The sequence below is a fragment of the Pistacia vera genome, unplaced genomic scaffold, assembly GCF_008641045.1.
Source record: "Pistacia vera cultivar Batoury unplaced genomic scaffold, PisVer_v2 Contig820, whole genome shotgun sequence".
NCBI classification, from domain to species: Eukaryota; Viridiplantae; Streptophyta; class Magnoliopsida; order Sapindales; family Anacardiaceae; genus Pistacia; species Pistacia vera.
This window is the reverse complement of record NW_022196691.1, coordinates 828,955-888,693: the sequence shown is the minus strand read 5'-3', so window position 1 is coordinate 888,693 and position 59,739 is coordinate 828,955. Positions and strand designations below refer to the sequence as shown.

At 35.4% G+C, this 59,739-nt stretch overlaps 1 protein-coding gene and 3 pseudogenes across 1 annotated transcript; all 4 read left to right on the top strand.

Moving 5' to 3' along the window:
• Positions 1-21,518: 21,518 nt before the first annotated feature.
• LOC116117703 lies at positions 21,519-22,283 on the top strand (annotated as a pseudogene).
• Positions 22,284-33,583: 11,300 nt separating this feature from the next.
• Positions 33,584-45,847, top strand: LOC116117757 (annotated as a pseudogene).
• Positions 45,848-50,474: 4,627 nt separating this feature from the next.
• Positions 50,475-52,745, top strand: LOC116117772 (probable mediator of RNA polymerase II transcription subunit 37e). Its single transcript, XM_031403796.1, has 2 exons — positions 50,475-50,752; positions 50,889-52,745. Exons 1-2 carry the CDS (start codon positions 50,539-50,541, stop codon positions 52,616-52,618), a joined length of 1,944 nt encoding a protein of 647 aa, XP_031259656.1. The 5' UTR covers positions 50,475-50,538; the 3' UTR covers positions 52,619-52,745.
• Positions 52,746-57,433: 4,688 nt separating this feature from the next.
• On the top strand, positions 57,434-58,754 carry LOC116117702 (annotated as a pseudogene).
• The last annotated feature ends 985 nt before the right edge of the window (positions 58,755-59,739 follow it).

Here is a 59,739-nt window from a genome sequence, read left to right as displayed (position 1 = left end):
TTTTCAACTACAATTTTGTTTATTTCCTTGAAAGGTGGACTACTTTTCAATATATTTGTTCAAAATTTGACTTGCGTCGACAGATTTCTATCAAGTAGAAATTATTGGTGTTATGGGTGCGGGGAACTTATTGTCTTGTCAATTATTGATATTATTATAGTTTTTTTACTTAAGGTTTAGTGATTTTTTTTAAGTTTTTACTAGTTGTTGAACAACTATGACGACACGCAGAGCACTCCACCCCACCCCCCCCACCTGGGACAAAAATCCTGGTCCGTCACTGCCTATCATAATAACATTGGATTTAAATGGTCTTTTGAGCTATAAGGTATTTAATGGACTTCGAAAATTAGTTAAGGTATGCGCACGTGGACCCGAACACCGTGGTTAAAAAAAAAAAAAAAAAAAAAGAGCACATTGACTTTTTATAGTTGATGTAGTCGACAACTAAAAAAGGAAAAAAATTTCTCAAGTCGTCTCCATGCATTTGAGAGCATTTATAATTTTCATTGCCTCAGATTGTTGGCTACATTAATTAATTTGTTAACACTTAGCATTTAGTAAAATGAGGTGTATCCATAACCCTCACTTGTAACCTTGATTTCTCTTAAATAAACTGCGGCTGTGAACGAAATAGAATAACACGAGAACAAATAACAATAAAATAAATCACGACAATAACAAAGAGAAAAAACGCACTGATTATTCTAGTTCTACCAATATGACTATATTTAGCGATATCATATATTACAATACTTCTTACCTCTTTCGTTTATAATGAATAAATTATTCTACGATTGTTATCATATTTTAATAAGAAAATATATTATATATTAAATTAAAAAGACTAAACTTATTTTATGATAATTTTTATTCCTAAACATCTAATAAAAAATTAATAATTTAAAGAAACCTTTTAATAACTATTCGTGAAAAAAGCTCAAACGGTCAAACCACAACGAACTACCAAATATGTGAACGCAACTCATTAATATTGAAGTAATCGATAACTCCAAGATTCTGCTTGCTTGCTTGACTTGACTTGATTTGATTTGTTAAGCTTGCAGTGGAAGAGTTTTGTTGTCAATTATATAGTTGCCAGTCGACTAGTTTTAGGCTTTCAGCCCACTTAATTTTCACCATTTACCAAGTTCCCGTGACATCTACACGGTCGTCGTTGTCTAAACGTCATTATATCACTCTTATATTTATTCGCATAATTCATATCTAAACGTCAGTCTAAAAATATGTACAGTGGTTTATTTCACTTTTCATTACTTTAATATTCATAATTCATGTAGAATTTTCAAATGAATATTTGACGAAACAAAGAAAAATAAAAGGATTATATTATTTGAAACAATATAATGTAAAAACAATACTGTTATTATTTTGAAATACTATAAATATTAGTTTAACAAATGCAGAATTAATGAATTCGAACAAAGTTTTTTGCAATTTTTAGTTATAAATTCGAAAATATTGTGATACTGTTCATATTAATAAAGCATAGAAAATTCTAAGATCTTTCAGTATGAAAAAAAAAAGAAGGGACAGTGGATTTTAAAGTGATAACAATGAATTAAAAGAAAATAAAACTAGAAATTAAGGTTATACGAGAGGGGCCTGACTTAGAAAATAACATAAGACAACGTTTCACGGTGAAGCGTACTTAGTAAAATTCTTTCGGAAGGCGATGGTGCTGATATGAAGTTGGCATGATGACGAAGCTTTCCCAACCTATGCCATGGATGGGTGGTGTCAAGATTGAAAATATTGACTAAATTTTTTCTAATATTTTGAATATGCCAGTGGAAGCACTTATGACTGTATTTTCTTTCCTTTAAATTTCGTGAGTTCTTTTAATGAATATTTTCTAGACTTGTTTCTGCATAGAATTAATTCCTGATAACGAACCTTACAAATCACTTTGTATACCCTTACTTGATTAATGTGATGTCGGTTTGGAGCTGGTTACATTCCTTGGCCCCAAAAAGTGTCATTAGATAATGTCATTAATTCAGTTAATTCCACTATTTCTATTTATCTGGTTTATACATAATTAATCTTGTTGATGCTGACTTTAAGCACCAACGAATTCCCACTGCGTAACGTTGATTGGCTGTTTAGTACACGTGAAAATGAATATAAGCGAAATAAATGCCAGAGAGTTTTTTAAGTGGTTCGGATGCTAAGGTAGCAGTCCTACGTCCACTGATTTGTATTGATGTTAGTGTGGGTCAGGTCGCGGTTGGGGCTGACTTCATAAGTTGAAAAAGTAAAATGTTACAGGGAGAGAGATTTTTTTCTTTGTATGAAAATGGCCGAATCCACTTAATGAAGGTCTTCTTCATTTATATCAAACTGAAGCGTATAATCATCACTAAATCCATGTTTTGGTGTGATAGTCAGATGTAATCCGGCTTTACGTCCCATTTTCCTTTTCCCAAGCTGACATCGCACGACTTATTGCAGAATGGACGCATGTGCTCTATATCACTTGGCAGGTCTGACGTGTGCGTGTTGCTCTGACGAGCAGGTCACCTTCACGTACTTTCCCATGTCAGCCCTTTATTTTCCTGGGCTAACAGAAGCCCCCTAGTTTTTAAGGTTCGGGGTCGAACCTTGGAAACTAAGTCACGTCGGAGTTTTTGGTCACTCCGACCTGAATGGGATAGCTCGCGTAGAACTCTTGGCGAACACGATCTCGCGCAATTCCTTGCCAAGCGACCTGACATCTTCACCTTAACGACCTGGATCTGAGTGACGCTCCTCTGTACAGATTCAATGAACCTTTTTTTACGCTATCGGGCGATCTGCACGCGTTAAAGCTTTTGTTAGGCACATTAAATGCATCATGTGCTGTGCTGACGCCGTTTGACACATTAGTTCGCAGCGCGATCGAACGACGACCATTTCACGTCATTTAATGCGACGGGGGGCATTTAATGCGGGGAGAGAGAGTGGGTTTCGTTTCGGTTCCAGGGTGGTAACCGTCGATTCGCAATCCATATATAAACCTTTGCGTTTTTTCTGATGAGGTCCCCGAATTTCTTTCGCTTCGAGCGACAAACCTTTACGCACTAGGAACGATTTTCTTCCGATCGGCGCTTTTCAGGCAACCAAAAGAGTTTCGGCCTCAGCTTCGCATCCCAGAGTGTAGGTTTTTCTTTTCCCCCCCTTTTTGTTTCCTCTTTTTTTTTTTTTTTTTTTTTTACTGGTTTGGTTGGATATGGCGTTGGGTCTCCCGCGTTTCACCGAGCGCGATGCCGCCATTGGATTCGCCGTGGTTGGCGGCTTGAGTACTTGTAGATTTTATATGTCCTTTGCCACTACCGGGACGAACACGAAGCCCCTAATGACCGTGCTGTCATGTTGCAGACTGGAATGGAACCGTCAACATCCAACCCGAGGAAGGACTAGCTCGTCCTTGCGGGAAGTTCCCGAGGACGCAGCCCTCGATTCTCCTCGGTTCATCTCACTCCGAGGAATCAATATAATAGGACGCAGTTCGATATTCGCGCGGAGGTGTTCCTCGACCACACCAACCGTCACGCGCCCGGCCAATGGCCTTGCCGTGATCTCTGAAGAGATCCTCAAGGTGGAGGGAGGATTCCCTTCCATCCTTTTATCGGTCGGTCCTGGATCATTTCGGGATCGCACCAATGCATTGACGCAAACGCGTATGTCATCGCTGTCGCGATGTACATCGCGTGCTGCGAAGCGGCTTGGGAGAGCCAACGGCGGTGGAGCTGCGTGTCGCCTACTACCTTAAGAAGAGTAGGGACAAGGATCGTCCTATTTGTCTCGGCACCTACCATTGCTACGGGGATACACAGCTCTCCACACTGCGGGGGCCTACAGACAAGTTCTTCTTTTTCTTTTACAACGCTATTGCCTTTTTCAAAATCCAAGTAGGTTTTCTCTCGCTGAGTTCATTATCTGCTCGCCTGATCCATAATAACGACCTGCTTTGTTTTGCAGTTAATAGAACGACCGAACAGTCGCTACTCGCTGACCGCAACGGCTCGTATCCTTCGGAGTACTGGACAGGATAGTCGCGACGCGAGGAAGCTTGTGACAACCGCGACTTGCGGAAGTACGATTTTTTCAGCGACAGGGTCTTAGAACCTCTAGAAGGTAAGTCATACTGGTTCCCTTCTGGTCGTAGAATGATTCCATTTACTAACGAATTTGAATGCAGAAACGATGCCTCCAAAGGGTCCTGGCAGTCCCGCCGAGCACCATTCGTCTTTCCTTGATCGAGGAGCGAGAGGGCACTGATGCTCTCATCCTGTCCCGGCACAGCCGGTGCGAACATCCCACTTCCCGCCCCGTCCTGTGCAAGGAGCAACCAGGGCGAACAGCCGCTCAGGCGCCAACTGCTCGCCCCAAGCAGAAGGCTCCGGCCCAAGGTCAAGAGAGGAAGCAGATTCAGCCCAAAGAGTCGGAGACTGATCTGAGGGAAGCCTCTAGTCGCGCCAGGGATCCCAGAGGTCGCAAGGAGCTCGTGAGCGAGGCAGGTGGTAGCGACAAGGCGAAGACGCACTTGTTCTAGACTCGTTGGGGAGTCTGCCCGAGTACCGCAGCCGTTCGTTTATGGCCTGCTCGATTGCGAGCTATCAGAATCGTACGACGAATTGGCAGACACGGGCAACGACCTGATGGCCATGTCGTTCCAGCATCTGAGCAAGGTAAACTGCCGTATTTGAAATTTCAATCCGATTTATTTCTAACTCGTACTCTGCTCGCAGGATTGCTTGCTGAGGATGTCCATGGAGAGATGTCCATGGAAGATCGCTTAGGACGCAAGGGGGACAAGCGACCTAGAAGGAGGTCGTGAAGCTAAAGCAGAGCTTGGTCCGTCGAAGCTGAAAGAACCCAAGCGTTCGAAGCGGGCACGGTATCTAACCAAAAGCCGCCGCTTTACGAACAGGATTTCCAAAAGACGGAGCTCGACCGAGCGTCGAAGAGATTAAAGAGCTTCAAAGAACAACCGCCCGGCTCACCAAGGAGGTCGGAGAAAAGGACTAGAATGCGGGCGACCTTCGAACGGGCTCAGCGAGCTGAAGAAGACAAAGGGCCTCCGAACAGACTGCTAGCTCTTGAGGCCGAGCTTCAGGAGAGTCAGAGAGAGTCGCTTCTTTGACTGCAGAAATGCAGAATCAGTCTGAGAGATGGGGAGAAGGCCACAGACTGGGCAGTCGGGTCCATCTACACCCTGCAAGCAAAGAACCCTGCTTTGGACTTCTCCGACCCCCGGAGGTCTGGCAGCGACTTTGCGGATCGGCCGAGGGACACCAGCTGCCGCGCCGCCCAGGACCCGATCAGGCAGGGGTTCCGGCTCGAAGATGCCCCCGACCGCCTTAGTGTAATGAATTGTCCCCATTGTACTCTCGTCTGGACTTTTTGTACATAATGAAGACATTTTCTTTACAATTGAAGTTCGCTTCCCATAATATGCACTATTTCAATTTGATACATAAGCGATTACATATAATTCTTACATGGCAACAGAACACATGCGAACTGTTTTAAGTGAACAGAGTAATACCTAAAAAAGAAATTAACAAAACTGAGAGCTAGTTCGGGATTACTGATAGTATGGCCGGAGGTGTCGGCGTTCCAGCTTGGGGTACCTTGGACCGTTCAATCTTTTGAGATGGTAGGTCCCTGGTCTGATCACTTGTCGACCCGGTACGGACCTTCCCAGTTAGCCCTAGTACCCCCACACTTGGCTCTCTTGTCCCGAGGAGAACTTCCTTTAGCACCAGGTCCCCGACCTGGAAGTCTCTTCGCCGACCTTTGTTCGAAAACCTTTTTGCTCGCTGCTGGTGAGCTGCTATCCTTAGCGAAGCCTTGCTGCGACGCTCCTCAATTAGATCCAGACTTGCTCTCAGAAGTGCTTCGTTGTCGTCCGCGTTGTACAGTCCCTCCGAAGAGAACCGGTCCACCTCTACAGGGATCATCGCTTCGCACCATTGGCCAGCGAGAATGGGGTTTCCAAGGTGGAGGTCCTTGGAGTTGTCTTGTATGCCCATAAAACTTCGGGGAGATCGTCAGCCCATTTCCCTTGGCTGCCCCGACTTGGCCTTCAGAGTGTGCTTGATGGTCTTGTTGACTGCTTCAACTTGGCCATTCGCTTGCTGTTTAGATTGTCTTGATTTTCAACTTTAGATCGCTGATCGCATGCTCAGATCGCTGATCTTCAGTTTCAGATCGCTGATCTTTTGCTCTCCGATCGCGTGGTCAGATCGCTGATCGCATGCTTAGATCATCTTGATCTTTAGCTTTAGATCACTGATCTTTAGCTTCATATCGCTATTAGATTTAGAGATGGGCGTTTGCCCCGGCCCCGCGGAGATCGGTCCCGACCCTACCCGAATGGGCCGGGGAATCCCCAAAAAAAAGGGGGATAGGGCCAAGGATGGTCCTTAGTTATGTCCCTGCATCCGGGGACGGGCCGGGGAAGGGGATTGCACAATCCTCGGCTCCGCCCGCCCCGCTTTTTTGAGAATTTTTTTTTTTTTGTTTCCTTTATGAAATTGTATATAAAATTAAGGTTTAAATCATAATTTTAAGTAATATATCTAAATTTATGATATATACTTTTATAATATTTTATAATGTTTGTATTAAATTTATAGAAAAATAATTTAAACGAGAAAGTTTAATAATTTAATATATGTATTATTACTTTGTGAATTTCACAAAATAATAATACATGGGACATGACCCAAAAATAAATTTAATTAGATTATTATAATTTACAAACCAACATAAGAATATATACAATTGCTTAATGACTTACAAATTACACAAATTCAATTATCTTTGTAATTAATTAATTGATTGATTAAATATGATATTACACTTAATCAAATAATGAGATTCGTCCCTTTTACAAATGGACTAATTTTATTAGTTGTAGTGGAGATAGTGTTTTATGAATTAATTCACCAATTTACCTAGTAAATTACGTTAAGATTGAATTTAGTTATGTTAATTTCATGAAAAATTAATTAATTAATATGGCTAACTAAATAGTGTTTTATGATACAGATTGCTAAAGACATCATTAATTTTAGAGTAAACGACATATTCCCACCCAAGGTTTGACGAAATAATCCCAGGTGAGTACCACATGTTCCATTTATTCCAGATTCTCACCCTTAAAGTAACAGTATTATGAACTTTTAGGGTTTAGAGCATGCAATTACCATAATGCCCTTAACCCTAAATTAATAAATTATGTTTTAACCCCTAATTTATTAGAATTATAAAACTTACCATTTTATTTTCAGATTATATCAAAAACACCCTTGGTCACAACACAACCTCATCGGAAACAGCCCGGATCGGGCTGTTTCCGACGACGTCGAACGCCCTGGTCACTCCATCACCTTCCCCGTAGTCCGTCGTCCAAAACCCCTCTGGTTCCCGACTCATTTGCCCCTCCAATTGCCGGCACCGTTAGGCTTAGGGTTTGGGTGTTCTTCACCGGATTCCGGTGGTGAAAATCCAATTGGACACCACCAATGAAACCACCGTATCCAGATCTATAAAATCCCCCTGTCCCCAGCAGCCATTTCATCATCATTCATTGGCCGAGAGTTCGTGTTCTTCGGCAGTTTTTCGATGAAGTGGTGGACGGCAAACGGCGAGCTGTCGTGGCAGGAAAGGTTAGGGGTTTTGTAGAGGAGGATTCGAGGAGTCAAATGGTGGTGACAAGGGTGATTTTGGGTAGAAAAATCACCAAAAAAAGAGCGAAAAACGTTTACCGGCGACGGTCTGCTAACGTGCGCCGGAGGACTGTTACAGGCGGTGGTCTGCTAAAGTGCGCCACCCATGTAAAATGACCAATTTACCCCTTTACCGTTAAATCAAACGTTTTTTAGTCACTTTAAGGGTGGGAATCTGGAATAAATGGAACCTGTGGTACTCATTGGGATTGCGTCAAACCTTGGGTGGCAATATGTCGTTTACTCTTAATTTTAAAAGATTAGCCTGATAGTTAAGAATGTTTACTCCATTTCTTTTATGTTTAGGTTCAAATCTTGGGGTTATCTACCATCGGGGGCGAACCTAGCCCCTTGGAGGGCCTACCCTCACTTTTTTTTTTAAAAAACATTGTTTATATAGATGCATAAAAAATTCTATTAATGTATATATCTAGGTCTATCATCGAATTTTTAAAAAATGAGAAATATTATACATATATTCAAGCTCATAAAAAACTTATTATTAATATATATATTCTAGACCTACATCATATTAAAAGTTTAAAACTCTCTCTACTCTTCTCTATGTCTGCCTATGTTTTATGATTTTATCCTCAAAATTCTTTCCTCTCTTATTCTCTCTTCACTTTCTCTATGTTATTCATTCTTAAAACTTTTGAAGACTGAAATTGTTGAAGCTTTCACTAATCAAGGCGCCACAATTAGCTTTGTTTTTATTTTAGTTTATTTTAGGGTTGAATCATGCTTATTTTTTTGAGATTTTTTATTCTAATTTGATGGAAAAAGGCATAGATCTTGTGAATTTGTTTTGTGTTTTGTGTCTAAGAATGTTCCTACTTTCTCAAATTAAACTCTAACTATATTTTATTGAACGTTATTCTTGACCCTTCACCCATCACTTTCCTACATTTCCAATGTCACCGTTTAGCTGCTCAAAATTATTAAAGTTGTTTGAGTTATTATCTATATTTATACTAAGAAAATTTTTCTCATTTTTTATTAATTCATATTAAAAGTCAAGGCAACGTTGACTTAATTTAAGTTTTGATTAATTTTAGTTTAGGTTAGGTCTGATCAAAGTCATGAAAATTTATATTATAATCTTTAAAAGCCAAAAAAAAATAATAATAAAATAAAAAAAAAATAAAAAAAAAAGAGGAGAAATAAGAAATTTGTGTAGAATATTTTTGGTGGATTGTGATTATTGTAAACTCTTTTAATTATACTGGATTTAAGTGAATTGTTAGATTCCTATGATACTTTGTTTTCTTTAATTGAAGAACTTTTTTCACGTAAAAATTTTGTTGTATTTCCTTGAGAATTGGATATCATTTTCAATATAATTTGTTCAAAATTTTGCTTCTCAAAGATTTATTCAAGTAGTAAAGTATTGTGTTATTGCATTATTTTCTTTCAGATTATTGATATTATATATATATTTTTTTACTTAAGGTTTAGTGATTTTTTTTAAGTTTTTACTAGTTGTTTGACAAACTATGACGAAACAGCAGAGGCACTCCACCCCCACCCCCCCTCACCTTGGACAAAAATCCTGGTCCGTCACTGCCTATCATAATAACATTGTGATTTAAATGGTCTTTTGAGCTTATAAGGTATTTAATGGACTTCGAAAATTAGTTAAGGTATGCGCACGTGGACCCGAACACCGTGGTTAAAAAAAAAAAAAAAAAAAAAAGAGCATCATTGACTTTTTATAGTTGATGTAGTCGACAACTAAAAAAAAGGGAAAAAAATTTCTCAAGTCAGTCTCCATGCATTTGAGAGCATTTATAATTTTCATTGCCTCAGATTGTTGGCTACATTAATTAATTTGTTAGACACTTAGCATTTAGTAAAATGAGGTGTATCCATAACCCTCACTTGTAACCTTGATTTCTCTTAAATGAAACTGCGGCTGTGAACGAAATAGAGATAACAGCGAGAACAAAATAACAATAAAATAAATCACAGACAATAAACAAAGAGAAAATAACGCACGTGATTTATTCTAGTTCATCCAATATGACTATATTTAGCGAAGTCAATATTATTACAATACTTCTTTACCTCTTTCGTTTATAATGAATAAATTGTTCTACGATTGTTATCATACTTATAATAAGAGAAAAATATGTTTATATATTAGGTTAAAGAGACTAAACTTAATTTTATAATAATTTTTATTTTTAAGTTTAAATCTAATAAAAAATTAATAATTTAAAGAAATCTTTTTAACAACTATCCGCGAAAAAAGCTCAAACGGTCAAACCACAACGAGACTACCAAATATGTCAACGCAACTCATTAATATTGAAGTAATCAATAACTCCGAGAGTCTGCTTGCTTGCTTGACTTGACTTGATTTGTTTTGTTAAGCTTGCAGTGGAAGAGTTTTGTTGTCAATTAATTAGTTGCCAAGTCGACTAGTTTTAGGCTTTCAGCCCACTTAATTTTCACCATTTATTACCAAGTTCCCGTGACATCTACACGGTCGTCGTTGTCTAAACGTCATTAATATCACTCTTATATTTAATTCGCATAAATTCATATCTAAACGTCAGTCTAAAAATATGTTACAGTGGTTTAATTCAACGATTTCATTACTTTAATATTCATTAATTCATGTAGAATTTTCAAATGAATATTTGACGAAACAAAGAAATATAAAAGGATTATATTATTTTGAAACAATATAATGTAAAAAACAATACATGTTATTATTTTGAAATACTATAATATATTAGTTAACAAAATGCAGAATTAATGAATTTCGGAAACAATAGTTTTTTGCAATTTTTAGTTATAAATTCGAAAATATTGTGATACTGTTCATATTAATAAAGCATAGTAAAATTCTAAGATCTTTCAGTATGAAAAGAAAAAAGAAAGGGACAGTGGATTTTAAAGTGATGAACAATGAATTAAAAGAAAATAAAACTAGAAATTAAAGGTTATGACGAGGAGGGGCCTGAACTTAGAAAATAACATAAGACAACGATTTCACGGTGGAAGCGTACTTAGTAAAATTCTTTCGGAAGGCGATGGTGCTGAGATAGAAGTTGGCATTGATGACGAAGCTTTCCCAACCTATGCCATGGATGGGTGGTGTCAAGATTGAAAATATTGACTAAATTTTTTCTAAGTATTTTGAATATGCCATGTGGAAGCGTACTTATGATTGTATTTTCTTTCCTTTAAATTTCGGTGAGTTTCTTTTAATGAATATTTTCTAGACTTGTTTCTGCATAGAATTAATTCCTGATAACGAACCTTACAAATCACTTTGTATAACCTTTACTTGATTAATGTGATGTCGAGTTTGGGGAGCTGGTTACATTCCCTTGGCCCCAAAAAGTGGTCAGTATAGATAATGTCATGTAATTCAGTTTTAATTCCACTATTTCTATTTATCTGGTTTATACATATATTAATCTCACTCTTATATTTAACTCATATGAATTAACATCTATATATACTGATTATTGAGCCCTACATTCATTCAAACAGAATCGCACAGCTATTCAGAAATACAAATTTCTTTGAAATTCTAATATCTTTTTTTCTTCTGACAAAAGAACACACTCATAGAAATAATGGCCGGAAAGGAAGAGGGACCAGCGATCGGAATTGGTCTTGGGACTACATACTCATGCTGTGCGTGGCTATGTGGAAAAATGAGAGAGTGGAGACCATAGCCAATGATCAAGGCAACAGGACGACGCCGTCTGTTGTGGCTTTTACTCATAAGGAGCCTAATTGGTTTTACTCATCGTAGCAATTTAGGTACAATTTTATCACACAATGCTAAAAAAAAATAACACAAGTTTTAATTTGTTCAATTTAGCAACACTAAGATAGTAATTATGTTCAATTTAGAAACACAAAATAGTAACTTTATTCAATTTAGGGACATTTGCTACTAATTACAATCACATTTAAAAGTAAAAAAGGCAAATTAGTAATTGTATAAATTATAACAGAAATAAAAGCAATAGAAAGTCCACTAAAATAATTCTATCCAATAAAACGTTGACACGCGTCTAAAGATTTTTTTTAAAATAAAATAAATATTTAAAAAATTAAAAAAAAGAGGAAAATTTTGAAAAGGAAAACAAATATTTTGACAGTATGTTTTAATTTTTAAATTTAAAAATAATAGTGGTTGTCCTTCTTTATGTAAAATTTTTTATTATTTTTTTTTAATTTTAAAACCGGTTTTTCTCTTTTTTATTTAAATTATTTGATTTTTTTGTTTCTCTTGTTTTGTTATTGTTTTTAATATTTAAACTTTGAAATCAACCAATTTTTTTTTTTTTTAAATTTTCAACTAATTTTTTTAAGTTTTCAAATTGAAAATTGAAAGACTAAAACCAAATAAATAACTAGAGCTATCTAAGGCTTTTGTTGTTTTGTTTTAAAATTAATAGCAAGTGTCCCCAAATTGAAGAAAGTTATTATTTAGTGTCTCTAAATTGAACAAATTGAAACTTTTGTTTGTTTTGTCCCTAAATTGAACATAGTTATTAATTTAGCTTAAAGTCCCTAGATTGAACATATTGAGACTTGTTTCAACTTTTTTTTAGAACTTCATAAAAAAAGTTGTATCTAAATTGATAATATCCCTATTATTTTTTATAAAAAATGCTTGTTGGATCAATTGATCCGGATAAAATAGAAATATATTTGACTCTTTTATAGGGTGATTCATGTATAAAAAAACCTATTTGTTTTTGCTGAATTAAAAAGTAAAAAAAAAAAAAAATGATTTAATGGTGAGAGAGAGAATGATTTCAACTTTCATTTAATTCTCTCTCTTATCGTTAAGTCTGAAAATCAAATTTCAATGAGATATTTTCAAAAATTTGATTTGTTACCAAGAACAAATCCAATATTTTAATTTAATTATATGATAAGAGTTATTATACACTTGACTCATGCCAACAATTATAAATTTAATTATAATCAAGACATTTGTGATAAAAATTCAATTTCAAACAATATCTTCATTGTTGTAAAAAATTGCTTCCAATACCGCGTTTCACTCTCCGGATTCCATAGTTCACTTCCAAATCGAACAATGAATAATGTTTTCCTTCCAATACGAAAATTAGCACTTATTAATAAACAAAACCATACCAAACGAAATATGAACAATTGGATTACAATGATTGGCTTAATCGAATTTTAAGTTGTTTGTGTATAGATAAAAAAATCTCTTGTACAAAATCTATGAACAATCTCTAAATAGAGATCAATAAATATATGAACACTTGAATAATGCAGTGGTGAGCAACGCATAGCCTGTAGCCCACCATTCATTGCCTAGATACCCTTCGACTATCTATGCAAAAGGATGCATTGCATTCTCCACATGGAGATCAATAAATATATTAATATTTTTGTTCATTTTTAAAATTAATGCAATCTAATTTAATTAAACAACAAATACAGAGAAAATGACTTTTATCATAATAACATGGCATACTCATTCTATTAGGGGTGGGGGAAAAAAAAAACCGAAAACCAAATCAAAAAACCAGTTCGGTTTTGGTTTGAAAAATTGTTGAACCGGTTTTCCGGTTTGGTTACGGGTTCATACTAATTAAAAAACCGGTTAACCGAAACTGGTTTACAAACTGGCTTTTATAAAAAAAATCCTAAATATTAGTAAATCTAACTAAGAGACTAAAAACTTATTTCACCCTAAACCCCAAGTTTCAATTTCATATCCGCCGACTGTCTTTCACCGTTTGCTATTTCATATCTACCGCCGACTGCCTTTCACTGGTTTCTATTTCATATGTGCTGCCGCCGATTGCATTTCTTTCTGCCTTTGACCGGTTTCTATCACCCCTGTTGCTGCCGACTGCCTTGCCTTCTATTCTTTAGTAAAGTAAAACACATCTCTCTTTCGTCTTTGAATCCTTAAATGTAATATGTGAACTTATACAGAGAGAAGCTGAAACGAGTTAAAGAAAGTCTGAAATGAGTTTAAGAGAGAGAACGAAACTGTCTTTGTTACTGAAATTTTTTCTTGTTACAAATTAAAGAGGAACAACAAACAACTGTTCCTTTTATATAGCACTTATACAGAGTAAAGAGTAAAGTAAGTGAGCTGAAACTTTCTACTTAAAACGACACCACTTTGGCCTATTATCAAAATCATCCAAAGACTTAACAACTTGGCACTTTCATCCTCTTATATCAACATCTCCCCTCAAACCAAACCTGGTTTAGGGTCTTCACTCCCAGTTTCAGTTCATCAGCAAAAAAAAAAACTCAATTTTGATTCTTCACTGTCAACTTTAGTTCACAATATAGCAGCTCAACTGATACTTCTAAAATTTCAGCTTTATCAGCTTAATTCTGATTTCTAAAATTTCAGCTTCATCAGCTTAATTCTGATACTTCTAAAATTTTAGCTTCATCAGCTTAATTCTGATTCTGATCCTATACTGCCAAATTCTCAACATATTCAAATTTTGCACTACTAAATTCACAACATATTCAAATTCTGCACTACTAAGCTTCATCAACAGTCACTCCATCAACATATTTCAAATTCTGCACTACTAAATTCACAACATATTCAAATTCTGCACTACTAAGCTTCATCAACAGTCACTCCATCAACATATTNATTTTGATTTGTTACCAAGAACAAATCCAATATTTTAATTTAATTATATGATAAGAGTTATTATACACTTGACTCATGCCAACAATTATAAATTTAATTATAATCAAGACATTTGTGATAAAAATTCAATTTCAAACAATATCTTTATTGTTGTAAAAAATTGCTTCCAATACCACGTTTCGCTCTCCGGATTCCATAGTTCCCTGCCAAATCGAACAAAGAATAATGTTTTCCTTCCAATATGAAAATTAGCACTTATTAAAAAACAAAACCATACCAAACGAAATATGAACACTTGGATTACAATGGTTGCCTTAATCGAATTTTAAGTTGTTTGAGCATGGATAAAAAAAATCTCTTGTATAGCATCCATGAACATTCTCTAAATAGAGATCAATAAATATATGAACACTTGAATAATGCAGTGGTAAGCAACGCATAGCCCGTAGCCTACCATTCATTGCCTAGATACCCTTCAACTATCTATGCAAAAGGATGCATCACATTCCCTGAATGGAGATCAATAAATATATTAATACTTTTGTTTATTTTAAAAGTTAATACAATCTAATTTAATTAAACAACAAATACAGAGAAAATGACTTTTATCATAATAACATGGCATACTCATTCTATTAGGGGTGCGAAAAAAAAAAAAACCGAACCGAAAAACCGGTTTGGTTACGGGTTCATACCAATTGAAAAATCGGTTCGGTTTGTTGAACCGGTTTTTCGGTTTGGTTACGGGTTTATACCAATTAAAAAACCGGTTAACCAAAACCGGTTTAAAAGACCGGCTTTTATAAAAAAAAAAACCCTAAATAGTAGTAAATCTAACTAAGAGACTAAAAACTTATTTCATCCTAAACCCCAAGTTTCAATTTCATATCCGCCAACTGTCTTTCACCGTTTGCTATTTCATATCTACCGTCGACTAATGTTGGAAAAGTAACCTGCCCGGCCTGACCTGCGACGAGTTACTGATTTTGGCGGGCCGGGCCGGGCAGGTTAACATTTCAATTAAATTAAATTTTTTTTTTGTTAACATTTCAAATATTAATTCAATTTTAATACAATAAAATTGTAATATAAGAAAAATTATATTTATTCATTTATCAAAAAATAAAATAAGAAATTACAACAATTATTGTTTCATTAAAAACCTCACCAAGAAAAACCCAATGGGACAAAAACTTGGTAAAGAAAAAAGAATACAATAATTGATAATTAATTTACAAGTTACAATTTACAAAACAACTAATTTGGGGGTGGTTGACTAGGACCTCCCTCATCCGTATCATCTACATTACAAAATTGAAATGATTCTATTAAAGTATCATCGACAACCTCGTATTGATCTTGATGGCATGACCGTTCCCAATCTCGAAGACATGTGAGGACTTCAATCATTTTTGGAGAAAGTTTAGTCCTCCTTTCATTTAAAATTCTTCCACTTGCAGTAAATGTTTGTTCGGATGAGACAGTTGAGACAGGAACAGTGAAAACATCCAAGGCAAATCTTGATAATACCGGAAAAAATACATTTTCTCTGGCTTTCCAATATTCTAAGACATCAAAGTTGGCTCTCTGTTGTGGATCTGCTAGTAACATTTCAAGGGTTGCTAAATATTGTTGAAGCTCATTACTCTGTTACTGCATGGAGGACAGTATATTAGTTGTTATTGTTGGTGGTGGTGCTTCTGAAGAGGAGGTTGTGCTTCGGATTCAGCTCCTCTTCGGCCTATTCAGTGCACTCCAAGAGTAAAAGTCTTCATTTGTTTCTTCTAATGCAACTTCCTTGGATATTTCGCCTTTTTGCAGGTTCCCATACTTGTTTTCATATTGGAAATATACTTCTGTAAGACAATTTTTTACCTCTCCTATTTGATTAGCATATGCTTCGGTTTGTAAATTTTAACTTAAATGGTTAAAACCATTTTCTAAACCTGCTAATTTAATTCTAGGATTAAATATAGCACCTAAACAATAAAGAAAAGGAATGAGTTCCTAATATTAAAAAAAAAAAAATTCCATTGCCTTTATTGGTACCTTTAAAATTTCATTGTTTTTGTTTTTTGTAAATAACTCGAAATTTTTTATAATTGTATGTATTGCCAATGAACTAGTAGGATAATACACACCAGAAAGTTGTAAAGTGGATTGGTAAAATTTTTTAAGAAAAGAATGAAATATTTTAGCTATATGCCAATCATTTTCTACCAAATAATGAGGACCTCTATTATTTGCTATAAAATAACTAATTATATTTGCATAAGGTAAACATGAATCAAGCATTAAATAAGTATTATTCTATCTAACAGGCATGTTTAATGCAAAGTTCTAGGAGACATATTTGATTTTATACAAGCATCTTGAAATTTAGCATTTTTTTTATTTCTACTAGTAATTCAAGCTAAAGATTCTCTAATTCTATCAATATTATCTTTAATTGTTTTCATACCACTTTTTACAATTAAATTGATAATATGACATGCACAACGTTGGTGAAAAAACTTCAAATTGTTATAAAAAAGATAATTAATTTGAAAAAAAATCTATAGTTGTACTATTAGCACTTGCATTATCTAAAGTTAAACTTATCACTTTATTAATAATATCATAATCTTCTAAAACTTCAACAATTTTATTATAAATTTGTCGACCACTATGATCCACATCCATTAATCTAAACTCTAATAAAGATTTATTTAATTTACATTCGTTATCAAAATAATGACTAGTCACACAAATATATTCTTGTTTAGCTCTATCACTCCAAATATCGGCAGTTAGAGCCACACTAATATGACAACTATGTATTTTATTTTTTAATTCTAATTTCATTTTCCCAAACAATTTTATTGAATCATTTCTAGTTGTAGTTTTAGAATAACTTTTAAATCCTGGAAAAAATGAATTTTTAATAAATCTTTCAAAATATTTATCTTCAGTCATATTAATAGGTTGATCAGTTGCAGCAATATATAAAACTAATTGTTCCCTATATACATCAGAATTATAACGCCAAGTAGTACCCATATTAGTTATTTGAGTTTGATTGGTTTCTCTATTTCCATGTTGAGCAATTTGTTTATTAGCATGTCTTTTTAAAGTACTAGTACCATTACCTGAATCAGCTTTATAAACATTTTTCACAATACTTGCATCTTGCTTTCTTCACTTGAACTCCATTTTCTGCCTCGTAAAACTTATCAAAATGTCCCCAAACGTCTGATGTGTGTCTGTTGTCACTTTCGATAGCAGTCGATGAACCCGCTTCAGCTTGAGATGAAGTTGGACGAGGACGACGATTACGAGGATGACTTCTAGAACCACCGGGACCTATGGCAGGATGGGGAGGAATCGGGGGAATACTATAAGGTGTATCAGATTCTGAAACTGGGAAAGCGAGACTATTTGAATCTACTGCATTTATCTTAGTAAATTCAGGGGGACTAGGATAGTAGTTTCCTTCATCATTGGAATTGACGGGATGGAAATATCTATTCATTGTAGTTATAAAAAAAAAATTTGATATAGAGAAAATACAAAAATTAAAGAAGGAGAATTGGAATTTGGAAATATGAATTGAAAATTGCAAAAACTAATAAAAATTAAAATGAGAACAATTGAGCAAATTGATAAACAAAGAGAATAATTGAGAGATTTCAATAGAATTAGAGATTAGAGAAAATGAGAGAATTTGAGATGTGAGAAAATATGAAAGTTTAGGGCCTATTTATAGAAAAAAAGGGGAAACAAAAATGACGAAAAAGGGCCCTCAAACTGCTATAAAACCGCTATAATTCAAGGGTAAAATGGATATTTGAAGAAAATAATTAATTTTTTTAATTTTTTTTTGGCCAACCCGGCGGGTTCTGCAAACCAAACAAAATAGCAACCCGCCAGGTTGGCGGGTTGCCATATAGCAACCAGGCCCGACCGGGGGTTGCATGCGGGTTGGGTTCAACCCGGCCTGCCTATAAGGCGGTCCGAGTTGAACCCTCTCTCATGCGGGCTGGGTTAGGGTTGACCCGCCTAACCCGGCCCATTTGTTCCACCTTTACCGTCGACTGCCTTTCACTGGTTTCTATTTCATATGTATTGCCGCCGATTGCATTTCTTTCTGCCTTTGACCGGTTTCTATCACCCCTGTTGCTACCAACTGCCTTGCCTTCTATTCTTCAGTAAAGTAAAACACATCTCTCTTTCGCCTCTGAATCCTTAAATGTAATATTGCTATTTGAGGTCAAAGTGAATAGGAAGTGAGACTGAGAAGAAGGTTGTGAAAAATTACTTAGAGGGGCCCTGAACTCATACATGGATTCTTCCATATTTTCTTTCTGAATCTGCAAATGTATTTTGTGGTTTAGGATCTGTTGCTCTAAATAGCTTTGTGAAAATTAATTAGTTGAGTTTTGTTGCAGCCTACATAGTGATGTATTGAACATATTTACTGGATGAAATTTCATTCATCTTGTTAACAAGTTGTTGTATAAGGAAGTGAATTGTTGTATATTGATTTGCTAGATAACAAGTTTAATCTTTAATTTCGGTTGCAAGATGTCTTTGGAATCACGAGAATTATTGATTTGCTGTTATCTTCATGGATGTAAGATTCATTAACTATTCTTCTAAATTGTTTTTTGAAATTGAGGAAAACAACCGGTTTAAAACCGGTTAACCAAACCGATTATTCGGTTCGGTTAGAAACTGGTTTATAAGAAAACCAATTTAGTTTTGGTTTCACCTTTCTTTAAACCGGTTATCTGGTTCGGTTCAAAAAAGAACCAAACCGGTTCGGTTAATCAGATTTGCCACCCCTACATTCTATACGAGACTTTATACTTGATTACCTATATAAATATATATTAAAACATTCTATACGAGACTTTATACACATAATATTGTACATGTAGATATATATAATCATGATTTAAGGTGATTAAGAGTATTTAAGAAAAAAAATACTTTGTTATCAATATTCAGAATGCATATACATAAAACATTGATATATGAAAAACATTTTTTTTTCACAGCTCTCTATTTATCCACACAACATTCAGATCAATATACAAAAAACATTTTTTTTTTATCCAGCTTTCTCTTTTTTATCTACACAACATTCAGATCAATATACATAAAACATTTTTTATCCAACTCTATCTATTTTATCCACACAACATTTAGATTAATTACAAAAACCATTTTTTATCTAATAGATATTTTATCACAATATGAACTAACATATTCATTTGTTGGCAAAAAAGAGATAAAATGTTGTGCCTTTGTATGAAAATGTGTTGAAAATCAATATGTTGCAAACGCTTGGACGGACTCCCTGAGTGACTCATCCTTGTTTCAAAACCACCACCCAGTCAACAAGGCATACTTGCTCACTGCGATCTCTAGCACAGTCTCATTCGTACCGACCCTCTACGGACGGGGTCAAGAGTGCCTTGCCATTGCTGTCGCGTATCCAACCACCCTATCGGTATCACCTACGCTACTCATTTCTGACCCCCACCTTATTGGTTTAGATATCCTATATGGAACTATCAGTCAGAGCTCCGAAATGACTTTCCCTAATAAACCTGCACTTCATCCTCATCGTCCGTTAGCTAGCCCTACTTGTCTTTTGACTAGGAAAAGGCAGTGAAATCCCTTTTATACTATATGGAACAACTAGGCCAACTACTTGACTTGGCCATTCTTCGGATCAAACACCCATTCTCCTGCCGAAGTGACGTGCCCAACTACAGGAACTGGTTCACCTCACTCCGCTCGCCCACCATGGAGTTATGAATGAAGCTCTTTCCCGCGCAGGCAATAGCACTACTTTGTCCCCAGCTTCTCAATGCCAACAAGAATAGGTAACTTGATGAGCGGAACAAACGAATGAATGGGTAAAAGCTCTCGCCTGACCGGGGTAAAGAAGGGCCTACCTATTTTGAACTCCACCCCTCGGACTACTTTCCTTCCATACCCATAGGACCGAGGGCTCGTACCAACCTCACTATTTGAAGACACCGGGGTTCTTACACTTGTAATAAGAGATTACAATTGCAACTTTGGCAGATAAAATGGGTACCTTTACATGTTTTTTTTTTTTTTTTTTTTTTAAGCAATTTAATTATTACAATAAATTAATTCCTACTTTCCAACTTTCCAATAAATTAATTCCTACTTTCCAACTTTCCAATAAATTAATTCCTACTTTCCAACTTCTATTCTTGGAAACATTGAAGTAATTACTTCTCTCTCATCATTTCATAATGTCAGGGTGTGAATTGTTTTCACTCCAAAAAGCAAGGTTTAGGAGCCACTTATAATTTTATATTACTAAAGGGTTAATTTGTAAATTTACTTTCTGAAAAAAGTTTTTGATCCGGATCAATTGATCCAAATAGCACTACTCTATTTTTATGAAGTTCATCTCCATAAATTCAGGACGTTTAAATTCTTTTTTATTAGATTTAGATCAAATTTAGGGATTTATTAATGCTCATCAATATAATTTTACCTTTTTACTATGATTCCTTAATAAATTAGAGAAACATCTTGTAGAAGTAATATATTCCATATTTAATAATTTGCCTACCAATTCCAAGATGCTACAAATTTTAGAATATTTTATTGTTTAATAGGGTTTGGCTTAGGAATAAGAATTCTAGTAGTATTAGGTTTTTCTTAATAAACCTACTATATGAAGACGTTATTCTCTTGTATTGTATGAGTGTGAGAACAATTTAGTTAACAAATACATTCATTGTACCGAGAAAGGTTTAGGATTATATTTTCAATAATATTGACTCTATTAGATATAGTCCAATTTTGGGTGAACGGATAATTAGCGTGTGTTATTTCTATTTGTTGTTGGTTATTTGTATAATTGTTTGTTTTCTTTGATACCAAATACTCTCTAGTTCTTTGAAGTGGGTGAACGATGTGTGTTATTTCTCTTTGTTGTTGGTTATTTGTGTAATTGTTTGTTCTCTTTGATACCGAATACTCTCTAGTTCTTTGAAGTCTGAGCCTAACACTTCAACAGAAATACAAAGCTATTAACAAATACAAATCTCTTTGACGTTAATTTCTTTTTTTTCTTCTGATTAAAGAGCAAATTCTTTGAAATAATGGCTTGGAAGGAAGAGGGACCAACGATCGGAATTGATCTAGGGACTACATACTCATGCATGGTTGTGTGGAAGAATGACAGAGTGGAGATCATAACCAATGATCGCCGTCTTGTGTGGCGTTTACTGATAAGGAACGTTTTATCGGTGACCCTGCGAAGAACCAGCTTGACATGAATCCCAGTAACACCGTTTACGGTAAGTATTTTTATACTTTCTCTGATTTGATTTCATTAAATAGGTTTATTTTTGGTAAGGAAATGTACTTGAAATTGACCATCATTTAGTTATAATGTTTCATTCTACTACACATGTTAATCATTGTAGATGCAAAAAGGTTGATTGGAAGAAGATTCGAAGATGAGTCAGTCCAGAGATATGCAGTTATGGCCTTTCAAGGTTGTTGCTACTGATGATGGAAAGCCAATGATTCTGATTAACAACAAAGGTGAAGAGAAGCAGTTGGCTCCTGAGTTTGTCTCTTCTATGGTACTTTCCAAGATGCGGCAGGTTGCCGAAGATTATCATGGTACAACGGTGAAGAATGCAGTTATCACTGCTCCTGCTTATTTCAATGACTTCAGTTCGCAACTTGACGCGACTGACATGGAGAAGATAGAGGAAGCCGTTGGGCTTGCCATCGAGTGGCTCGATGACACCGAGGAGCTTGTTGAGGCAAACATTTACCAGTACAAGATGGAGGAACTTGAGAGAATCTATATTCTCATTATTAGTAATATGTCAAAGCGTAGGAGATTCACTTAAGAAGCAATGTTCTACTGATAGGTTGATCAGTAGTTTTTCCGAATTGTTATCATTCTGATTTGATATTAATTTTGGGATTATAATATTATATAATCTGAATCGTTAAATAATGCTTAAGTTGTTGACAATAAAGATTTTAATGCTTTAAGTATGCTCTTTCACGCTTAACGACTAATTTTTATAGTAGTAAAAGCTCATACGCCTTAATAAAAATTGAAGGTTAACCCAGATGAACAAGAATCGGTCAATCCCTTGAAGAAAATATTTAATTCACACTCGTGTATGCATACTTTGATTTTTTTATTGGATGTAAAAATAATTATTTGTGTATAAATGGATAAATTATAAAAGAAAATATATTTATTTAGTTGTTACTTTTGCAGAAGTTAAGAAAGGAAAATCTGAGTTTACAGGTGACTTAAACACAAAATTAAATTGTAACCATCCAGGCCAAATTGAAGCTGCAGCTATCATGGGGCAATTTCCAGGGGACCCCAATTGGTGTTTTCATGGACAACACGCGTTTAGCCATTGCTTCCATGGGCAAACTCATGTTTGTTATATTCTCCAAGCTTGTTAATGAAATTTTATAACAACGGTTTACCTTCAAATCTCTCTGGTGGTGGTGGTGGTGCTGAAATTGCAGTGGCATCTTACTGTTCTGAACTCATATTCCTTGCCAAATCCTGTCACCAATCATGCACAAAGTGCTGAACACAACGAATATGTGAACTCCTTAGGCCTTATTAATTTCTTGAAGAAAAACAGCTGAAGCTGTTGATATATCATGTCTTCTACGTGGTTGCTCTACGCCAAGCCATTGACTTAAGGCATTTGGAGGAGAACTTCAAAAACACAGCGAGTTTGTTGGAATTGGGAGCAAAACAAAATACTTTTACTTAAGAAAACAGTGAACTCTTATATTTTATTCATTAATGTTTAACTTCTTTTATACAAGAAAAGAAATACTACTTCTACCTCAATATTAAAAACGAAATCTACTTTCCTAGTTAAACACAAACAAAACTCCTATGAAATAATATTCCTAATCAAGTTCTACTTCCCTAATTCAACTCAACAAAATCTCTTACTGAATAAAAGTTATTCTAAAACAAGAATACTTAAAAAAACAGGAAAGTAAATAAAACTGGAATTCTGCGATCCAAGATGCTCGCCACGCCACCATTTCCATCGCCACGGCTGTCGTTCTTTTTCCATGTTCAGCACTGCTTCTCATCGCTCTCTGCAATGACCATTTTTGTTGCTGTAGCAACTGTCATCACTGCGGCGATGATTTCTATCGCTGTAGCGATCGGTCGTCTTGTCTTCTTCACCATTTTGCTTCAACTTCCTTCTTCTGCCATGGACAAGTTCAAGCTCTCCAAAATGGGTTCACACTTTAACAGAGTTCCTTCATTATATGTAGACATTTCCATTTTTTCCCTCCTCGTTCCCGGTGGGGAATTTTCGCCGTCTTATTCCCCGTCCCACCAACATTTGAATTCTGAAACCTGTAGATAAATTAAATAAATTAAGGAAAAAAAATGACGAAAAGCATTAAAAACTAAAAGAAGGAGAGAAAGAAGAAGAAGAAGAAAAAAAACTTTTGAAAAATTATAATAAGGGTGTAAGAGACATTTCCTATAGGGGCGGTAAGTGATGGGTTCTATATGGTTCAGGGGTCAGTCTGCCTAAAGTGTAATACTTACTAACCGAATGATAATTTCTTAAAGATCGAGGTGATACATAGTCTTTTACTTTTTATCTAAATGCTATAATAAGGATATAATTTATGGTATATTTCACAAATAAATAAAAATATATATACACCAAAATTTCTATCATAATTAAAATATTCCAAATGATGTTTTTAGATGTTTCCCACATACTTTGACATTCTATTATTGGTGTTTAATTTTCTTTGAAGATTTACCCAGTCACCCTTTAATCCTCAGTATGAAGACGCCTCTTTTGCTGATAAATTGACTAACTTAATTGAGAATTGAGTAATTTTTCCAAGAAATGTAAAACCCAAAATTAAGTGGTAGAAGGAAAAAAAGAAAAAAAAAAAAAGAACTTTGTATTATCATCAGGCTTATGCAATGTTTCATGTAGTGTGAGGTCATTGAAACAATTTTTCATAAAATAAAAAATATTGTAATTAAAATATGAAATATTATATTGAAAACAAATGTGTTTCAACTTGTGTTTTTAAAAGGTCTATTATTTTATATCTGAATTTTTTTTTTCAATATGTTACTGTAATTATCTACACGGTCGTTTTTGTCACAAGCGTTAATTGGCTATGTCTAAATTTTAAATTGCATGTATGGATTCTATTCAGTTTTTTTTTGTAATCAATATTTCATTAAGGGTGCGTTTCGTTTAAAAAATGTTGTATTACTGGGAAATATTATATTAAAGGTGCTGTGTGTGGTTTCTTTGCCAAGCTCGGGTCAACGCGAGGATATAGCTCGACCTAGAATGAGCTCAGCAACTATGATTGATCGACTCAACATAAGTTCATCGAGCCATAGCTTGACCCAACATAAGTTAGTCGCGGACAATTCGAGAAATTAATCAATCAATCCCCAAATTACATCAGATCCCAGAAATCGCGGGAATGACTGGATCAACAGTTATCACTAAACGATCATAGCACCCAATCACAAGGGTATCGGAATTATGATTCCAATCAATTGTAATCCCCTTGATTTCGTTTTTTCTTTTGTACCAATCTTGTATATAAACCCCATCTGACAATGAGGAAGGGGTAAGGAATTTCTTATAAGAATTGCATTGTAAGCCCTCACAGCAAATACAAAAAAACATAATGGATGTAGGCTGTTAACCTCGCCAAACCACTTTAAAAATCTCTTCATTTTAGTCCATATTCATCATTGATTATCATTAATCACGCACACATCGGTTCCAATCCTGACAAGGTCCATCAAATCTCGCTGGTTGGTGCAGAAATCTGTATCAACAATTGGAAAGATAGATTACCAGAGAATCTTTAGATAAATGTGTTTGGTTGGTTGGAATAAATTGGTGGATATGTTATAATAATATTGTTGGTTGGGAGGATAAATGAGTGGGTATGTTATATAGATTACTAAATTGCCCTCATTTTTAAATAATAATATAATATTATTTTTTAAATTATTTTTTAACCCCCTATATTTGAAATTTTGCTAAAACACCCCAGCCATATAAAACTTTAATTTATAGCAAAATCACCCTCATCCACCCCCATCCACTGCCAACAGCCAGCCACCACCACCGACAGTAGCCGTAATGGCGCATGACTGGTCGGATTTGGCTTGTCGTGCGTCGGTAAGGCTTAAGATCCATGGCAAAAAAGGGCAAGATCTAGCCATGAAACAACGGCCATTTCATGGCCAGATTCGGTTGTTTCCGAAAACATCCTTACCGACACATGAACGACAAGATCTCGTCGGTCTTGCATCGATATGACGACTTTCGCAGGTGACAAACGGTGGTGGCTAGTGGCCGGCGGTGGTTTTGGGTGGCTAGGGATATTTTGTTAACTTTTAAACTTTTTGTGGCTGTGGTATTTTAACTAAATTCTAAAATGTAGAGGGTCTGAGTAATTGTTATTTGGTAGGCATATGAGGGCAAATGTGTCCGAAATGATAAAAGATTGAGGGCAAAATAGGGTCAAAATTAAGATTACCTCGGTAATCTTATATTAACACCCCTTGAGAAGGTAATCTGATTACTCCCAATATTACCAATAGTAAACACTATTTACAATAAAAGATTACGTAATATTTTATTACTTGACAACCAAACGAGGAAATCTTGAAAATTAAATAAAGATTACAGGATTAATCTTATAACACCCCAAACCAAATGAAACCTAATATCATTCTTATAGTAATTCGTGTGAATCGATATCTAAATGTCAATCTAAAAATATTTTACGGTGGTTTCAACAACTTTTTTTTTTTTTTTAATTTTAATTAATTCATGTAGAAATTTTCAAGTGAATTTGACGAAACAAAGAAATATGAATGGATTTTATTATTTTGAAACCATGTAATATAAAAAATAATATATTATATTATTTTGAAATCCTATAATATATTAGTTAACAAAATGTAGAATTAATGAATTTCGAAAACAACAGTTTTCTGAATTTTTAGTTAACAATTCGAAAATATTGCGTATGATAGTTCATATTAATAAAATATAGTAAAAATCTAAGGCTTTGTTTGACTTATTATTTGTTCCCATATTCTCAACCCGATTTTGTGAATACCGTTTGGCTTATTATTCAGACAATACAATCCTGAAAATACAATCCTGACAGGTTTTTGACCGTTGAAGATTTGCACTCCTACTTTTATTTCTCTTTCTCAATTTTATTTCACTTTCTCAGTTTTGTTCACTGCATCAGTGCTTCACCATTGTGACAAACCACCAAATTCTTCTCCACCACAATCTTCCACCTGCAAATACAAAACAAAGCACATTGGCCAAACGACCAGCCACCTGAATCAGAAAACCACCCCACAGCACCACCCAATCAATCTTCCACCATCATCACAACAGAACCGCACGGCCACCACCCATCAACATCTTCCACCATCATCACATTACCACCCCACCGCAACCACGCATCACCATCTACCGCCATCATCACAACACAAACGTGACCAGAATCAAACTATCATCCACTGCATCATCATAATAACAAAACAACACCACAAATCACAAACCATTCATGGTGACTTCTCGCTGTCGATCTGCCACAATCCGAAGTTGATCGTCACAAACCCACCACCGTGAACCCAAATCCTCACAGATCTGTCCCATTGACGTCACTGATCGTCACAAACTGACCACCATGAACCCACCGTCGTTGCAGACCTATCCAATGTTAAGCCCTGACGTCACCGATCGGAACCAACCCACCATTGTGAACCCACATCCTCACAAATCTGTCCCACGTGAAACACTGATGTCATCAATCGTCATAAACCGACCACCGTGAACTAACCATCATCGCAGATCTGTCTAACATTAAGCCCCGATGTCACCGATCGGAACAAACCCACCACTGTGAACCCACATCCTCACAGATCTGTCTCACGTGAACCACCAACGTCACCGATCGTCACAAACCGACCACCATAAACCCGCCGTCATAGCAGATTTATCCAACGTTAAGTCCTGACATCACCGATCGGAACAAACCCACCACCATGAACCCATCAACATCGCAGATTTGTCCACAGGGAAAGGTATTTTTGATTTTTGATTTTTTTTTTGTTTTGCAGGTTTTTAAATATCGTGTACAAAACATCTGCACATGAATTTGTGATTGTGTTTGATGTTTATCTATCCAAAATATTTAGGGAAGGGAAAGAGACCCGCGAAGTACCCAAATCCAGTTTGTGAGCTTTCATGACCTATTGTTTTCAAGACACCCGAGACGCAATTTTTCTCATTTTTATTTTATTGGAAACAATATGTGTTAGTACTATTTTTTCTTTTCATTAATCCTTTTAATTTAGACTTTAATAATGTGTTTTTATAATTAGTTGACTCAAACTGATATTTGCACATGAGCTACTTGGATCTGTGGATTTGTTTGTGGGGTTTAACGGTTATTGCATGTGCTATGTTGCTTACAATGTTTAGCATATGCGTCAAAATATTGTGCAGTTTTATATGTTCTGTATGTAAAATGCTATATGTAATGGATAAATTTTGGGAGTAAAAAATTATTGGATTATTGGAAATAATTTGTTGGGATTTCACTAACTGATATATTTTTCTATAGATTCAACATCGTTTTTTTATCGTAAGAAGAAATTATGATCATATGCACAAATGTCAATATAATTTGTCCCGACGTCGCAAGATTGATTACTACTTGCAGTAGAGGCAAAAGTTTTGACATTTTTCCAGACTTGAAGTTCGTCAGACACCCTGTTGGTCGACATTGTCTGTATCTTCCCTTGCATTGACGTCTTTAAGCAGTGTCGAATCGAATGAGGTATAAGTTTATCTGTGTTTACTTGATTACGTTTACATGTGCGTATGTTTGTTTGTAATGTGATTGGTGATTCGTATAGTGTCCCAATGTTGGTTGTCGTTCTCACCGTACTGTCATTAGATGAGTGATAACATGAACTGGTCCGCTGAGATGACCCACACATTTTTGGTCCTGTTGTCTGAGCGGGCGAAAACTTCGCACGGTACTTCAATAAAAACAGCAGATTACTAGGAAATGTTGGACGACTTATCATCAGTGGCTGAGAGGAGACTCAACGTCACACAACTAACCTCTAAGTACTTTTGCCTGTGAAGAGTATATCAAGCATGGTGGAAATTGCTGCAACACACGGGATTTGGGTGGGATCATGAGTCGCAAAGTCCAACGGTCCTGTAGAGGTTTGGCAAGAATATGTGAACGTAAATTTTCAAATTTTTTAACCAATATTAATCAACGACACTGTAATTGTATGCATTTTTTTTTCAAACTGCCAAATATTAATATATTATTCTTTTGCATTACTAGCAAAACCCACTGGCGCAACAATTCTACCACAAGAGACTTTCTCACAAGGAGCTTTATGAAATCATATTTGAGAAGCAAACTGTCACTGGGAGATATGCGTACAACTCTACATCTGAACCGGTGGAGACCTCCACTTATTAAAATAAGGGCGCAGTTCCCATGGATGATAGCGACTGAACCTGATCCAGATCGAATGACAGGGGAAAAACGGCCAAACACATCTGGCCATGGAAGAGTGAGAAATAGGAGGAGGTGAAGCGGCCCGGGATAATCACTTACGGATGTCATTGGTAGATTGACGGACGAGCTTGTGGAGAAGCGGACTATGGGATCGAGGGCTATCAATCGCAGTGGCGATGAGAGGGATGAAGAGAACACCAGTGGTCCATCTGATCCGTTTTCTATGATATTGACATTATGACAGTCATGCAAGTACTCACAGAGTTTTACATGCCGGTTGTGAAGTACTTATATCAAAACCTAAGGTGGCGGGAGATATTCGTGGAACTCCCGCTTGAGGAAAAGGCAAATTGGATTTATAACTACTTTCGCAATTTGTAGATGACACAGTATGCCCTAAGTGTTTGCCAACACTTTTGTATGCGTCAGTGGGCACTTTGTCATTAGAATTAGAATTTATAAAGCTACTGTATGAACTTATTAATTGTACTACTGTTTTATGTGAGATTACATGTTTCATATGAGTTTTGGATTGTCATTAGAATTAAATATTGACTGTTATATTTTGCTAAGTAGTACAACAACTGTTAATTGTTGATCAATGTTTTGCAAATGTGCAGGTTTAAATTGCGTCGTCTAGTTGTGCAGGAATAAGACAAAGTTCTACAGATTAAGAAGAAGAAATACTGAAAGATACAACCATTGCACTCTGCGGTGTTGTCATGTTAGAAACAACTGGGCGTCAACTACGACATACATCCATATTAACTGGTCATGAGTACATGTTGGAAGTACTCAATGGTCATGCTGACAGTATCTTTGACAAGTGTCGCATGGACAAAGACTGTTTTATATACTTATGTGACATTTTGTTAGAGCAAGGTAAATTACGACCAACTAGGGGGACGAGTTTGGAAGAACAAGTTATAATATTTCTAACAATCGTTGGTAAAAACGAGACAATCAGAACTATGATAGAGGATTTCCAACATTCGAATGAGACGATCTCTAGACATGTTGGCGCAGTTTGCGAGGCGATATGTGAGTTGAAAACAGAGTTTATCAGACCACCTGACTTTAGTGATGTTCCATGGGAAATATCAGCCAACTGAAAATATTACCTCTTCTTTAAAGTACTGGTTCATTATGTTTTCTATTAGTGGATAGTTAAGTTCATTGTGTTATTAATGTTGATAGTGGGTTAATATGAGTAAAATTCAATTTTGATGATAGGACTGTATTGGAGCCATTGATGGCATACATGTATATGCTTCGGTTCCACATGAATTTGTCGATAGGTACCGGAATCACAAAGGAATGTTGTCACATAATGTAATGGCTGCATGCGACTTTAGGATGATGTTTACTTATGTCGTTACTGGATAGGAAGGATCTGCGCATGATTCAAGAGTTTTAAATTCAATTATTGATGATCCTAATTCTGGATTCCCACATCCTCCACTAGGTATAAGTATTTTCTTGACGTATTATAGCGTATTTGCTCCACTATTGAGGCCTTGTAATTCAAATAACATGTATGATTTTATTACAGGAAAATACTATTTGGTTGATGCGGGTTATCTAAATAGAGAGGGGTTTCTCGCCCCTCATAGGCGAGTGGCTTACCATATTTCTAATTACCGCCGTAACCGAAGGGGGCCACAAGAGTTGTTTAACTACAGACATGCTTCACTCCGCACTGTTGTCGAGAGAACCTTTGGTGTTTTGAAAAGATGGTTCCGTATTCTGAATAGAATGAATAATTACTCGTTGGACAAACAAGGGAAAATTGTTATGACATGTTGTGTACTTCATAATTTTATCAGAATGTACAATATGGAGGACCCTATCATCGAATAGTTTATTGAAAATACGGGTAATGAGCTAGTATATTGTGATCTCCAAAACGGGTAGAAGATGGCCAAAATGGAGAAGGACTAAGTCAACCGCAGCAAGATATTATAAACAATATGACAACTGTACGAGATAACATAACGAATGCACTGTGGACAGTACAGTGGACTATGTCGTAGTTGTTAATAGAGCATACGTGTAAGAACGATTATAAGGGTTGGTAATTAGTACTTTTGTCATATATGTATTAATGTGATGTTTTTAAACAATTGGATTAGTACTTGAAATTAATATGACTTTATATTTTTTAATATTTATTGGTTACAAAATTATCAATAAAATGTTTAATATTATTAAAATGTAAATTGATAAGTTTTTAACAAAATGCACTAAAATATTATATTAATAAATCATTTATAAAAAAATATATCCATCAAATATTCAACACAAATATCATGGTTAAAATACTTTACCAAACACATATTTTTTAAATTCTATTCTCATAATAATAACCCTACTCAACTATCCAATATTATTCCTAAAATCCTATCTAAAATAATAAAACAAACTGACCCTAAGATTCTTCGGTACAAAAATAAAAAAGAAAGGGATAGTGGATTTAAAAGTGATGAACAATGTATTAAAGAAAAGAGTAAACAACATATTCCCACCCAAAGATTAGCCAAACTTTAAGTTCCCACCCTGGTTTCATTTATTCTAGATTTCCACTCTTAAATTAACATAAAATCATTTAATCTAACGTTTAAAAGGTAAAATGGTAATTTAAACTGCATTAAATCTTAAATAAAAATGAAAATTTTAACTTAACCCTATACATCCCAAATTTCTTTCACAAGCACCCATCATCACTCCACTCAAAATTAATCTGGCCGGATCTGAGCCTTTCTTTTTTCTTCTCCCCTTCTCGTTTGCCCCTTACTAATTTGGAATAATCTCAATAGGTGAGATATTAACACTACATCTATAAAAACATATATATAAAATAATTAAAAAGGAAAAGATCACTTCCATGGCAACATAACCATGAAATCTGAAATGGTATCATGTAAAAATTGAGAACCGTAAATTACATTATTCATCCATAAAAAAGAATTCATGTTGTAGCCTTGTTAAGCATACGAATTTTTCTGGCCGGATTTGCACCATTCTCGTGAACCATCTCCACCCATTCAACCGCCGTTTCAGGCCTAATCTAGCCGGATTCCGGCACCACCAAACCCCCCAACGCTTCCATCTGAATCCTCACATCACCCTCACCGAAACCCCTCTCTTTTATTCTCTAATACCTCCAATTCCACTCATCTTTCCGCATTCCAAGTCTCTGCAAATCGTCTGATTTCTTTGGTGTTGATCTGTGGTTTGCTGTTTGAAGTGTGTTGTGTGTAATTACCTAGTCGTTGGCAATTCCCCAACATTTCCAACCTTCCCATAGCCAACCCGCCCACCTGTTTGTCAAAATTCCTCACCCAAAGCCACTACCCAGCCCTCCCAAAACATTTTTCCATAAATATATTTTCTTCCTCAAAGCCATCATAATAAATCTAACCTTGTGAACAATACCACTATCGTACTCTCAAATTTACGAGAAGAATAAATAATTTAAGAAATAAAATGGGAGATGTTAATTCTTTTTTAATAGAGAATTTACATAGAACAGATGGTGTGCATAGCAGGATTCATACTACAGAGACTTGGAATGCAGAGGTGGCGGAGTTAAAGATGAATTTGGGAGAGGAAGATGAGTGGAATTGGAGGTATTAGAGAATAAAATTGAAAGGTTAAAATCACAGCAAGTCGAGAGCGAGAACAATAGGAGGTTTGTTAGCACAGCATAGAGTCCATTGTGATTTGGGAAGAAATTAGGAAATGATGGGTGATTGGATTTACTAAACTACATACTATATTTTATCAATTTGGCTGGATGGTGATAGTGGCTGGGTGGCCGTGGCGGCGGTGGCTGGGTGGTTGGAGATGGGGATGAAGTGAATGGTTGAAGAAGGCGGTGTTCTTGAAATAAATTTGAAAACAAGATGGTCATTTAATTCTGCTAAGTTGGGGGTTAAAAGTAATTTACCTATCAAGGGTAATTTGGTAATAGCACTTATTAGATCCCGAAAACCCATAACGGTGTTGATGTAAGGGTGAAAATTTATAATTTATGTAACCAGGGGTGAGATCTGTAGATTTGCGAAACTTTGGGTGGGAACATGTTCTTTTTTACTCTAAAGACAATAAAGCTAGAAGTTAAAGGTTATGACGAGGGGCCTGAACTTAGAAAATAACATGAGACAATGACTTAATAATTAAGTTTTATCTTACTCACATATTACTGGAGTCAAGTAGTCAACTTTCATGAAAACGTTTCATCCTCTGAACACTTCTCAAAGACCTTTCACTGTTGATATTTCAGGGTAACGAACAGTCCTGGAGGAGTTATTGAAGCTTGCCTTGGGTTTTGAAGAGGTTTCTAAAGAAACCATTTGAGTGTTGATATTTCAGGGTAACGAACAGTCCTAGAGTTATGGAAGCTTGTCTTGGGTTTTGAAGAGGTTGGTATGTTTGATCTGTGATTCAAAAGTAATTTTCAACAGCTAAAAAAGAATTCAAAATTTTCTGGTTTTGTTTGAGAACCATGCATATCTTCTTTGGTTTTTCTTAGAATTTAAGTTAATTACAACAGTGTTTCGTGAGAATGGCCGGAAAAGGAAAGGGGCCGGCGATTGGTATCGATCTGGGAACAACTTACTCATGTGTGGCCGTGTGGCAACACGACAGAGTGGAGATCATAGCCAATGATCAAGGGAACAGAACGACACCGTCGTATGTAGCGTTCACAGAAACAGAGCGTCTGATTGGTGAAGCTGCTATGAACCAAATCGCTAGGAACCCAATTAACACCATCATTGGTAAGCATTCTTTACCATGAATGAATGTAGTGGTAGTGTTATTTTTTCTTTAATTACAGATACTATGGGTTTGTTTTTATTGTATTGACCTTGTAGGTTATTATAGTGGAAATAATTGTGGTGAGCAAAACTTTTTACTTGTTTTTGCTTATCAATATATTATTGTGTTTAGATTTATGTTATTATATTTTTATATATATATTCATAGAAAATTTCGAAACTGTAGTATATATGAGGATTAATTCTAATTAAAGAAACTTTTGTACTTGTTCTCTTTAACTAATAAGGATCTATGTTGTTATATTGTTTATATTATATTAGTTATATTGTTTATATTATATTAGTTGGAAGAGTAATATTACACATACATCATTTTCGTACAACATTTTTCATACAACATTATGTGGCAAGATATGAGTGGTTAATTTAAAGTTAAAATTAAACTTTCACCCAATCACATCTTACCACATAATGTTGTATGAGAAATGTTGTATGAGAATGATGTATGTGTAGTATTATTCTAGTTGGAAGTGCAAAATTTTCTGGGTTCATAATATTTGTTTTTTTTTTTTTCTACGTGTTTGTATACATATTTTTTTATTATATAGTTTTCTTCAATAATTTCTAAGTCAATGTAAGATAATAAAAAACTCAACTTTTCTCAAAACTTGCTTCAAAATAAATTCCTAAAAAATTAATCCATTAATTATTTATTATCAAATATAAATCTTACATTTGTATTATTTGTTTTGTGGAGCTGTTTGTATTAATTGAATACTGATTTATTATTTTAGATGCCAAGAGGTTGATTGGTAGGAGATACAGTGACGCTTCAGTTCAAAGTGACATCAAGCTTTGGCCATTCAAAGTCACCCGTCGGCAAAGAGACAAGCCTATGATTGTTGTTAAGTACAAGGGTGAAGAGAAGTTGTTTGGTGCTGAAGAAATCTCTTCTATGGTTCTCATTAAGATGCGCGAGACTGCTGAGGCTTACCTTGGCTCAACTGTTAAGAACGCAGTTGTTACCGTTCCAGCTAACTTCAACGACTCTCAACGTCAAGCTACTATAGATGCCGGTGTTATTGCCGGACTCCATGGTATGCGTATAATCAATGAACCCACTGCTGCTGCCATTGCTTATGGTCTTAACAGGAAGGCCACCAGCATTTGTGAGAAGAATGTATTGATTTTTGATTTGGGTGGCGGTACTGTTGATGTATCTTTGCTTAATATTGAAGAGGGCATCTTTGACGTCAAGGCTACAGCAGGAGACACTCATCTTGGTGGTGAGGATTTTGATAGTAGAATGGTTAATTACTTTGTTCAGGAGTTTATGAAAAAGAACCAAAAGGATATTTGTGGAAACCCCAGAGCTCTTAGGAGATTGAGGACAGCTTGTGAGAGAGCAAAGAGGACACTTTCATCTACTGCTCAGACAACAATCGAGATTGTTTCTTTGTATGAGGGTATTGATTTCTGTTCAACCATTACTCGTGCCAGATTTGAGGAGCTTAACATGGATCTCTTTAGAAAGTGTATGGAGCTTGTTGAGAAGTGTTTGAGAGATGCTAAGAAGGACAGGAGCAGTGTCCATGATGTTGTGCTTGTTGGTGGTTCAACTAGGATTCCAAAAGTGCAACAGCTTTTGCAAGACTTCTTCAATGGAAAGGAGCTTTGCAAGTACATTAATCCGGATGAGGCTGTTGCATATGGTGCTGCTGTTCAGGCTGCCATCTTGAGTGGAGAGGGCAACGAGAAGGTGCAGGACTTGTTGCTTTTGGATGTTACCCCTCTGTCCCTTGGGTTGGAAACTGCAGGAGGTGTCATGACTGTTTTGATCCCAAGAAACACAACAGTACCCACCAAGAGGGAACAAGTATTTTCTACGTGCTCAGACAACCAACCTGGTATCTTGATTCAAGTCTATGAGGGTGAGAGAGCAAGAACCCGGGATAACAACTTGTTGGGAAAATTCGAGCTCTCTGGCATTCCTCCAGCCCCGAGAGGTGTTCCTCAGATCACTGTCTGCTTTGATATTGATGCAAATGGTATCTCAAATGTCTCAGCTGAAGACAAGATAACCGGCCAGAAGAACAAGCTCACAATCAGCATTGACAAGGGTAGGTTGTCTAAGGACGAAATAGAGAAGATGGTTCAGGAGGCTGCAAAGTACAAGGCAGAAGATGAAGAGCACAAAAAGAACGTTGAGGCCAGGAACGCTCTGGAGAATTATGCTTACAACATGAGGAACACAGTCAAGGATGAGAAGATTGGTTCCAAGCGTGCTGCAGCAGACAAGAAGAAAATTGAGGATGCCATTGACGAAGCCATTCAATGGTTAGATGGCAACCAGCTTGCTGAGGCAGATGAGTTCGATGATAAGATGAAGGAGTTGGAGAGCATCTGCGATCCACTTATTGCTAAGATGTATCAAGGTGCTGAAGCTAACATGGATAATGCCACAGCTGACGAGAGGGAAGTTGAGGATGTCATCAACGAATTCCTTCAATGGCTAGATGGCAATCAGGCTGGTGATGACGCAGATGAGTTCAAGTTGGAGTCGTGATGAGCATCTGCAATCCCAATTTTACTCAGATTTATAAAGTTGCTGGAACTTACATGGGAGGAGGCATGGATTATAACGTTCCACCAGGCAGTGGAAGTGGTGTAAGGGCAGGGAGCGGAATTGGTGCAAGGTCCTAGATTAACCGGAAGTTTATTAAATATGCGTCTGTTTTGGCTTATCTTTCGTATCAATTGTAGCGTTGCGGCCTCTATTCTCTCGGGCAACCCCCTAGATTTCTTCCATTGGCTCACAAGTGTTGAAACCAAAGACAAATACATCACAAGTAAATTATAAAATAAAGATAGAACATGATGATTTACCCTTGTTTGTTCTAATTAACGAATTACATCCAGCATTCAAACAAAATATTTTATTGAGTATCAAAACTTGACACAATTAAACCCATTAGGACCATACAAATCATTATACAAAAAACCTAAACACAACCACAAAAAGGGAACAACTTTTTAGCATGATTCCCGGCATAAATTAAAAGATGAAAACCCTAAGAGAAAATTGATCAATAAAACCAATACCGACACCAAAATTGGAAAAAGATTAAAATTTTCTATCAAATTAAATTGTTGTTTGTAAGCTTACTCAATCGTATGCATGCAAACACATAGCAATATCTCCTAGTAGAAAATCTGAAGGAAAGATAGATGATTTTTAGGTTTCATGGCTGAGGAGAAGAATGAGTAGAGCGATTCGTGTAATGAAGAAGATGAAGAGAATAGAAATGGAGAGAAAGTAGTTAAAAGTGTATTGATAATTTAATTTGAAGGTGAATGGTTTGTATTAATGAGAATGTGAAGAGATTAAACACATTCACCAACTAATTATATTAAGCTATATCTAACCAAAAATCATACTCATCCACATATCTCATATATCACTAACAGCATGTAGTCAAATGTACATAACCAACGTCATAACCAATTATATGCAGTCACATGCATCAATTTTAAAACTTCAAAAATCCTACATGGCAATCATATAGCATATACTTCAGGATTATATTGACATATAGATATAGATTTGTTGGACAATCGGCATTTACTTGAATAATATGAGGTCTATACATTAACCCCACTTGTAACCTTGATTTCTATTGAATGAAATTGCGGCTACTTGCTTGACTTCATTGATCTTTGAACTTGCAGTGGAAGAGTTTTGTTGTCGTAAATTAAAGCTAGAAATTAAGCTTCTTCCTCTCGAAGCTACCCTCTTCAGTAAGGCAACAAAAAATATTAGTTAATGAAAGACAGAATTGATTAATTGGAACAATAGTTTTCTGGTTTTCATTTAACAATTAAAAAATATTGCGTGATAGTTCATATTAATAAAACAGAACACAATAAAATCTAAGACGAGAAAAAAGAAAGGGAGATAGGATTAAAAAGTGATGAACAATGTTTTAAAAGTAAATAAAGCTAGGAATTAAAGTTTCGATGAGGAGGGACCTGAAGACAATGATTTACAGGTGGAAAGAAATAAAGTTTGTTGGTAGTGGGATTCTTCTCTGTAAAAGAAGAATACCTTCGAAAATAAGTTGCTAGTCATATCAATTTCTTTGACGTTCTATTTTCTTCTTAATTTACTTCTGATTAAAGAAATCTCTTGGAAATAATGGCTTGGAAGGAAGAGGGACCTGCGATCGGAATTGATCTAGGGACTACATGCTATTGCGTGGCAGTATGGAAGACCGACAGAGTTGAGATCATAACCAATGATCAAGGCAACAGGACGACGCCGTCTTGTGTGGCGTTTGTGATAAATGCTACTGTTATGGTATTTCAAAATACCAAATTTTAATTGCTTTGGACTGTTATGTGATTTTAATTGCTTTTGGACTGTTATGTGTTAAAAGCAATTGAAACTTTAATTGCTTATTGGACTGTTATGTGCAATTGATATTGAATATTGCTTTTTTGGACTGTTACGTATTAAAAGCAATTGAATTATTCCAAGTTATTGCAATTCAAATGGGCAGTTATGGTTTTAAAAGCAATTGATTGACTTCGGTTACAGCAAGGGAAAAGAGGCAGAATTTCAAGTATAAAAAAGGGGTGGTTTTCTCATTTGGAGGACATAATTTTTCACTTGAAAAATCTTTGTTTCTCCGTGTGTTTTAACTTTCCAGCTCTCCTTCAACACTGTTACTTTTCTTATATTGTTCTAAATCTCTTTTAGAGTGCGCACTCTAAAAGAAGATTCGTCATTGTATCTTGGAGGTCAATCCGCTGTTGAGCCTTGTTGCACCACGAAGATTCTTCCTGTAGGGGTGAAATTCTGATCTTAAGGACAGTGCTTTTGCACGCCTTGATGCTACTGTCTTGCTGCTATTTTGCAATTGTATTCATTGCTGTTTTATTGCTATTTCATTACTGTTCTCTCACTGGTCTGCTGCTGCTATTTTGCTGCCGATTTTATTAATAAATTCCAACAATCTTAAGATCAGAAATTTTTCACTGATGGACGCTGCAATTCTCACTGCCAAATCACTTCCTTGCATCTCCAAAATTGAGCCTTTTGTCGGAGCTCATTTCAAGAGGTGGCAAAAAAAAGTATTCGACTCCTTGGATGTGCTCGGTTTTGCAGAGTATCTCTCAACAGAAGAACCAAAACCTGAAGTGGACAATTTTAACAAAAAACTTGATACATGGAAGAAAGGAAATAAGGTATGTCGCCATACTATTCTCTATACATTATCAAATGAGCTTTATGATGTTTATTGCGCTTATAAGACTGCACATGAGATATGGGCAATCCTGAAAAAGAAATATGTTGTTGAGGATGCTGGATCACAAAAATATGCTATAGGAAACTTCCTAGATTTTAAAATGATAGAAGAAAAAGAGATATCCATGCAAGTCCATGACTATCATTTATTGATAAATGATTTGAAAAATGAAGAAATAATTCTTCCTAAAACTTTTGTGGCTGGTTGTTTAATTGAGAAACTTCCAGATTCATGGAGAGATTATAAGAATAGTATGAAACATAAGCGAAAGCAAATGAGCTTAGAAGATGTGATAGTACATATTAGGATTGAGGAGACGAATAGGCTTAGAGATAAAGTCGATAAGGCCAAGGAATTGACATGCAAAGCTAATGTTGTTGAAAACCAAATGGCTCCTCCTCAACCTAAGAACAAGAAACCGCAGAGTTTTAAGAACAATAGTAAGAAATTGTTTAACAACAAAAAACCCAACGCTTTCAAAAAGAAAGGACACTGTTTTGTGTGTGGGAAAACTAGACATTTTGCCAGCCAATGCAGATACAGAAAAACTGGAGACAACAAAAATCCTCCTAAAGCCAATCTGGCCGAGGGAGATGATGTTATTGCTGTTGTGGTTGTCTCACAAGTGAACATGATTGCTGAAAAGAAAGAATGGATAATTGATTCTGGGGCCACAAAGCATATTTGTGGAGATAGAAATTCTTTCTATGAATATATACCAGTGAGGGATGGAGAAGAATGTGTTTACCTTGGTGATTCCTGATTTACTCCTATTATGGGAAAGGGGAAAATTCTTCTCAAACTTACTTCTGGGAAAACCCTCTCACTGAGTAATGTTTTACATGTTCCAAACATTCGATATAATCTTGTATCTGTTTATGTATTGGGAAAGGCTGGAGTGAAAGTCTCCTTTGAGGGTGACAAAATTGTAATGTCCAAAAATGGGGCTTTTGTTGGGAAGGGGTATTGTTCTGGAGAGTTATTTAAACTCAGTGTACTTAATATTATTATGAATGAAAATGCATCTTCTTCTGCTTATGTTATTGATTCAATAGATTTATGGCATGGTAGATTAGGTCATGTGAATTATGGTTATCTGAAAAAGATGAAAGAACTTGGTTTACTATCAAATATCAATATTTTAAATATTGATAAATGTGATGTGTGTGTGGAATCTAAGTCCACTAAAAAGACTTGTAAACCAGTTCTAGAACGAGAAAATGAGCTTCTTAGTTTAATTCATAGTGATCTTGGAGATTTGAAATAAACCATGACCAGAGGAGGAAAAAAGTTTTATATAACTTTTATTGATGATTACTCTAGATTTACTAGAGTATACTTGTTGAAAAGTAAAGATGAAGCAATTAAAATGTTCTTAACTTATAAAAATGAAGTTGAAAATCAACTTAATAAGAAAATTAAAAGGTTAAGAACAGATAGAGGAGGTGAATATGAGTCAAATGACTTTGATTCTTTTTGTAGAGATCATGGTATTATACATGAGACTACACCTCCTTATTCTCCACAGTCTAATGGAGTTGCTGAAAGGAAAGAGAATACTTTAAAAGAAATGGTGAATGCTGTGTTGATTAGTTCTGGAGCACCTTTTAATTTGTGAGGGGAAGCGATGCTTTTAGCTTGTTACATACAAAACAGAATTCCTTTTAAGAAAACAGGCAAAACACCATATAAACTTTGGAAAGGTCATGTACCTAACCTGAAATATTTTAAAGTGTCGGGGTGTTTTGCTAAAGTCCTAACTCCTGAACCTAAAAGGAAAAGGTTAGGACCGAAGACTGTTGATTGTATGTTTGTAGGTTATGCTCAGAATAGTGCTGCTTATAGATTCATGGTAATAAAGCAAGAGGTTGGTTTGTATGATGCAAACACAATCATTGAATCTAAAAACGCATATTTTTTTGAGAATATTTTTCCTAAGAAAATCAATTGTGAAAAGGCTTTACTTCAAAATGAAACTTTTGAGAGTTCTCCTCAAAATGAAACTCTTCGGAATTCTTCTAAGAGCTAGAAATAAGAAGAAGTAAGAGAGTTAGAAAGGCCAAAAGTTATGGTGATGATTACTATGTCTTTCTTACAGAGGATGATCCTCAAACTTATAAGGAAGCAATGACTTCTCGAGATGCATCCCTTTGGAAAGAGGCAGTAAATAATGAAATCGAGTCCATTATGAGTAATTATACATGGGAAATAGTTAATTTGCCTCCAGGAACTAAACCAATAGGGTGCAAATGGATATTTAAAAAGAAATTAAAGACCGATGGATCAATTGAAAAATACAAGGTAAGATTGGTTGCCAAAGGTTATACACAAAAGAAAGATATAGATTATTTTGACACTTATGCTCCTGTAACAAGAATAGCATCAATTAGAGTGTTAATTGCTTTAGCTGCAATTTACAAATTACATATACATCAAATGGATGTAAAGATAGCTTTTCTTAATGGAGACCTGGATGAAGAAATTTATATAAAACAACCAAAGGGTTGTGTTATCCCAAGTAATGAGCATAAATTATGCAAACTGGTAAAGTCTCTTTATGGACTTAAACAAGCACCAAAACAATGGCATGAGAAGTTTGACCAAGTGTTACTCTCAAATGGTTATACAATTAATGATTCAGATAAATGTGTATATTCTAAATCATATGAAGACAACACTTATGTGATAATATGTCTCTATGTTGATGACATGTTAATATTTAGTGCTAATATGGATGTGATAATTAAGAATAAAAAGTTTCTTGCCTCCAATTTTGATATGAAAGACATGGGAGAGGCAAATGTTATTCTTGGAATTAATATTATTAAGATAAATGATGGTCTTAAGTTATCACAACAACACTATGTTGAAAATTTCTTAAGAAAATTTGGGTATTTAGAAAGTAAACTCGTCTCAACTCCTTATGATGGAAATACTCAACTAAAAAAAAATACACAACACAGTGTGAGTCAAAATAGATATACCCAAATCATTGGTAGTCTTATGTACTTAATGAATAGTACAAGGCCTGATATTGCTTATGTTGTCACTAGATTAAGTAGGTATACTCATAATCCTGACAAGAGTCATTAGATAGCATTAGACAGAGTTGCTAGATATTTGAAGGGCACCATTGATTATGGGCTAATGTTTGGAAGTACACCACCTGTATTAGAAGGATATTCCAATGCCAATTGGATATCAGATTCAGATGAAATAAAATCCACAAGTGGCTATATCTTTACACTTGGTGGAGGTGTTGTGTCTTGGAAGTCTTCGAAACAAACTTGCATAGCTCGATCTACCATGGAGTCTGAGCTTATCGCCTTAGAAAAGGCATGTTCTGAGGCTGAGTGGTTAAGGAATTTCTTAGCAGATCTTCCCATTGAAACTCACCCTCCTATTTTAGTATCAATCCATTGTGATTGTCAAGCCGCAATAGCGAGAGCAAAGAGCAAAATTTATAATGGGAAAAGCAGACATATCCGGATAAGACATACCATTATAAAGCAACTGCTAGAATCTGGGGTAGTGAGCCTAGATTTTGTGAAGTCAGAGTTAAATTTGGCCGATCCTCTGACTAAACCACTAAGTAGAAGGTTAGTGGAATACACGTCGAGGGGGATGGGACTTATGCCTAAACCATAAGGCAAGAGTGATGGTAACCCTACCTATGTGATTGGAGATCCCAGGAAGTAGGTTCATAAGGGTAATAACAAGTCACTTGTTGTCTTGACAAGTATTATCGAATTTTATATAGAAAGTCCTCCCTATGGCGAGATAATATTGATTGCCGTGAATAAGGTTGAGCAGAATTAATCTTAATGAAATCCATAGCCAATATAAATGGTGGTGTGAAAAACTGCAATTCACACCTTATGGAGGTTCACTTATGTGAGTGTGGAATTGGGTCGATTCCTATGAGAGCTTAGGCGGACATTTCTAGAGCACTCATGAAATCTAGGCTAGCACAGGGCCATAAAGTGCTAAACCGCAGAACAATATACAATATTGAGAATTTAGTGTGAGGAACTAATCCTCTGAATTACATAAATAAATTTTTGGTTCATTGAAACTCAGTTTCACCAAATTTTTGTAACTCACGTTTAGTTACTCAATGATTAGTTCATAGTCTGAAAGGCATCAACTCATAAATATTAAATTCTATAATCAGTGGTGATTGGTTATTTTGAAATATGTGGGGGATTGTGATAAATGCTGCTGTTATGGTATTTCAAAATACCAAATTTTAATTGCTTTTGGACTGTTATGTGTTAAAAGCAATTGAAACCTTAATTGCTTATTGGACTGTTATGTGCAAATGATATTGAATATTGCTTTTTTGGACGTATTAAAAACAATTGAAACCTTAATTGCTTATTGGATTGTTATGTGCAATTGATATTGAATATTGCTTTTTTGGACGTATTAAAAACAATTGAATTATTCCAAGTTATTGCAATTCAAATGGGCAGTTATGGTTTTAAAAGCAATTGATTGACTTCGGTTATAGTAAGGGAAAACGGGCAGAATTTCAATTATAAAAAGGGGGTGGTTTTCTTATTTGGAGGACATAATTTTTCACTTGAAAAATCTTTGTTTCTCTGCGCGTTTTAACTTTCCAGCTCTCCTTCACCACTGTTACTTTTCTTATATTGTTCTAAATCTTCTTTTAGAGTGATTCGTCATTGTATCCTGGAGGTCAATCCGCTATTGAGCCTTGTTGCACCATGAAGATTCTTCTAATAGGGGTGGAATTCTGATCTTAAGGACAGTGCTTTTGCACACCTTGACGCTGCTGTCTTGCTGCTATTTCACTGCTGTGTTCATTGCTATTTCACTGCTGTTTCATTACTGTTCTTTCACTGGTTTGCTGCTGCTGTTTTGCTGCCGATTTTATTAATAAATTCCAACAGCGTTTACTGATAAGGAACGTTTTATCGGTGAGCCTGCAAAGAACCAGGTTGACATGAATCCCTGTAACACCGTTTACGGCAAGTATTTTTATACTTTCTTTGGTTTGATTTCATTAAATAGGTTTATTTTTGGTAAGGAAATGTACTTGAAATTGACCTTCATTTAGTTATAATGTTTCATTCTACGATACATGTTAATCATTGTAGATGCAAAAAGGTTGATTGGAAGAAGATTCGAAGAGGAGTCAGTCCAGAGAGATATGCAATTATGGCCTTTCAAGGTCGCTGCTACTGATGATGGAAAACCAATGATTCTGATTAACAACAAAGGTGAAGAAGAGCAGTTGGCTCCTGAGTTTGTCTCTTCTATGGTACTTTCCAAGATGCGGCAGGTTGCCGAAGATTATCATGGTACAACGGTGAAGAATGCAGTTATCACTGTTCTGCTTATTTCAATGACTCCCAACGTCAAGCCACCAAAGTTGCTACTGAAATTGCTGGACCAAATGTTATGAAAATCATCAATGAACCCACTGCTGCAGTCATTGCTGATGGTCTCAACAAAAAGAACTCCAATTATGGGGAAAGAAATATATTGATTTTTTATCTTGGTGTTTTTGATGTGTCTTTGCTTACCATTGATAATGATATCTTCATAGTGAAGGCAATCGCTAGAGACCCATATTGGTGGTGGCGATTTTGATAACAACATGATAAATCACTTAGTAAAGTAGTTTAAGCGAAAGTACAAACAAGATATTGGTGAAAATCCTCGAGCTCTTCAAAGATTGAGAACTGCTTGTGAGAGGGCGAAGAGGACTCTCATTCACAACAGAGACTACTATTCAGATTGATTGTTTCTTTAATGGTATTGGCTTCTATTCAAATATTAGTCGCGCCAACTTTGAGGAGCTCAATATGGATCTCTTTAGGAAGTGTCTGGAGCCGGTTGAGAAATGCTTGAGTGAGGCTGAGATGAACAAAAAGAGTGTCCATGATGTAGTCCTTGTTGGTGGTTCTACGAGGATTCCGAAAGTGCAGCAGCTATTGCCAGATTTTTTCAATGGAAAGACACTTTGCAAGGACATTAACGCAGATGAGGCAGTTGCCTACGGTGCTGCTATTCAGGCTCTTTTATTGAGAGGTCAGGGTAATAGAAGGTGAAGGATCTTATTCTCTTGGACGCTATCCCTCTATCCCTTGGCATAAGACTCGAGGGTGGCGACATGTCTGTTATAATCCCTAGAAACACCGCAATTCCCACTAAGAAGGAAAAGATATTCACCACCTCCATCGACTACCAAACTAACATTCAGATTAAGGTTTATGAGGGTGAGAGACCAAGAACTAGAGATAACAACCTGCTGGGTAGTTTCAAATTCTCTGGCATACCTCCAGCTCCCAGAGGGGCTTTTCAGTTGAATGAGTGCTTTGAAATTGATGCTAATGGAATCTTGAATGTCTCAGCTGAGGATAAAACCACTGGTCGTATTGAAAATATCACTATCACAAATGAGAATGGGAGGCTGTCCAAGGCTGAGATTGTGGGGATGATTAAGGAGGCTGAGAAGTACAAGAGTACAAGAAGAAGGCCGACACCAAGCGTGCCTTGGAAAACTTTGCCTACAAAATTCGTAACAGAGTCAAATATGAAAAGAATTTCAGTTCGCAACTTGACTCTACTGACATGAAGAAGATAGAGAAAGCCGTTGGGCTTGCCATCGATTGGCTCGATGACACCGAGGAGCTTGTTGAGGCATATATTTACCAGCACAAGATGGAGGAGCTTGAGAGAATCTGCAATCCCATTATTAGAAATATTTGAAAGCGTGGGAGATTAAGTGAAGCAATGTTCTACTGATAGGTTGATCGTACTTTTTGTCGAATCGTTATTATTCTAATTTGATATTAAAATTTCAAGTTTATAATATTATATAATCTGAATCATTAAATAATGTTCATGTTGTTGAAAATAATTGATGCTCAAATTGTTGATTATCCATTTGTTTGTGCTCTAAGTATATTCTATCACGCTTAATGACTAATTTTTATAGTAATAAAAGCTCATTCGTCTTAGAAAAATTGAAAGTTAACTCAGATGAATAAGAATCGGAATCCATCCCTTCAAACAAATATTTAATTCACACTCGTATATGCATACTTTGATTCTTTTATTGGGCATAAAAAGAATTAATTGTGGATACAACGGATCAATTATAAAAGAAAATAATATTTATTTAGTTGTTATTTACATATCATGGATTGGAGTACATTTTACATGGCAGCTCTTAGAGCATCTCCTCATTGGCTTGGCCTCGGATTGAAGTGATTGACCAGCAACCAAAATGATTGAGAGAGAGAGAGAGAAACTGTGTGAATGATAATCCAATGGTAGATGTTTCAAGGAGTAAGACATACCGGAAGGCAATTTCCAGGGGACCCACCAATTAGTGTTTTCATGGACAACACACGTGTAGTCATTGCTTCCAAGCCCCAAAGGCAAACTCATGTTTTTTATGTTCTCCGAGCTAGTTAATGAAATTTTACAACAATGGTTTGCCTTCAAATCTCTCTGGTGGTGCTGAAATTGTAATGGCATCTTACTGTTCTGAACTCATATTCCTTACCAATCATGTCACAAAGTGCTAAACACAACGAATATGTGAACTCCTTAGGCCTTATTTCTTGAAGAAAAAATCTATTTACTAGTTTCCAATATGTCAAGTAAAGGAAAACTTAGACATAAAATAATCTAAAATGATATCAGCTTTACCTTTCTAAAGATTTTTTATTTTTCTTTTACTTTTATTGTACAATTTCCATAAACCCTTCAAAAATTATAAACCAAGAGTAGTGTGCATGTTTCTTTTCATCTTCTTCATGATAACATTTCTTACTTTCTCCATGTTAGTAATATGTATTGAATATAAGTTTGACAGTACACTTGAGGAGCTACATTACTTAAATAAAAAAAATAAAAAAAATCTCAAGTCAGTTTCCGCATTTAAGAGCATTTATAATTTTGATCGCCTGAGATTGTTGGCTGCATTAATTAATTTGTCGGGCAATCGACATTTACTTGAATAATATGAGGTTTATACGTTAACCCCACTCGTAACCTTGATTTCTATTAAATGAAATTCCGGCTACTTGCTTGACTTCTTTGATTTTTGAGCTTGCAGTGGAAGAGTTTTGTTGTCGTAAATTAATTTAGGCTTTTAGCCCACTTAATCTACATCGTTTATCAATAAGTTCCGCGATATCTACACGGTTGTCATTGTCATATGCATTAATTAATTAATTGACAATGTCTAAAATTGAAATTGCAGGTATGAATTCAATTCAGATTTTTTGTGGGATGATTTCAATTAATTCATGATAATCATCAATATGAAATTAAGCTTCTTCCTCATGAAGCTACCCTCTTCAATAAGGCGAAAAAAAAAAGCAAAGTAAATCATTTCTTTTAACTCCTATATTTGAAATTTTACTAAAACACCCCAATCATATAAAACTTTAATTTATAGCAAAATCACCTGCACCCACTCCAAGCCACTGTCGACAACCAACACCACTACTAACCAGCACCGACAGTCAATGGAATGACACATGACTAGCTGTATATGGCTGATCATGTGCCGACAAAACCGAAAATGGCCATGGATCAGAAATACATGGCTGAAAAACTGTCAAATCTATGGCTGTGAAATGGCACGGCCAAAGATCTGGCCATTTCATGGCCACATATCTAGCTGTGAAACGACCATAGAAACACTAGATTTGGCCATTTTCAGCCATGGATCACAGATCCATGGCTGGAAAAGGCCTTACCAGTGCATGACTGGCCAGATCCCGCCGGTTGTGCACCATTACGATAATTGACGCTAGTGGCCGACGGTGGTCTTGGGTGATTAGGGGTATTTTGTTAACTTTTAAACTTTTTGTGGCTGTAGTGTTTTAGCTAATTTCTCAAATGTATAGGGGTTGGGTAATTGTTATTTGATAGACATTTGAGGGCAATTGTGTCTAAAATAGTTTTTAATTTATGGCAAAATGGGTAGAAAGATCATATTATCCCGGTAATGTTTTAATAACACCCTTTTGTAAGGTAATGAGATTATCTTCCACATTACCAACAGTAAACATTATTTATAATAAAAGATTCTCGAAATATGTTACTACTTGCAAACCATATACAAGAATCTTGCAAAATAAATAAATATTACCCCCGTTATCTTATTTACCTCCGATCAAAACGGCTTCTTAATATACAATTTTATACAATTTCCATAAACCCTTCAAAAATTATAAACCAAGAGTAGTGTGCATGTTTCTTTTCATCTTGTTCATGATAACATTTCTTGCTTTCTCCATGTAAGTAATATGTATTGAATATAAGTTTTACAGCACACTTGTGGAGCTACATTAATTTAATAATAATAAAAAAAAAATCTCATATCAGTTTCCATGCATTTAAGAGCATGTATAATTTTGATCGCCTGAGATTGTTAGCTGCATTAATTAATTTGTTGGACAGTCGACATTTACTTGAATAATATGAGGTGTATACATTAACCCCACTTGTAACCTTGATTTTTATTGAATGAAATTGCCAATGGTGTTTAAAAAATATGCAAAAACTGAACTGAAAAACTAATTAACCGAAATAATGGTTTAGTTACGATTCGAAAAATTTTAAAAACTGAATTTCTGTATTTTTATTTTTGTTATATATATATTAAATAAAAAATAATAATATTATATATTATATATTAAATAAAAAATAATAATATTTTTAATGTATTGTTAATAGTATTCCATGGATATGTATCATGTATAAATGTTTAATTTTTATTTGAATATGTATTATTTTTATTTATAATTTAATTTAGAAAAAAATAAGTTTTATAAAAAAAAAGGAAAACCAGTTCAACTCTCTAAACCGGTTTGGTTTTGGTTAGGAAATTTTTTCAAACCGAAAAACTAATTCGGTTAAAAAAAAAACAGTTAATGGTTAACCGCTTTCCAACCCCCTAAAAATTGTGGCTACTTGCTTGACTTCATTGATTTTTGAGCTTGCAGTGGAAGAATTTTGTTGTTGTAAATTAATTTAGGCTTTTAGCCCACTAAATTTACATCATTTATCAATAAGTTCCACGACATCTACACGGTTGTCTTTGTCATATGCATTAATTAATTAATTGACAATGTCTAAAACTGAAATTGCAGGTATGAATTCAATTCAGATTTTTTGTGGGATGATTTCAATTAATTCATGATAATCATCAATATGAAATTAAGCTTCTTCCTCTGGAAGCTACGCTTTTCAATAAGGCAACAAAAAAGCAAAGTAAAAATGTCCTACTCAAAGGAATGAATGACGCTGTACTATACTATATGATCATACGAGACAGTTTGAATCCGACGATTAATTAAAGCTTTCGCACTCTTACATTTAATTCAACCATTTCTATATATCAGTCTTATTTATATTTTTGGAGAATTACCATGATATGACCTCTTCAATAATACATTATGTTGAAAATTAACGCCAAAACACACAAATAATGAAACAGAAAAATAAAGAAAATACACAGCAAATGACTGCAATTCACTCTTTCTCTCCTCTCTCTTTAAGTGTTTTTCATATTAGGTTTTTCTCACTATTACAATACATAATAGTAATCTCTGAGTAGATCAGCGTATGCAGATAACAATAATATTATGCTTACTCACGAATTTATTAAACATCTTATTAATATGTGTAAATATAAAATATAATACGGGTACCATAAGCATAGTACGGACACCATATGTAATTTTAACAAAAGTGAGTGAGACGATTAGTAATTTCGTGAGTAAACAAAACATTATTGATGAAGATAATCCTTGCAAAGTATAAACCACATCCAACACATGTAAATATTTACCGAGTGATGAGTTTGACTAAACAAAGAAATATAGATGGATGGGTGAAACAAGTATTATTAATTGGAATAATAGTTTTCTGGTTTTTATTTAACAGTTAAAAAATATTGCGTGATAGTTCATGTTAATAAAACAAAACACAATAAAATCTAGAGCATTTTTAGTACCAAACGAGAAAAAGAAAGGGAGATAGGATTAAAAAGTGATGAACAATGTTCTAAAAGTAAATAAAGCTAGAAATTAAGGTTTCGATGAGGAGGGGCCTGAAGACATAATGATTTTAGAGGTAAAAAGAAATAAAAGTTTGCTGTAGCGGGATTCTTCTCGGTAAAAGAAGAATACCTTCGGAAATAAGTTGGTGGTCATATCAATTTCCTCGGCACAGTTTTTAATGATAGATAAGTACACTTAAAACGACTGAAGTGCACGCGATTCATCGAGTACTTAATGAAGAAGTAATATCCTAACATCTATATAGATTGAGCCCGTCACTTAAACAGAATTACCCAGCCATTAGAAATACAAATTTCTTTGACGTTCTATTTCTTCTTAATTTTCTTCTGATTAAAGAGCAATCTCTTAGAAATAATGGCTGCAAGGGAAGAGGGACCTGCAATCGGAATTGATCTAGGGACTACATACTCATGCGTGGCTATGTGGAAGAATGACAGAGTGGAGATCATAGCCAATGATCAAGGTAACAGGACGACGCCGTCTTATGTGGCGTTTACTGATAAGGAGCGATTTATTGGTGACGCTGCAAAGAACCAGGTTGACGTGAACCCCAACAACACCGTTTATGGTAAGACCTTTTACATTTTCCCTGGTTTAGTTTTATTGAATTAGAATAAGATAGTAGTTTTATTTTCATCGTCAACATGAATTTAACCTTTATATTGTTATAATGCTTCATCCTACAATGTACTTTATCATTGTAGATGCAAAGAGGTTGATCGGTAGAAGATTCAATGATGAATCAGTCCAGAGAGATATGAAGTTATGGCCTTTCAAGGTCGTTGATGGAGATGGTGGAAAGCCAATGATTGTGATCAAAAGCAAGGGGGAAGAGAAGCAGTTGGCTCCTGAATTAGTTTCTTCCATGATACTTTCCAAAATGCGTCAGATTGCCGAAGATTTTCATGGTTCAACGGTGAAGAATGCAGTTATCACGGTTCCTGCCTATTTCAATGACTCCCAGCGTCAAGCCACCAAGGATGCTGGTGAAATTGCTGGACTAAATGTTATGAAAATCATCAATGAACCCACCGCTGCAGCCATTGCTTATGGTCTCGACAAGAAGAATTCCGGTGCCGGTGAAAGAAATGTTTTGATTTTCGATCTTGGGGGCGGTACTTTTGATGTGTCTTTGCTTACCATTGATAAAGATACCTTTCAAGTGAAGGCCATTGCTGGAGACACCCATCTCGGTGGTGAGGATTTTGATAACAACCTGGTAGATCACTTTGTTAAGGAGTTCAGGCAGAAGTATAAGAAAGACGTCAGTCAAAAACCTAGAGCTCTCCAGAGACTGAGATCTGCGTGCGAGAGGGCCAAGAGGACTCTTTCATTCACTTCTCAAACTTCAATTCATGTTGATTATTTGGTTCAGGGAATTGATTTCCATTCAAATATTAGCCGTACCAAATTCGAGGAGCTCAACATGGATCTCTTCAGCAAGTGTATTACACAGGTTGAGAATTGTTTGAGGGATGCTAAGATGGACAAGAATAGTGTCCATGATATAGTCCTTGTTGGCGGTTCAACCAGGATTCCGAAAGTGCAGCAGCTATTGAAAGACTTCTTCAATGGAAAAAACCTTTGTAAAAACATTAACCCAGATGAATCTGTTGCTTACGGTGCTGCAATTCAGGCTGCCCTATTGAGTGGTCAGGGTAATGAGACTATGCAGGGACTCGTCCTCACGGACGTTACCCCTCTTTCTCTTGGAGTTGAAGTTGGAGGTTGTATCATGTCTGTTCTAATCCCAAGGAACACTACAATCCCCACAAAGAAAGAAAAGGTGTTCTCAACATGCGCAGATTTTCAATCTGTAGTCAGGATCGACGTTTATGAGGGTGAGAGAGCAAGAACTATGGATAACAATTTTTTGGGAAGAGTCAGTCTCTTCGGTATTCTACCCGCTCCAAGGGGTTTTCCTCAGATCAATGTCTGCTTCGAAATTGATGAAAATGGAATCCTGAATGTCTCAGCTGAGGACAAGACCACTGGCATGACGAGCAAGATTACAATCACCAGTGATAAGGGAAGGATGTCTAGGGATGAAATTGAGAAGATGGTTAAGGAGGCAGAGAAGTACGAGGCTGAAGATAAAGAGTATAAAAAGAAAGTTGAGGCCAAGCTTTCTTTGGAGGGTTATGTCAGCCATATGAGGCACATTGTCAAGTCTGAGAAGATAACATCTAAGCTCCCTGCTGGTAAGAAGAAGAAGATTTTGGGTGATATTAATCGTGTCATTGAGTGGCTTAATGAAAGAGACGAAGTTGTTGAGGCAAACATTTACGAGGACAAGAAGCAGGAGCTTGAAATAATTTGCCGCCCAGTTTTTGAAATTCTTTCGGAAGACGATGGTGACATTGAAGTTGGCATTGATGATGAAGCTTTCCTGAGTTATGCCATGGGTGGTGTCAAGATTGAGGATGTTGACTAAGCTTTTTCTAAGTGTTTTCAATGTGCTAGGCAGAAGCGTATCTGCGTACTCATGTTTCATGGTTACGTTGATTAGAACATATGATTGTATTTTTCTTTCCTTTATAATTTCTGTAAGTATCTTTTTATGAATAGTATCTAGACTTGCTTTACACTTATGAGTTTATTTGGGTAATTATCCACTTAAGTTTACGCTAAGCACATTTAAATTTGATGGCACGTAACGTAACAACCTCTAGGCCGAACCAAACATTAGTTATAACAATTTCAACCTACAAAACATAACAATAATATATTCTAATATCATATCTTCATACATTACATGCACCTTAATCTAAAATATTATTTAAAAGTAGTATTATCTAATCTGCTTTAATGTAATATGTGTATAGGCAAAAAATCACGTTGAAAACCCAAGCCTGAGCCTTCAATCTAGCAAACAAAGTCCAAGGACCAAGTCAGATGCAGGCCCAAGACAAGAGTCCAGTAAACGAGTTCCAAGGACCAAAACAAGTCAGGGCCCAACATACAAGGCCCAACATCCATATCGAGCGGACCTAGACCCACGGATCAAACCAAGGTCCTGAACTACCTTATTTAGACAGAATCAACCAAAATCGCCTCCTGATGTCTCGGAAATGCATCCTGATATCTCGAAACTGCATCCTAGTATCTTGAAACCGCCTCACAACAATATTGAGGGCCTAATACCCACCTTCATGTTGAATTTAAGTGTAATAATAAGGTATATTAACCTTTCTTATAATTTTTTAGTAGGCTTTGACTAACATTTTGATGTTCTTCCATAGAAAAATCCACTCACTTTAGACCTAAGCTTTAACACGATCTAGTGATATATCCCTATTTTACCACCATTTACATATACCTTTTTATCTTCAAATCCTTGTTCTTGAATTCTTTTTTTTTTTTTTTTTTTTTTTGGAATAAAATGAGATTTAATATCTCAAATATGATGTTATATAAGGATGATTTTAATGAAACTAATATCAGGACGTTTTCATTAGAGAATTATCTTATAAATTTAATATACATCGTTTGCGCAAATAAAAAAATATATATATAAATTGAGACTAAAAATCTCAATTATTATGCTAAAATAGACTAAATCTTAGAAGAGGCAAAACTTTTCTTCTCTCTTTTTGGAATCCAATGAAGAAATCAGATTTAATAAAGAAACTCGAACCAAATTATCAACCCATACACACCCCTAAGTCAAGGTTTGCTCAAAAATGTCATCCTTGATCTTAATGCTCCTTAGAAAATGTTGAACTTAACTAACTACAAGAAAAAAAGTTGAACTAGTTCATGATAAAAATTGTATTGGACCAGTATGCCTATACTTTTCTTCCACACCTACGTTAACTTGGAAAAGAAATCTTCACAATTATTGTGTATCCCATATTCTAATTTACAAGTCTTGAACCAAATTGTCATCCCTATTCCTAACGTGCCCACTACTCTTGAAGAATGAGAACTAAAGACATAGACCCAAAACAGTAAGTCTTTGTAGTAGACCTGTCTGTTTATGTCTAAGTTGCCCAAATTGTCATCCCTGTCTACAACTCTTAGAAAAGTTGAACTTGACTAACCACAGGAAAACTTGTTTTTAGTTTGTGGAAAAATTTGTACTTAGACCAATTATGCCTATGCATTACTCCATTTCATACGTCTATGTTGGAAAGGAAAAATCTTTACAATTATTGTAATATTCTATGCTCTAATTTCCATTAATTTAAAAATGAAATTATATCGAGTCGATAAATTTCCAAGTTTTCTGAAAAACCAAGACCATTTGAAGTGGTCAGACTTGTCTCACAACAATATCGAGGGTCTAATACCCACCTCCATATTGAGCATAAATGTAATAATTAGGTATGTTAACCTTTCTTATAAATTTTAAACAAGCTTTAACCAATATTTTGACGTTCTTCCATAAAAAATCTACTCACTTTAGACCTAAGCTTTAACATAATCTAGGGATATATCCTAATTTTACCACAATTTACATATACCCCTTTTATCTTCCAAGTCCTTGATCTATTGAACAACAATCTTAGTGGAGTTCTTCCTCAATGTTTGGAGAACTTGGGTAATTCTTTGGTAGTATTGAATCTCCAAAACAACTTAATTTACGGTCAAATTCCTCAAAAATTTGCAAAAATCATAGTTATTGCACATAAATATCTTAACCAATTACATTGGCAAGTACCAAGATCATTAGCTAAAATGGTAGAGTTTCTTGATTTAGGAAACAACCTTATACATGACATTTTTCCTCAAATGTGCAGGTACCTGTGGCATGTTATATAGGAAAAATTCTATACAAACTCAACGTGTTCTTCACCCTTGAAATAATTGTACTTAGAGTAACTACAGCTAGGTTGTAATTTCCAATTTTCCACAGTGAATAGAGAGTGACCTTTTGGTCTTTGTATGGAAAGATTTTGGAAAAGTTGGACATGTCTAGATTGTGTAAGGAAAATGCTATCCTTACTCACTTCTCTTACTCACTTTTGTTAAAATGAGATATAGTACTCATACTATGCGTATAGTATCTATACTATGTTATATATTTACAAAAGTGAGTAAGAGAAGTGAGTAAGGCTAGCATTACTCATTGTGTAATTGTCATCCCTAATCTTAATGTGTCCACCACTCTTGGCTTCAAGAACTGCACTTGAATGGAAGCTAAATAATTTTATATTAACAATGGGAGGAGTGTATGTATAAATCTTTTATTTCTTGTCTAGTAATTTTTTTATAAAGGATAAAAAAAATAGTAATTCACTCCTTAATATTAAAAAATATAAAATTCATTACTTTATAATGTCAGTTAGCCTTCCAGTAAATCGAGTTTAGCTAAAAAATGTTGAAGTTATTATATATAGAAGGGTTAATAGGTAATTAACAAATATAGACAAGACAGTTTGAATCCGACAACTAATATTATGCTTTCCCACTCTTATATTTAATTCAAACATTTCTATATATCACTCTTATTTATATTTTTGTATAATTATTATGATATGACCTCTTCAATAATCCATGTAAATATTTTCAAGTAATGAATTTGACGAAACAAAGAAATATAAATGGATGGGTGAAACAGAGTATTATTGTTTTCAGTGACATTTTTCTTCCCACTATATCCTATTATAGTTTGGAGATAAATTTAACAAAGATTTAAAATCTGAAGTTTGTCCAATTTAATTAGTAAACAAATTTGGCTACACATAATTATTTTTTAATGAATTAGTTAGCTGAGGTGGGCTGTTTCCTAAATTTTTATTTTAAATTATTTTGAAATACAAATATTAGTTAATGAAAGACAGAATTGATTAATTGGAACAATAGTTTTCTGGTTTTTATTTAACAATTAAAAAATATTGCGTGATAGTTCATATTAATAAAACAAAACATAATAAAATCTAAGACAAGAAAAAAGAAAGGGAGATAGGATTAAAAAGTAAATAAAGGTAGAAATCAGGAGGGGCCTGAAGAAAATGATTTTACAGGTGGACAGGCCGGCTTAAGGGGTAGGCAAGTGCGGGGGTAGGCAGGTGAGGCACCTGCCTAGGGCCCCAAAAAAATGGGGGCCCAAATTTTTTATAAATTTTTTTTTTTTTTAAATATCTTACAAAAATAAAAACGATTTATAATTTCTTATCTAAGCCAAGGGGCCTCCAAAAAAAAGTAAAAAAAGATTATAAACTTTTTCATATATTCCCATCCAAAGTTTAACAAAATGGCAAGTTTATACTTCTAGTTTTATATATTCTAGTTTATACCCTTAAATTAACATATTGAATCTCTTTTAACAATGGAAGACTAAAATAGTCATTTACATATCTCAAATTATTCATCCCCAATTCAATTCCAAAATTTGATATTCATATAAATCATCTCCAACCCTCTTCTGCCGCCAGTGATCTGGAGTTGATTTCGGTCAATTTTGGTTCCGGTCGATTTTCTCACCAAAATCGACCGAAATCATCATTTTATCATTTCCCAACCTTGATAGCCCTCGATTTGACTAATTTTTGATGAATCTCGCAACCTAACTCCACCACACGGCAACCATTTCCAATCTTTTTGGCATGTACCTGACATTGTTGGCCTTCCCCGACACCACCGTCTTCCTCCCCTCAACCGTCTCACTAAAACCCCTATCATACCTTATCCGTTTACTCTGTCAATCGTCGGCCATCGATACCTTTTGGGTCGTGACTTCTCAAGCATTTTCTTATCAATCTTGGCATTGGAAATCATACATTTCACGACCTATTACTTCTCTAACATCTACTCTCCGATACCCCCCACCAACTTAACCTTGTTAGCCTGTCGATTGCTGTTCACCTCTCCTAGTGATTTTTCATCTCAAAAGGTAAAAAAAAAAAAAAAAAAAAAAATGAAATAATTTTTTTAATAATACTTATATTATTAGAGGGTACCAAAGTAACTCCTGTTTAGGGTCATAAATATTCTAGAGACAGTCCTCTAGAGACAGTCCTGCATGTGGAAAGGAATAAAGTTAGTTGTAGTGGGATTCTTCTCCGTAAAAGAAGAATACCTTTCGGAAATAAGTTGCAAGTCATATCAATTTCCTGACACAGTCGCTTTAAATATAACGATGACTGAAGTGCACGCGATTCGTTAAGTATTTAATCAAGAAGTAATGTCCTAGTGTCTATATATACTGAGCCCGTCACTTAAACAGAATTACACAGTTTTTCAGAAATACAATTTTCTTTGATGTCCTATTTTCTTCTGATTAAAGAGTAAATTCTTAGAAATAATGGCTGCAAAGGAAGAGGGACCAGCGATCGGATTTGATCTAGGGACTACATACTCTTGCGTGGCAGTATGGAAGAATGATAGAGTTGAGATCATAACCAATGAGCAAGGCAACAGGACGACGCCGTCTTGTGTGGCCTTTACCGATAAGGAACGTTTTATCTTTGAGCCTGTAAAGAACCAAGTTTACATGAATCCCTGTAACACCGTTTACGGTAAGTATTTTTATACTTTCTCTGATTTGATTTCATTAAATATGTTTATTTTTGGTAAGGAAATGTACTTGAAATTAACTTTCATTTAGTTATATTGTTTCATTCTACGACACATGTTAATCATTGTAGATGCAAAAAGGTTGATTGGAAGAAGATTCGAAGAAGAGTCAGTCCACGGAGATATGCAGTTATGGCCTTTCAAGGTCGTGGAAAGCCAATGATTCTGATTAACAACGAAGGTGAAGAGAAGCAGTTGGCTCCTGAGTTTGTCTCTTCTATGGTACTTTCCAAGATGCGGCGCCGAAGATTATCATGGTACAACGGTAAAGAATGCAGTTATCACTGTTCCTGCTTATTTCAATAACTCCCAACGTCAAGCCACCAAGGTTGCTGGTGAAATTGCTGGACTAAATGTTATGAAAATCATCAATGAACCCACTGCTGCAGCCATTGCTTATGGTCTCGACAAGAAGGACTCCATTTGGGGAAAGAAATATATTGATTTTGATCTTGATGGTGGTACTTTTGATGTGTCTTTGCTTACCATTGATAATGATATCTTTAAAGTGAAGGCAACCGCTGGAGACACCCATCTTGGTGGGGGAGATTTTGATAACAAATGGTATCACTTTGTAAAGGGTTTAGGGAAAGTACAAACGTGGTGGAGATTTGATAACAACATGGTAATCACTTTGTAAAGGAGTTTAAGCGAAAGTACAAACAAGATATCAGTGGAAATCCTCGAGCTCTTCAAAGATTGAGAACTGCTTGTGAAAGGGCGGAAGAGGACTCTTTCATTCACAACTGAGACATACTGTTCAGATTGATTCTTTCTTTAATGGTATTAACTTCTATTCAAATATTAGTCGCGCCAAATTTGAGGAGCTCAATATGGATCTCTCAGGAAGTGTCTGGAGCCGGTTGAAAATGTTTGAATGATGCTGAGATGAAAAAATGAGTGTCCATGATGTAGTTGTTGTGGTGGTTCTACAAGGATTCCGAAAGTGCAGCAGCTATTGCAAGATTTTTCAATGGAAAGACACTTTGCAAGGACATAACGCAGATGAGGCAGTTGCCTACGGTGCAGCTATTCAGGTCTTTTATTGAGCGGTCAGGGTAATGAGAAGGTGAAGGATTACTCTCTTGGACGTTATCCTCTCATCCCTTGGCATAGAAATCAAAGGTGGCTATATGTTGTTATGATCCCTAGAACACATGCAATTCCCACTAAAATGGACACATATACACCACCGTCTACGACTACCAAACTGCCATCGATTTAAGGTTATGAGGGTGAGAGACACAAGAACTAGAGATAACAACCTGTTGGGCAGTTTCAATTTATATGCATACCTCCAGCTCCCAAAGGGATTCTAAGGTGAATGGCTGCTTTGATATTGATGCTAATGGAATCTTGAATGTCTCAGCTGAGGATAAAACCATTGGCCCGATTGAAAATATACTATCACCAATGAGAAGGGAGGCTAACCAAGGTTGAGCTTGTGCGGATGATTAAGGAGGCGGAAGTACAAGGCTGAAGATGAGGAGTACAAGAAGAGGCCGAGCCAGGCGTGCCTTGGAGAATTTTGCCTACAAAATCGTAATAGAGTCAAATATGAAAAGATTTCAGTTCGCAACTGACTATTGACATGAAGAAGACAGAGGAAGCGGTTGCTTGCCATCGAGTGGCTTGATGACACCGAGAGGCCTTGAGGCAGATATTTACCAGTACAAGATGGGAAGCTTGAGAGATCTATAATCCATATTAGAAATATGTGAAAGCGTAGGAAATTCACTGAAGAGCAAAAGTTCTACCGAGCTCAAGATGTTGACAATAAAAGATTTTAATGTTCAAATTGTGACAATCCAGTTGTTATGGAGGAGCTGACAATAAAAGATTTTAGGTTAACGTAGATGAATAAGAATCGGAATCCATCGTTTGAAGCAAATATTTAATTCACCACTCCTGTATGTATACTTGATTCTTTATTGGGTGTAAAAAGAATTAATTATGTATAAACGGATCAATTACAAATGAATATAAATTTATGTAGTTGTTACTTTGCGGGATGTATGAAAGGAACACCTGAAT

Coding starts and splice junctions, on each gene's coding strand:
- LOC116117772 (XM_031403796.1), top strand. CDS start 50,539: ATGGCTGCAAGGGAAGAGGGACCTGCAATCGGAATTGATCTAGGGACT. Junction 50,753..50,888: donor CCCCAACAACACCGTTTATG/GTAAGACCTTTT, acceptor TTATCATTGTAG/ATGCAAAGAGGTTGATCGGT.